Source organism: Perognathus longimembris, chromosome 28, assembly GCF_023159225.1.
Source record: "Perognathus longimembris pacificus isolate PPM17 chromosome 28, ASM2315922v1, whole genome shotgun sequence".
NCBI classification, from domain to species: Eukaryota; Metazoa; Chordata; class Mammalia; order Rodentia; family Heteromyidae; genus Perognathus; species Perognathus longimembris.
The window spans coordinates 57,134,944-57,207,032 of NC_063188.1; the positions used below are offsets into that span (position 1 = coordinate 57,134,944).

General features: G+C 42.2%; 1 protein-coding gene and 1 pseudogene across 1 annotated transcript; both read right to left on the reverse strand.

The window, feature by feature from the left end:
* Positions 1–27,211: 27,211 nt before the first annotated feature.
* Positions 27,212–30,043, reverse strand: Magee1 (MAGE family member E1). Its single transcript, XM_048335363.1, has one exon. It carries the CDS (start codon positions 30,041–30,043, stop codon positions 27,212–27,214), a length of 2,832 nt encoding a protein of 943 aa, XP_048191320.1.
* Positions 30,044–66,925: 36,882 nt separating this feature from the next.
* Positions 66,926–68,130, reverse strand: LOC125343056 (annotated as a pseudogene).
* Positions 68,131–72,089: the final 3,959 nt, after the last annotated feature.

The window sequence follows — 72,089 nt, forward strand, 5'->3', positions numbered from 1 at the left end:
TCCTCTTGTATCCCCTTCCTGTGGTTGTACCTGCACTATCTCTGTATCTTATCTGAGTACCCTGGATACTGTATATACTGGTATTAGAACTAGGGAAGTGAAAGGGAATATCAAAATCGAGAGACAAAGGATAAAAAGACAAACAAGTCTAAAAGCAATACTTGCAAAACCATTTGGTATACACCAACTGAACAACTCATGGCACGGGGTGGGGGAGAGAGAGAAAGGGGGAGGGGGGAATGAGGAAAGAAGGAGGGGGGAATGAGGGAGGAGGTAACAAAGAGTACAGTAAATGTACCCAAGGCCTTACGTATGAAACTGTAACCCCTCTGTATATCACTTTGACAATAAAAAGGAAAGAAAAAAGAAAAGAAAAGCTTTCTAAGATCCAGCACAAGACAGAGAAGTTCACTTTTACCACTCTTACTCATTATGGTTCTGCAATTCCTAACCAGAGCAACTAGGCAAGAGCATGAAATAAGGGACATCCAAATTGCAGAAGGGGAAAACAAATTATCTCTTTGTGCAGATAACATGATCTTATAGATGGAAAACACCCAAAGATTCCATCAGAAACTATTAGAATTAGTAAAGATACACAACCAATTTTCAGGATACAAAATCAATGCCAATACTCAATTATCTGAAACCGAAATCAAGACAGTAATCTCATCTATAATGCCTAAAGAACAGAAATCAAATGAATAGGGATAAATCTAGTCAAATAGATAAAAGACCTCTGCAAATAAGATCATAAAACACTTGTCAGGTGCCAGCCGCTCACACCTGCAATCCTAGCTACTCAGGAGCTGAGATCTGAGAAACAAGGTTCAAAGCCAGCCCAGGCAGGAAATTTCTTGAGACTCTATCTCCAATGAAGCACTAAAAAAGCCAAAAGTAGAGCTCTGGTTCAAGTCGTAGAATGCTAGCCTTGAGAGAGAAAAAAAACATTCAGGGCTAGTGCTCAAGCCCTGAATTCAAGCCCCAGGAATAGTACAAAAAGTTACAAAACACTGAAGAGCCAATCATGTCTGCTTATGCCTATAATCCTAGCAATTTAGAAGGCTGACATTAGAATGATTGCATTTTGAAGCCAGCCTGGACAGAAAAGTCTGGAAGACTCTATTTCAATCAACACAAAGATGGGTGTCATGGCATGTGTTTGTCACTGTAAGCCATGTTAGAAGCTTCTGGCTTATGCCAGCCTGAGCAAAAAGTGAAACTTTATTTTTAAAAATTACTAAGCCAGGTTGTAATCCTAGCTACTCAAGAGGCTGAGATCTGAGGATAACAGTTTGAAACCAGCCTGGTAGAAAAGTCTGTGAGATTCTTATCTCCAATGAACTACTCAGAAAAAGCCAGAAGTTTCGCTGTGGCTCAAGTGGTAGAGTGCTAGCCTTGAGCAAAAGAAGCTTAGGGTGCTGTCCTTGAGCCTCTTTGTGCTCAAGGCTAGCGCTCTACCACTTGAGCTACTTTCAGCTTTTTCTGAGTAGTTTATTGGACTCTCATGGACGTTCCTGTCCAGGCCAGCTTCGAATTGTAATCCTCAGATTGCCTCCTGAGTAGCTAGGATTACAGACATAAGCAACAGGTGCCCGTCTAATAACCATAGTTTAAAACGGGCAATAGACATAGAAATTTCTCAAAAGAAAACATAAAAGTGGCCCACAAGTATATTGCTTAGTATCATTAATTACTAGAGAAATGTAAATAAAAACCACAATGAAGATGATTGCTGCTGGCTCGTGACCATAATCATAGCTACTCAAAGAGTTGAGATCTGAGGATCAAGGTTTGAAGCCAAGTCAGGTTAAAAAAAAAACAAAAACAGATCAAGATATGTACTTTTGAGTGGAAGATGGCGCCGACACAGTAGGAAGGCACCCAGACTCGCCCCAACTGAATAGCGAGCTGGGAACTCCAACACCCAACACCCCATCAAGAACCCAGCAAAACCAGCAGCCAGAAGCAGTGGAGAAATGCAGGAAAACAAAAAGGAGCAAAAAAGAAGAGCTGAAAACCTACACAGAGCTGGAGAATCTCCGGGGCACCCTCCCCCCACCAGCTGACCCCGGCCCAAACAGGGCCAGGCTGGGAGAGGGGAACCCGGCGATCGGCAGACAGGCTTCCGGGAGTGCAGAACTCAGATAGAGGGAGACCCCACGTTCACTAGGGAGGGTGCTGACCAAGACACACAACGGCAGTGACGAGAAGTTCGGGTCCACACCGGGTTTGGACAGACGGCGGCTGGGGAACCCAGCACGACAGAAGGAGGGAACCAACCGGGGAAGCCACCATGACACTTCCCCACCCCCTGAAGGACCAACGGCTGCGCGGGACACACACACAATCTAGGTCCAGTGAGTCCCCCATTACCCCCTCACCCAACGGGAGACCAGCTATCAGAGACCCAAGCCCTACAAAGAAGGTAGATCTCCCTCCCTCCCCCTCCCCACCCCACGGGAAGCTCCCTTCAGGCACCGGGAAACCAGTTTAGCAGGGGAAGGGCGGAGCAGCCCCAAGGCCACACAGGATACAGATCTGGCCGAATCTGCCCTGCCCCTTCCCAACAGGGGCCAGGGGACAGCGGGCAGTGCAAGCCCCACCCAAGGTGCCTGGACCTCGAGGACTCTTACAACTAAAATCACTAGCGCTGGTGGACAATACCAGCACAGCAGGGACAACTGGGCCTGATCACGCCCCCCCCCTCAGCGGAGGGGAGGTCTGAGGGTGCTAACCCACGCCTGGACAGTCGATCCCACTGGGCCCCACACATACCGACCCCCCTCAACAGACTCGCTGGAGGGTGCAAACACAACACAACCGGAGCTCGCTCTGGGAGGCTTACCCCGCTAAAGTGGACGGGCCACAGCGCCAGTGCCTGTTGCAGCGGGCGCACAGCGCACAGGAGGGCTGGACCCCCGGCGACAGCGCCGCTCTGGTAGGCGTACCCCGCACTGGTGGGCGGGGCCACAGCGGCAGCACCTGCTCCGATAGACACGCCTACACAGGAGGGAGGGCAGAGCTACAAACCAAACCTGAGAAGCCAGCCACAGATTTCCAGATGCACAAAGAAACATAACACAGTTCATCTAAGAGCAAGCCGACTCGCCAGCTCCAAAAAGCAGCACGACTGAAGAGGAGATGGAGATTAAAAAAGCAAATGACGCCATGTTAACAGGAATGATGGAAAGCGTCAGAAATGAAATCAGAAAACAATTCCAGGAGTTTAGAGCAGAAATCTTGAAGGACACCCAAAAAGCCAAGAAAGAAATGGAAGCAAAAATGGATACAATGCAAGCCTCCTTTAAAGAGAATCTTAACATCCTGAGAATTAAAATGCATGAAAAAATAGATTTAAAATACAACTCTTTGAAGAAAGAAATTTCCACGATCAGAGCTGATCTGACAACCATAAATAGCTCTCTGACATCCATAAACTCCACATTTGAAACCATAACACAAAGACTGGACCATATGGAATCCAGAATCTCTCACCTGGATGATGAAGCAGCCGACAACAACCAGAAAATGACTACACTCCAAGAAACGGTGAAGCTTCAGGGCAGACTAATCCAGGAACTAATGGACAAAGACAAGAGATATAATCTGCGCATAATTGGAATAGAAGAAGGAGCCAAATACCAGAGCAGAGGGCTTAAACATGTTCTCAATAAAGTTATTGCAGAAAACTTCCCCAATCTCACAGGGGACCCCATCCAGGTAACCGAAGCCTATAGGACACCTGGCAGGCCAAACCCCAGAAAAGCCACCCAAAGGCACATAATATTCAAGACTTCAGACCTCAAGATTAAAGAGCAAATTCTGAATTCAGCCAAAGCGAAGAAAGAAATTTTCTACAATGGGAAGAGGATTTGAATAACAGCTGACTTATCCACACAAACTTACCAAGCACGAAGTGAGTGGAAGAACACCATCCAAGTACTTAAGGCTAACAATATGCAACCTCGGATCAAATATTCAGTGAAACTGGAGTTTACATTTGAAGGGAAAACCAGATCTTTCCACACCAAAGAGGAGCTAAAGGAGTATGTGAATAAAAAATACAGCCCTACAGCAAATTCTAAGAGGGGACCCCCACCCAACAGAGATCGTACAAGACACACAGACAGAATCAGAAAGAAACTACAATAGCCAAAATCCAACAGAAAAAAACAGCTCACTAAAGACAAAAAAAAAAAAAGAGGAAAAAACAGCCCAACAAGTAAATGGAAGGAGAAAAAACACCCATATCCTTGATCTCTTTAAATATAAATGGTTTAAACTCTCTAATAAAGAGGAGCAGACTGGCAGAATGGATTCGCAAACAAAAAGTTGACATCCCTTACAACAAGGGACAAAAACAGGCTCCGAATGAAAGGATGGAGCAAGATCTACCAAGCAAATGCACTTACCAAAATGGCAGGTGTAGCCATCCTGATCTCAGACGAGCTGGACTTTGCATAAAAATCAACTCAAAAAGACAAAGAAGAACACTACATATTAATACAAGGACAAATCCAGAATTAAGACATCATGGTGATAAATATATACTCACTGAACAAAAGAGGCCCTATATATGTCAAGCAAATTCTCACAGAATTACAGAACAAGATAGACACAAACACAAACATAGGGGGTGACCTTAACACCCCACTCTGTCCAAGAGACAGATCCAACATCCAGAGGATTAGCAAGGGAGCTGAGGACCTAAGTAACACCATTTCCCAAATGGATCTGACAGACCTATACAGAATCTTCCACCCTACAGAGACCCAATACACCTTCTTTTCAGCAGCCCATGGATCATATTCCAAAATAGACCACGTCATAGCCCACACAAAAAACCTCAGCAAATACACAGCTAAGGCAGTACTGAGGGGCAAGATCATTGCCCTCAGCACTCACATTAAAAGAATGGAAGCAGAGCAGGTGAATAACCTCACGATGAAACTAAAACAACTGGAGAAACAAGAAATGACAGAATCTGGGCTGGGAATATGGCCTAGTGGCAAGAGTGCTTGACTCGTATACATGAAGCCCTGGGTTCGATTCCCCAGCACCACATATATAGAAAATGTCCAGAAGTGGCGCTGTGCCTCAAGTGGCAGAGTGCTAGCCTTGAGCAAAGAGAAGCCAGGGACAGTGCTCAGGCCCTGAGTCCAAGGCCCAGGACTGGCAAAAAAAAAAAAAGAATTCGGTGGTTCTACATAGATAGATATAAAGTAATCCTCACTGTATACTATTAAGTAAAAAAAAAAAAAAAAAAGAAATGACAGAATCTAAAACGACTAGGAGGGGAGAGATCACAAAGATTAAAGAGGAGATAAATCTGATTGAAAATAGAAAGACCATTCAACAAATAAATAAGACTAAAAGCTGGTTCTTTGAGAAAATAAACAAAACTGACAGACCCCTTGCAAGACTTACAAAAAATAAAAGAAGAGAAGAGACTCATATACGTAAAATCAAGGACTTCACCGGAAAAATTACAAGTACACACGATATTCAAACAATCATAAGGAGCTATTTCCAAAACCTCTACTCAGGAAAAAACAATAATTTTACAGAAATGGATCAATTCTTAGAGAAGTATAAACTGCCCAAACAGAACCAAGAAGAAATAAATCAACTAAATAAACCAATAACTTACAGCGAGATACAGGAGGTAATCAAGAACCACCCAACAAAGAAAAGCCCAGGCCCGGGGCTGGGGATATAGCCTAGTGGCAAGAGTGCCTGCCTCGGATACACGAGGCCCTAGGTTCGATTCCCCAGCACCACATATACAGAAAACGGCCAGAAGCGGCGCTGTGGCTCAAGTGGCAGAGTGCTAGCCTTGAGCGGGAAGAAGCCAGGGACAGTGCTCAGGCCCTGAGTCCAAGGCCCAGGACTGGCCAAAAAAAAAAAAAAAAAAGAAAAGCCCAGGCCCAGATGGATTCACCAACGAATTCTACAAAACCTTTAGTGATGAGCTAATACCAATACTCCTCAAACTCTTCAGTAAAATAGAAACAGAGGGAGAAATCCCAAACTCATTCTACGAAGCCAATATCATACTCATCCCCAAACCAGGCAAAGACCCAACAAAAATAGAGAACTACAGACCAATATCACTAATGAACACAGACGCAAAGCTCCTTAATAAAATATTAGCTAACAGGATCCAGAAACTGATCAAGAAAATCATACATCATGACCAAGTAGGCTTCATCCCACAGTTACAAGGATGGTTCAACATCCGTAAATCAATCAACGTAATTCACCACATAAACAGATCTAAAATTAAGAATTACATTGTTATCTCAGTCGATGCCCAAAAAGCCTTTGACAAAATACAACATCCATTCCTATTAAAAGCTTTGGAGAGAACAGGAATAGATGGAACATTCCTCAAAACAATAAAAGCCATATACAACAGACGAACTGCTAATATCATATTAAATGGAGAGAAACTTAAATCATTCTCCCTAAACTCAGGAACAAGACAAGGATGCCCACTCTCCCCACTTCTTTTTAACATAGTGCTGGAATCCCTAGCCATAGCAATAAGGCAAGAGGAGGACATCAAAGGGATCCACATCGGCAAGGAAGAAATCAAGTTATCCCTATTCGCAGACGACATGATCTTATATCTGAAGGACCCAAAAAACTCAGTCCCCAAACTCCTACACCTAATAAACCAATTTGGCAAAGTAGCAGGATACAAAATCAATCCACAAAAGTCAGCAGCTTTTCTGTACACCAGCAATATACAAACAGAAAAGGAAATTATGGAAACAATTCCATTTACAGTAGCCAAAAAAAGAATAAAGTACCTAGGGATCAACTTAACCAAGGATGTGATGGACCTATTTAATGAAAATTATAAAAATCTAATAAGGGAAATCAAAGAAGACACAAGGAGATGGAAAGACCTCCCATGCTCATGGGTAGGCAGAATCAATATAGTGAAAATGGCCATATTGCCCAAATTGGTATACAAATTCAATGCAATACCTCTCAAAATCCCAGCCACATTCTTCACTGAAATAAAGAAACCAATCCATAAATTCATATGGAACAGCAAAAAACCTAGAATAGCCAAAGCAATTCTAGGCAAAAAAAGCAGTGTAGGAGGTATCACAATACTTCAAGCTCTACTACAAGGCCATCATAACAAAAACAGCATGGTATTGGTATAAAAACAGACTGGAAGACCAATGGATTAGAATTGAAGACCCAGAAATAAAAGCGCACTCTTACAGCCAACTGATATTCGACAAAGGAGCTAAAGACATACAATGGAATAAACATAGCCTCTTCAACTACTGGTGCTGGGAGAACTGGGCAGCCATATGCAGAAAACTCAAAGTAGACCCAAGCCTATCACCATGCACCAAGATCAACTCAAAATGGATCAAGGACCTCAATATCAGACCTGAATCCTTGAAACTACTGAAGGAAAGAGTAGGAAAGATGCTAGAACTTATAGGCACAGGAAGGAACTTCCTGAATAGAGTCCCAGGGGCACAAAAAATAGGAGAAAGACTCGACAAATGGGACTACTACAAATTAAAAAGTTTCTGCACATCTAAGGTCATAGCCACCAAAATAGAAAGACAGCCAACGATATGGGAAAGGATATTTACCAGCACAGCAACAGACAAAGGCCTGATATCGGTCATCTACAGAGAACTCAAAAAACTAAGCCTCTCCAAGCCCAATAAACCTATTAGGAAATTGGCAAAGGAGCTAAAGAGAGACTTCACAAGAGAAGATATAAAAATGGCAAAGAAACACATGAGGAAATGCTCAACATCCCTGGTGGTAAAGGAAATGCAAATAAAAACAACCCTGAGATACCACCTCACCCCAGTTAGAATGGCCTATACTCTGAACTCATGCAACAACAAATGCTGGAGGGGGTGTGGGGAAAGAGGAATCCTTCTCCATTGTTGGTGGAAGTGCAAATTAGTACAACCACTTTGGAGAACAGTATGGAGGATTCTCAAAAAGCTCAATATAGACCTACCCTATGACCCAGCCATACCACTCCTAGGCATCTATCCTAAACAGCAAACCCCAAGATATCAAAAAGACATTTGTACTTCCATGTTTATCGCGGCACAATTCACAATAGCCAAAATATGGAAACAACCCAGATGCCCCTCCACAGACGAATGGATCCAAAAAATATGGTACTTATAGACCATGGAATACTACATAGCGATTAGGAATGGTGAAATATTGTTATTTGCAGGGAAATGGTCAGAACTCGAACAAATAATGTTGAGCAAGACAAGCCTAGAACACAGAAAACAAAGGGGTATGATCTCCCTGATATATGACTGTTAACAAAGGGAGATGGAGAGACAGTAGAGACCAAGTCTGTGAATACTGTATATGTTCTTGATACATTGTATATTGTATATATGTCTACCTGACCTAGAGAAGGGATAGAAAAACAGGACGTAAGATATCACAAGAAATGTACACACTGCCCTACTATGTAACTGTACCCTTTTTGCACAACACCTTGTAAAAAAAATTGTGTTCAATTAATAAACAAATAAAAAAAAACCATGAGAATCTTATCTCTTATTAACTACCACAAAGCCAGAAGTGGTGTTGTGGCTTGAGTGCTAAAGGACCATTCTCGAGTGAAAAACCTTAGGATAGCGCCCAGGCCCTGAGTTTGAGCTTTAGTACAGAAAGAGGAAGAAGAGGAGAATAAGGAGGGAGAGGAGGAGAAGGAGGGGGAGGAGGAGGAGGGGGAGGAGGAGGAGGGGGAGGAGGAGGAGGGGGAGGAGGAGGAGGGGGAGGAGGAGGGGGGGGAGGATGAGGGGGAAGAGGAGAAGAAAGAAGAAGAAGGAGGAGAAGAAGAAGGAGGAGGAGGAGAAGAAGAAGAAGAAGAAGAAGAAGAAGAAGAAGAAGAAGAAGAAGAAGAAGAAGAAGAAGAAGAAGAAGAAGAAAAGGGGAGGGAGGAGGAAAGAAAAATAAAGCACAATGAGATGCACATCACTCCAGAAGGAATGATTATTACCAAAAGGGCTAAAGATAATAAGTACTGGCTAGGATGTGGTGGAAAGCACAACCTAGCAAACTTTTTCTGTTCATCAGTAGAACTGTTATAGAAAACAGTATAGTAGCACCACAAAAAAATTAAAAATAGAGCTACGATGTGATCCAACAATCCCACTTCTGTACATATAACCAAAAGAAATTAAATCAGTGTGTCAAAGACCATGACTGTGTATAGTACATTTCAAAAAGCTAGAATAAATGGTTTCGCATTAAAAATGGTAAGTGGGCTGGAAATATGGCCTAGTGGCAAGAGTGCTTACCTCATAAAAATGGTAAATATCAGGAGATGATATGTTTAGCCTGAGCTAAGCACAACGCAATGTATACATATATTCAAAAACATACATGGCACTCGAAAAATATTAATGATTATCATGTATCAATTAAACAAACAACATTGAATAAAAAGTCAAAGAAAAGATAGCAAAAACATTAAAAAATAAAAATCTCACATGATCCAGCAAGTCCACTGATGTGTATATATTCAAAGCATTTTCAGTCAATATGTCAGAGTTATCAGCACTTTCATGTTCATTGTAGCACAACTGCCAAGATATGAAGTAAACCTGGGTGTCCACTTAAAGAGGGATTTAGAATTGTGTGTATATGTGTATGCACATCTATACTTGCATGACAAGGTTTAGTGGCACACAGTTATCATCCCAATGAATAATGTGAGGAAGCACAAATAGGAGGATCGCAGTTCAGGTTGGCCTGGGTATAAAGTATGACTATATTGAAAATAGCTAACACAACACTCTGACAGAGTGGCTCAAATGATAAAAGCATCTGCCTATCAAGTGTTAGGCTCTGAATTCAAGTCCCAGTACCACCACCAATAGAAGAAGAAACCTTGTCATTTCAATAACATAGATAAACCTGGACAATATTTGGTGAAATAAACCAGGTACAGACAAATACTACATATTCTCACTAAAATGTCATTTGTAGAAAAGTTAGACTCATATAAACAGTATGATTATGGTTGCCAAAGATTGGGAAAGGGTATGTGTTAGTTTTCTGTTGTGACAAGTAACTGAGAAAAAGTTTTAAGGAGAGAAGTTATTTTGGTTCACAGTTTCAGAGATTTCTGTCCATGTTCCTTTTGCTATGAAGCATGTGCTAGACCAAAACTGCTCACTTCATGGTAGCCAGGGAAGAAAGAGACAAGATAGTAAAGAGAGGAAAAGAGGGGTGAGGAGAGGAGCGGAGGGGAAGAGAAGGAAGGGAGGTACAACAAAAGCCCCCCAAATTCATATCCTTCTCAATGCAAAATACGTTCACTCAATCCCAGTGCCAAAAGCACATTTTCTTGAGCTGTGAGCCTGTGAAATTAAACAGATTCATTAAGCACATTAGCATCTTCTCAACGACAATATACACACAGGCATAGGCTAGATTATTTGATTTGAAAAGGGAGAGGCAAGCAAAAATACTAAGTAAGTTCTGAATCCAGTTGGGAAAACAATGTTAAGTCTTAAGCTCCAGAATTATATTCTGTAACTATACATCCTGCCTTGGAGGCACACTGGAGTGTGGAGTGGGCCCCCAAGGCCTCAGGCAGCCTCAGTCTTGTGGCCTGTCTGGGTTCCCTCCCCATCAGAAACTCACAGTCTAGTCTTGCAGTTCTCTCTGGCGAGCTTTGCTAAGTAGCATTCCTACAGTTCTGACATTTCAAGGACCAGAGTGCAGCCCAGTGGCTCGCTGAAGTCTTGTACTAGTGACAAGTCTCCAGAGTGACTAACGCCAGGTGCCAGTGGTTCACGCCTGAACTCCTAGCTACTCAAGAGGCTAAGATTTGAGGATCACTTCCTGGAAGACGGCGGAGGAGAAGCAAAGCCCTAGCTGAGCTCCCTCCGACATCGCAGTTTTCTCACCCCATAGAAACTTTTACTCCTAGAAAGACAGCCAAAGTAAGTTATAACAGTACAGGGATTCTGGCCAGGAAGGAAAAATTGACTTTGCTGGTCTGAAAACAGAGATTTGAGCTCCAGGCGGCGCCCCGCCACCGCGCCAGTGCCGGCGCCTGCACAGCACCCAGCACAAAAACCCGCACTCCACGCAGCTAAAGCACACAGTGTAGACCAACGAGAAATACTCCAGACGGCAGCTGAGCACGGACGGGCTGAAATCGCAGAGAAAGCGTGAGTACCCCACGAAAGATATTCTCACTCACGCCCACAGAGCAGCTTCTGGAAGGCAGCCATTCCCCCACCAACAGAGCAAAGCGTCATCTTTGACACTGGCATAGGGTCAGACCAGATTGGAACTAAAGTGGGCCTGGGGAAAGCGAGGTCAAAGTAGCCATCTTTGAAAAGGGCAGGAGGGACTGAACAGTGAGAGCCAACTCAGCCCAGGAGAACGCCCTGTACCCTGGTGGGAGGCGAGTCCTGGGCAGGGGCTTAGCCAGAGGTTCCCCGTCCTGCCCGCTGGATTTTCTAAATTTAAAGCAACAGCTGCGATCAGCTACCGGCAGCACGGAAACACCAGACGGAGGAACAAACAGTTCCTGGGACAGCTAAACGGTCCCGTCACAGAGGAAGCCCAATTCCCAGCCCAAAACGGAGCTGCATTCCATAGCCACCTCCGCCAAGGAGGCCGCCTCCCCAGGCAAGCAACTCTCAGCCAAGCAAAACTGGCCAGAGGCGCCCCGCCCTGCTGAGTCCACAGGCTATTCAAAGCCAGGCATCAAAGGCAGCGGCCCCACAGCAGACAGAGGAGCCACAGTTCCTGAGACTGTTCACGTCCCCATCTACAGACGACGACAAGGCCCACCTGCAAGCTGTGCGAACCTCAGAGACCCAGGATTGCACCAACAGGGGAAAAGGGTCAGAACAGATCCACCCCTTGCAAACTGAAATCAAGTCAAACCAGCCAATCAGGAAAATAGACTGCTGACCATTGCAAGGAAACCAGAGACTGGGGAAAGACTACCCAAACAAGGAGGACTCCATTTTTTTTTCTTTTCAAACATTTTTTAAACTTTTTTAAAAAAAATTTTAGCAGGGCTAAAGACCTACAAAGAGACTTCTCTGATGAGGAAATGAGAATGGCCAAGAGACATATGAAAAAGTGCTCTACATCACTGGCCATAAAGGAAATGCAAATCAAAACAACACTGAGATTCCATCTCACCCCAGTAAGAATGTCATATATCAAGAAAACTAACAATAACAGTTGTTGGAGGGGATGTGGCCAAAAGGGAACCCTACTTCATTGTTGATGGGAATGTAAACTGGTTCAGCCACTCTGGTAAGCAGTATGGAGATTCCTCAGAAGGCTAAATGTAGAACTCCCCTATGACCCAGCAACCCTACTTTTGGGTATTTATCAAAAAAACCACAAACAAAATCACAGTAAAGCCACCAGCACAACAATGTTCATTGCAGCGCAATTTGTCATAGTGAGAATCTGGAGCCAACCCAGATGCCCCTCCGTAGACGAATGGATCAGGAAAATGTGGTACATATACACAATGGAATTTTATGCCTCTATCAGAAAGAATGACATTGCCCCATTTGTAAGGAAATGGAAGGACTTGGAAAAAATTACACTAAGTGAAGTGAGCCAGACCCAAAGAAACATGTACTCTATGGTCTCCCTTATTGGAAATAATTAGCACAGGTTTAGGCAAGTCACAGCAGAGGATCACAAGAGCCCAATAGCTATACCCTTATGATCACATAAGATGATGCTAAGTGAAATGAGCTCCATTTTATGGAAATGATTGTTATATCACAGTTGTAACTACTTTCAACATCCCATGTGTATCTGTAGTTTCTACTATTGATGATGTTCGTGTATCACCTTCTTGTGATTGTATCTACACTATCTCTGTAATCTTATCTGAGTGTATGGGAAACAGTGTGTACTGGAATTAGAATTAGGAAATTCAAAGGGAATACCAAAATTGAGAGACAAAGGGTAAAATAAGAGAAACAACAACAAAAGCAATACTTGCAAAACTGTTTGGTGTAAGTGAAATGAACACCTCAGGGGGGGAAAGGGGGAGGGGGGAGGGGGGTATGAGGGACAAGGTAACAAACAGTACAAGAAATGTATCCAATGCCTAACGTATGAAACTGTAACCTCTCTGTACATCAGTTTTATAATAAAAAAAACAAGCAACAGCTGTTAAAAAAATTTCTTTTTAATTTTTTCACATCTGAAACATCGTTGGTTGTGGGGTTTTTTTGTTTGTTTTTTATTAGTTTGTTTGTTTTCCATTTTTACCGGTTTGTTTTATCAAGTTTTTTTGTTTGTTTGTTTGTTTGTTTGTGTTGTTCCTTCTCTGTTTTTTCCCCTTTTTATTTATTTTTTCTTATTTTTTAAATAATTTTTCTCTGTTTAGTGTATCTGTCTTCCAGTATTTTTACTTTATTTCTCTCTTTGCATTCTCTTTCGTTAAAAATTACTTTCCTATGAATAACACCTCCACTCTTTTCTGCTAACTCTCCATTGTCTGTCATTTTAACCTTGTTCTTTCTACTGATTCTACTCTTCTCCACATTTCCACGTCACTGAAACTAAACCAAAATCACCACCACCCCCCCCCCAATACATTTTACTCTATTCTCTTTACTATCTCCAACTTACCCTCCTGACTTACTGCCTGGACCACCAGGTTCCATTGACTCCTGGTTATTGGATAGAGGGTATCCCAGCTTAATCTGAGTTAATCAAAGGGGTTCATAGAGAAAGTCAGTCCTAAAAGAACTTAATATAAAAACAAGAATTGCGTATAGGGTTGTAACAGTAAATAAGTAACTACTGAATACAAGGCCCAGGATCGGTTTATATTGAAATTGTATTCTTTAGGAACACCAAATCTAATTTTATAGACAGGTATACAGGGTATCTGTACATAATTGTGAACTTGTAAGATTTACACAACAATGCTTGGTAAGAGCTGCTTTGGGCCTTAAACGGTGCTCACAGGTGCTGGTAGACTGGCATTCCCAATTCAAATGGGCAGAAGAAACACAAGACAGATGGCAAACAATGAAGTCTTATCCCCCACTCAAAACAAGCAGGAAGCAGAGCAGTCAATCAAAAACATAGAAGAGAACTCCCAAAATGCTCTACAAAGTCTACTGATAAACATGATAAATGAAAAGTTTGAATCTCTTCAGTCAATTATTCTAGAGCATGAGGAGGCAGAGCAAAAATTAATGGAGAATTTCATGGCATCCACAAATAGAAAGATAAATGAACTTCAAGAGTCAAATGAAAAGATAGCTACCCAGCTTAAAGATCTGAGAGACAACAATCAAAACCAAAGTAATGAAGTTAATGAAGTAAAGAAGTCCATAGAAGACCTAAGAAAGGACATGGAAATCATCAGGAAAGACCAGTCAGAAGGAAAAGAGATTCGAAATCAAGTAGCTAGCCTACAGTCCCGACTAACTGAAGCAAAGGATCGAATCTCAGGAGCTGAAGATTCCTTAAATTCTATGGAGGAAGATCAAAAATCAATACAAATCCAGTCCAATCAACAAAACAGATCGCTACAGGAGATTCAAGACACGATCAGGAAGCCCAATTTAAGAATAATAGGTATTGAGGAAAACTTGGAGAAAGAAGTTAATGGGATAGGCAACCTATTTAACAAAATATTAGCTGAGAACTTCCCAAATATCCAGAAGGAAAGGCCTATACAGATACAAGAATCATTTAGAACCCCAAACCAACAAGACCAGAATAGGACATCCCACCGACACATTGTGATCAAAACAGGATCAGTAGAGTACGATGAAAGAATCCTTAAAGATGTTAGGGAGAAGAAAACAATCACATATAAAGGAAAAGCAATCAGAATTACCCCAGACTTCTCAGCAGAGACCATGAAAGCAAGGAGAGCCTGGAATGAAGTATACCAAACACTAAATAAAAATAACTACCAACCAAGAATTCTGTACCCAGCCAAACTCTCATTCATAGCCGAAGGTCAAATAAAAGTCTTCCACAGTAAGGAAAAACTGAAAAAATATATCTCCACCAAACCAGCTTTACAGAAAATCCTCAAAGATGTACCACACAGGAAAAATAATCAAGATCCCAATACAGACAGAGAAATGAACCCTAAATGGTAAACATCAGATCAAGAAATGCGATGACACCGCTTTAAACAAGGTAGTGATAATGAAAGGAACAAACGATCATCTCTCAATTCTAACTCTCAACATTAATGAACTTAATTCTCCAATCAAACGACATAGGCTCATAAGTTGGATCAAAAATCAAGATCCATCTTTCTGCTGCCTCCAAGAGACACATCTATCCAGCAAAAGTAAACATCTTCTAAAAGTGAAAGGCTGGAATCAAATCTATCAAGCAAATGGCCCCCATAAGCAGGCTGGAGTTGCAATCCTAGTATCAGACAAAATTGACTTCAAATTTAAAAAGGTAAGAAGAGACAAAGAAGGCTACTACATACTAGTAAAGGGATCTCTCCTACAGGAAGATATAACCATCCTAAATATCTACACACCAAATACAGGAGCACCCAACTTCATCAAACAAACACTACTGACTCTAAAAACACTCATAGACCCAAACACATTGATAGCTGGGGACTTTAACACTCCACTGTCACCTCTGGACAGATCAACATGCCAAAAACTGAACAAAGAAACCACAAATCTTAATAATTACATAGACCAACTAGAATTAACCGACATCTACAGAATATTCCACCCAGCAACAACAGAATACACATTCTTCTCCGCAGCACATGGAACATTCTCCAAAATAGATCACATCTTAGGGCACAAAGAAAATCTGTACAAATTCAGAAGTATCAAAATCATTCCCTGCATTCTCTCAGACCACAATGGAATAAAATTAGAGCTCAACTCAAACAGCCACCACAGAAAATCCTACACTTCATGGAGACTAAACAACACACTGCTGAACCATCAGAGGGTCATTGAAGAAATTAAAACGGAAATTCAAATGTTTATGGACTTCAACCAAGTTGAGGACACAAAGTACCAGCTCCTTTGGGACCCAGCAAAGGCAGTACTCAGAGGAAAATTTATATCTCTGAGTACATACATCAACAAACTGGAGAAACAGCAACTCAGTAATTTAAGGAAGCCAAAGAAGTGAAAGACCTCTTTGAGGAGAACTTTAAAAGCTTGAAAAACGAAATTAAGTCAGAACTACGGAAATGGAAAGACCTCCCATGCTCCTGGATTGGGAGGATTAATATCAAAATGGCAATATTGCCAAAGGCTATCTACAACTTCAATGCAATACCCATTAATATCCCAACACCATTATTTAATGAAATAGAGGAAGCAATCCAGAAATTCATATGGAACAATAAAAGACCTAGAATAGCAAAAACACTCCTAAGCAGAAAGAACAGTGCTGGAGGAATTACAATACCAAACTTCAAGCTGTATTATAAAGCTATAGTAATAAAAACAGCTTGGTATTGGCACTGGAACAGGCCTGAAGACCAATGGAACAGAATTGAAGACCCAGAAATGAACCCACAGAACTACGCCTACTTAATCTTTGATAAAGAAGCTAAAACAATAGTATGGAAGAAAGATAGCCTCTTCAACAAGTGGTGCTGGCAAAACTGGCTCAACACATGCAACAAACTAAAACTAGATCCTTATATATCACCCTGCACCAAAATCAATTCCAAATGGATTAAAGACCTTGAAATCAAAACAGACACCCTGAAAACACTAAAAGGAAGGCGTAGGAGAAACACTTGGGCTCCTTGGCGCAGGACAGAACTTCCTTAACAAAGACCCAGAAAGGCTACAAATCAAAGAAAGGTTGGACAAATGGGACTGCATCAAACTGCAGAGCTTCTGCACGGCAAAGGACATAGCTCGCAAGATAAACAGAAAGCCCACAGACTGGGAGAAGATCTTTACCGGACATTCAACAGACAAAGGGCTCATCTCTAAAATATATGCAGAACTAAAAAAATTGCCTTTTTCCAAAACAAAACCGCAAAGAACCAATAGCCCCCTCATCAAGTGGGCTAAAGACTTACAAAGAGACTTCTCTGATGAGGAAATGAGAATGGCCAAGAGACATATGAAAAAATGCTCTACATCACTGGCCATAAAAGAAATGCAAATCAAAACAACATTGAGATTCCATCTCACCCCAGTAAGAATGTCCTATATCAAGAAAACTAACAATAACAATTGTTGGAGGGGATGTGGCCAAAAGGGAACCCTACTTCATTGTTGATGGGAATGTAAACTGGTTCAGTCACTCTGGCAAGCAGTATGGAGATTCCTCAGAAGGCTAAATATAGAACTCCCCTATGACCCAGGAGCCCCACTTTTGGGTATCTATCCAAAAGCCCACAAAAAAAATCACAGTAATGCCACCAGCACAACAATGTCCATTGCAGCACAATTTGTCATAGCGAGAATCTGGAACCAGCCCAGATGCCCCTCAGTAGACGAATGGATCAGGAAAATGTGGTACATATACACAATGGAATTTTATGCCTCTATCAGAAAGAATGACATTGTTCCATTTGTAAGGAAATGGAAGGACTTGGAAAAAGTTATACTAAGTGAAGTGAGCCAGACCCAAAGAAACATGGACTCTATGGTCTCCCTTATTGGGAATAATTAGTACAGGTTTAGGCAAGTCATACCAGAGCATCACAAGGCCCAATAGCTATACCCTTATGAACACATAAGATGATGCTAAGTGAAATGAACTCCATGTTATGGAAACAGTTGTAACTACTTTCAACATCCTATGTGTATCTGTAGCTTCTATTATTGATGATGTTCTTGTATCACCTTCCTGTGGTTGTACCTACACTATCTCTGTAATCTTATCTGAGTATATTGGAAACCGTGTATACTGGTATTGGAAGTAGGAAATTGAAAGGAAACACCAAATTTGAGAGACACAGGGTAAAAAAAGACAAACAACTACAAAAGCAATACTTGCAAAACTGTTTGCTGTAAGTGAACTGAACACCTCCGTGGGGGGGGAGGGAAAGGGGGAGGAGGGAGGGGAGTATGAGGGACAAGGTAACAAACAGTACAAGAAATGTATCCAGTGCCTAACGTATGAAACTGTAACCTTTCTGTACATCAGTTTGATAATAAAAATTTGAAAAAAAAAAATAAAGAAAGCCTGAAAAAGAAAAAAAGATTTGAGGATCATGATTTGAAGTCAGCCGTGGGCAAGAAAATTAGTGAAACTCTTATCTCTAATAAACAACCAAAAAGCCAGAAGAAGTAGAGCTGTGACTCACGTGGTAGATTGCTAGCCTTGAACATAATAGCTCAGGGACAGTGCCCAGGCTCTGAGTTCAAGTCCCAGTACTGGTGTACTCACTTGATTCCACAAGGAAGTGTGTACTAGTGAGGATTTTGTAATGACTCTGTTTCTGTGGGAGGTTTCTTCCTGGGCTCCTAGGGAATCTATTGAAATGTAGGTGAAGGATGTCACCATGGGAATGTTGCCAAGGTTTGCAGTCTGCCTGCTCAGAGTATCAGCCTGAGCCACATTTAAGACCTCCTGAACCTTGGCGGGGGTAGGTAAGGAGTGCTTTACTGGAATCCAGGGAGCAGACGCAGGAAGTAAGTGGTCATTGAACCGAGTGAAGACTACCAGGACTCATTCCATCCCCAAACCATACTGCAGAGATCTCTCTGGACCTAAGATGAGAGGAGAAGTTCTAAGATCTTTGAAATATCTTAGGATTAGGATCTTACTCTCATTTTCTTTTTTATTGTCAGTCATGGGGCTTGAACTCAGGGCCTGGACACTGTCTCTGAGGTTTTGTTTTGTTTTGCTCTACCACTTGAGCAATAGCTTCACTTCCAGCTTTTTGGTGGTTAATTGGCGATAAGAGTCTCATGGACTTCTGCTTGGGCTAGCTTCAAATCATGATCCTCTGATCTCAGCTTCCTGAGTAGCTAGGATTACAGACATGAAGTACTTTATTTTTTTATTTTTATTTTTTCAATATTTTATTTATTTTTTTACAATTTTAAAGGGTTTCTCTGTAACCTTTTCATACATGCACTATCAAATTCTTTCCTCTTCCCACCTTGTGCTGGATTTCCCCATAGTCCTTTTTTATGTTAATATCCTCTTTTTTCTTTAGATCTGTCTTCTGCATATAAGAGAAAACATGTGGTATTTATTTTTCTAAGTGTTTTTTAAACATGCTCTTCAGAAAAATACTGAAGGTTTCACTAGAAGTCATGGTAATCTTCTCTGTATTGTTCCAATTCTAGTATATGTGCTGTCCACTGAAGCAAAAAAAAACATGTGCTATCGTGCATATTTCTAACAACATTCTGACCACAACTATCTTAGAAGTCCCATTGCCAAGGTTAAACCTGATTCTCATTTTCAGATATTTTCAGCTCTAATTCCTGGGATCAGTTTTCTGACTTAGGCTGGGAAGTTCAATACCAACCTGTTGGCATTTGGTGAGGGCCTTCTTGCTGTACACAATGAGAGGGAGGAAGCATGTAAGCTCAAATTTTTCTTCCTCTTCTTATTAAACCATTAATTCTATAATGGGAGTTCCACCATAATGACTTCTGTAATCTTAAATACTGCCTAAAGACCCCATCTCCACTTACAATCTACATAAAAACTAGGGGATTAAGTTCCAATATATGAACTTTGAGGGACAGATTCAAAGTATAGCCTTATGTGAGATAATATGTATGTTCAATAGCTTGACCCAGCCATTCCACAATGTATATCAAAACATCATTTAGTACACTATAATACGTATGAGTTACTTGCCAATTAAAATTTTTCTTTTTGGTCCACTTTATCAGATGGAGGAAGTAAATTTGCTCAAAGTACACTGTGTGCATATATGGAAATATCACAGTGAAACACCTTATAGTAGAAATGGATACTGCTTCAAAATAAAATAATAAAAATAGAAAGAACAGAGGTCTTACCTATATTTACTGTAGCACTATTCACAATAACTAAGTTATAGAATCTGCCTAGGTGCCCATCAGCAATTAAATAGCTAAATAAAACATTGAGTATTATTCAATTATAAGGAAGAATGGAATTATGTAATTTCCAGGAAAATGAATGAAACCAAGATCATCATGTTAAGTGAAATAAGACAGGCCCATGCTGCATATTTTCTCATGTGCAGAATCTAGATCTGGAAAAAAAAAGATAAGAACATAAAAGAGAATAATTCGTGGAGGAGGGACTGAAGCCAGCAGGAGGTGGGAGGGAAATAGAGTGAAGGGAGAATATGATTGAAATACTTGTATACCTGTTTTAAAACATCATAATAAACCCATGTTAAAAATTGCATGAAAGGGGCTGGAAATATGGCCTAGCGGTAGAGTGCTTGCCTAGCATGCATGAAGCCCTGGGTTCGATTACTCAGCACCACATATACAGAAAAAGCTAGAAGCGGCACTGTGGCTCAAGTGGTAGAGTACTAGCCTTGAGCAAAAAAAAGCCAGGGACAATGGCCAAGCCCCAGGACTGGAAAAAAAAAGACAAAAAAAAATGCAAGAAAGGGCCAGGTGCCAATGGCTCATGCCTGTAATCCTACCTAATCAGAAGGCTGAGATCTGACAATTGGATCGTGGTTCAAAGCCAGCCCAGACAGGAAAGTCTGTGAGACTCTTATCTCCAATAAACTACTCCAGAAAAAGCCAGAACTAGTGCTATAGCTCAGGTGGTAGAGCGCTAGCCTTGAGCACAGAGGCTCAGGCACAGTGCCCAGGACCTGAGTTCAAGCCCCAAAACTGGCAAAAAAATTGCAAGAAAGTTGAAAAACAAGGGTGGAGTTGTGAAGAAAGAACAAGAAACAATAGAGATAGTGAATATGACCCAAGTGTACTAAATGCATGTGTGTATAGGAATATCATTATGAAACTCTTCACTTTGGTACAATTAATATATGCTAATAAAAAGAATTTTCAAGAGAGTAGGTACCTTTTCAATTCAGTATGACAGATATATTTTCTTATTAAATACTTGAACATATCCCACAAGGAAGTAATATGTGTTCATAAAATGTTATATATTCATAATTATATATGTTTATATTTTTGTATTATTATCTTTAAGTAGTTGTACACAGGGGTTTCATTTCCACATGTCAGTTTATGCATATTTATATTTTCAATTTACATTAATGAGAACTAATTTTAAACTTAAAAAAGGAAGAAGCAATGCATAACCTCATGGGATACTGCAGAAAGCAGTGACAGAGAGAAAGTTATCTCTCAGTACATGTATTGAAGAAGACAGGTTGAAAATCAGTAGCATGCTTCAATCCCCAGAAACTGGATAAAAGGAAAATTAAGACCAAATAGAAGTAGAAAATGTAAATAATAAATAACTGACATGAATGAACTAGATAGCAAACTATACAGAATATAAAAAAACAAATATTGGTTCTTCAAATTACATGCTTCATAACAATATGTGCTAGAAATAAAAAATCTAAGAGAGAGGTTATAATTTCATATAGACAATCCTAAGAAGTATATTTTTAGCAAAGATATAAGCAATATTCACAAAAACAGCAAACCTGTCTGACTTGCTCAAGAAGCAGACTAAAGAAAAGTATGAGGGATGGGACTGTAATAAGAGATGAAGTTAGAAAAGGAATTATGGGCTAGAGTATATGGCTAAGGTGTCAAAATAAAACTTTGAAGGGGATTGAAGTCACATCTAGATATTATATATATTCTTTAAAAATCCATCTGGATATTATGCTGGTGATAAATCAAGAACAGCAAAGTCAGACTCAGGGAAACAAATGCTGAGCCTGCTGCAATAATCCAGGGGAGATACAATCACAATAGTAATGCTGAAGTTGATGAGAAATTATCAGATTCTGGATTCAATTTTCATGGTAGACCATCACAATGTGCTGACGTACTTAATTTCCTAAATAACCTTGAAATGAAAAAGCAGTCAAGTATGAATTCAAACTTTCACACTGAGAAAATGTAAGAATTTATTAAGATAGCTTCTATTATTGATGATCTTCTTTTATCCCCTTCCTGTGGTTGTACCTGCACTATCTCTGTATCTTATCTGAGTACATTGGAAACCGTGTATACTGGTATTAGAAGTAGGAAATTGAAAGGGAATACCAAAATTGAGAGACACAGGGTAAAAAAAGACAAACAACTACAAAAGCAATACTTGCAAAACTGTTTGGTGTAAATGAACTGAACAACTCTTGGGGGGGAAAGGGTAAGGGGGAGGGGGAAATGAGGGAGGAGGCAACAAACAGTAAAAGAAATGTATCCAATGCATAATGTATGAAACTGTAACCTCTCTGTACATCAGTTTGAAAATTTAAAAAAAATAAAATAAAATAAGAATTTATTAAGATAAAGATATATAGATTTATAGAAGGAACAGATTTAAAAGTGAATATGGGGCTGGGAATATGGCCTAGTAGCAAGAGTGCTTGCCTCGTATACATGAAGCCCTGGGTTCCATTCCCCAGCATCACATATATAGAAAACGGCCAGAAGTGGTGCTGTTGCTCGTGGCAGAGTGCTAGCCTTGAGCAAAAAAGCAGCCAGGGACAGTGCTCAGGCCCTGAGTCCAAGGCCCAGGACTGGCCAAATAAATAAATAAATAAATAAATAAGTGAATATGCCAGGAGCTCATATTAATGCATACTACATATACAAATAGACCAATGGAGAAATCAGTGGAATAAGAGAGGATTTCAGTATAGGGACATATATTTTGACATTTGAAGTACAAAGTTTGGACTCTGGAGCCTGTCAAATTACTTTTGTTTTTCTCAGAATGTCTGAGACACATTTTACCTAACATGTATTTATGTGATCATGAGACAATGACCTCTATTGAGTACATGCACTCTTGAAACTATGTTTTGTTCTGTGTATGTCCTGGAGCTTGAACTCAGGGCTTGGGCACGGACCTTGAGCTCTCTTTTGTTCAAGAGTTGCACTTTACCACTTTGAGCCACAGTGCCACTTCTGGTTTCCTGATGGTTAATTGGAGATAAAGGTATCATGGATTTTTCCTGCCTGGGCTGGCTTTGAACCATGATCCTCATATCTCAGCCTTCTAAGTAGCTAGAATTACAGGTATGAGCCACTAGCTCCCCAGCTCCCATGAAACTAAACTTTTTGAACAGAGGTGCATAAGAATCAAGCAATAGCACAGCAAATGTCTTTGATTTTTATAAATAAATGGTTTGAAACAAGTTTCTAGAACTGTTCACTTTAGTATGTCAATGCAATACCAATCATCTAGAACTATTTGTTGCCCTGAAGTGAATCCCTTTCAGTGGAAAGAGTATTATTTGAGAAGAGGAAGGAGGGCATTGACTGAAGGAGGAAGAAGGGAGCTGAGAGGGCATTGGGAGGATAAACAGGATGGAGGTCCATTATACACACGCAATTAACATGTCAAGATGAAAACCATCAAAATGTACAACTTAATAAAATAGCTGAACCTGAAAAATATTCTTACCAGTTCTCTGTTTGTATTGCTATGACAAAATACCTCTGTGATTAGTTCGTAGAGTAACCATAAAACCTCATTCTACTTGTATGTTTAACATATGCATGTAATATTGCAAGTGTATACATTATAATTACACATTCCAAATACAATATTTATAACAATATAAAGTATAATATATAACGGTCATATGGTAGATATACTGATTGTACTTAAAAACAAATTTAGCATGTTACTCAATTGTACCTTCATGAAAAAGGGGGGGGAAAGGAAATTTCTTTCCTGTTGTCATTTTGTTTGCTTTCTTATTTTACATTGCTGAGAATAAAAGCTGGGGCCTATTTCATGTTAGGCAACTGTTCTACCACTTAACATCTAGCTCTCATTGGTAATGGCTTTTTAGTTAATTGTTTCATTTAGGGATATGTTTCCTTCAAGAGAAGAAAGAAAATACCAAGATGTGCTTATTCATTTTCTAGTAATTTGTTTTGATATTTGCATTTAGAATAACTGACCATGTGTTTAAAAGATAATTTTAATAATTTGTCATCTTCATTAACATGAAGACTGTTCATGAGCATTATTTGCATTCTAATTGTTACCATGTGATTTTACTTTTATGTATCTGACTGAATGTGTTTGATTTGATAAATGCATTTGCTATTAAAACATCTTGAGTCATTATTTCCAAAGATTGAGTTTGTGTTACCAGCACAGTCAACCTTACTTGAGCATTGTTACTATTTCTATACAGAGACACAGTTGTGCATCAAAACAGAAAACAGGGGGCTGAGAATATGGCCTAGTGATAGAGTGCTTGCCTTGTATATATGAACCCTTGGGTTCTATTCCTCAGCACCACATATATAGAAAAAGCCAGAAGTAGCACTGTGGCTCAAGTGGTAGAGTGCTAGCTTTGAGCAAAAAGAAGCCAGGGACAGTGCTCAGGCCCTGAGTTCAAGCCGCAGGACTGGCAAAACAACAATAACAAAAAAATAAAACAGCTATAATACTATAGTTTGAATCTGAAATGTCACATGGCAGTTCTGGAGGTTTAAAATGTGGGGAGTACAAGGATGCACTAGGGGACATTCTCTCAAAGAACACTGTGGGCCAGGCACTGGTAGCTCACACCTATAAGCCTTGCTACTCAGAAGGCTGAGATCTGAGGATTGTGGTTGGAAGCCATCCAGGGAAGTCTGGGAGATTCTTATCTCCAATTAACCACCAATGCGCCCTCCCCCCCAATTGGAGCTGTTAAAAGTGTTAGTCTTAAGCACAAAAGCTCAGGAACAGTATCTCCAGACCCTAAGTTTAAGCCTCAGAACCAGCACACAGATTAACAAACACAAAACATTTGAGTCCTTGGTCTCTTTATTTCTCATTCACTCTGCCTCTCTGTAGTCCCAAAAGCAAACCCTCCAAAATGGTGAGCTAAACAAAACTTTTCCTCTTGAAGTTGTATTTTGTTGCAGTAACGGAAAGTTGATTAGCCCTTAGGAGAATGTAAATGTAAACGGTTCTTGTATTATATGTACACATAATATGTTATCACCTTTTAAACACATTGCTCAGATAATGAAGTAAAATATTTCTGTTTATGAGACTTTCAGGATTTATTATTAAATATTTAATTGAACATTTTCTAGCTAGGGGGCGCTGGTGGCTCACACCTGTAATCCTAACTATTCAGGAAGCTGAGATCTGAGGACTGTGGTTCCAAGACAGCCCAGGCAGGAAAGTTCAGGAGACTCTTATTTCCATTTAAGCACCACAAAAGCCAGAAGTGGAGCTGTGGCTCAAGTGGTAGAGCACTAGCCTTGGGCAAAATAGGTGTTATCAAGGATAACACCTAGCCCCTGAGTTCAAGCCCCAGGACTGATACAAAAGAAATCCTTTTCTGTATCCAAAATGGTCACTTTTAAGAGAAAAGCATATGCTGGGTGCCAGTGGCTCATACCTGTAATTGTAGCCACTCAGGAGGTTGAGATCTGAAAGTCATGGTTCGAAGCCAGCCCAGGCAGGAAAGTCCGTGAGACTGTTATCTCCAGTTAATCACAGAGAAAGCCTGAAGTGGTTCTGTGGCTCAAGTGGTACAGTTTTAGCCTTGAACAAAAAAAAGAGCACCAGGACAGTGCCCAGGCCCAGAGTTCAAGCCCCAGGACCAGCAAGAGGGGGAGGGGGGCATGAAAATCCTCTGTAGGAGATTCTAAATGCTGATGCACATTGATCAAGTCTATTTCTGTGATCAAGCTAGTTCTCATGATTTTAAAGTCAAATAACCCATAAAGAGACTTGCTTATGTACCATTCTGGAAACAACTATTCCAAAATCCTTCATGTTGCATCTCACTCATAATCAAAGCAAAACTCTCAGATGGTAGATTGAACTTTTTGTTCAAAATCTATGCTGTTCTTCTAGTAGGTCCATTCCTACATTCCCTCCCTATGAGAATCTTATACTTATCACCCCATTGACAGAAAGCCTGGCCACATGACTTGCTTTTGCCAATGGATTATGACTACAATATGTCTGAGCAGAGGCTTTAATTCCACTATGGTTCTTTTATCTCTGATCCAATGGATTTCCTGGCATGTGCTACTCCTTTAAACTGGTTACCTAAATGAACACAATATAAAAAGAATCACACGAAAAACATAAAATGAACTAAACTTTTTGTTGTACCAGCTGAATCTGTGGGATTTATGTTTAAATCACAGTATAACTTATGAAAAGCTGACTTACCTCTCTTAATCGGAGAGTTTGTGGCATGCAAAACTCCTTACCCTTCAACCTTTGATTTCATTTCCTCCCAGCACTCATAAAGATTGAAATCCAGGTTAAATCAAATTACCTCATGATTGTATCAAGGGCCCAATCTGCTCTCTATCCCCACTCATATCATGTTCTCCACTTTGAACACTCCAGGAATTAGATAAGATGTCTCCGCTAAGCTCAGTGGGGAATACTCTGCTTAATGTCTTATAGCACTTAACACAACATAATAAAATTGCTAGCTTAAATAATCTCCCCTACACCTTCCTCAGTCCCTGAGTTGTAGAGTAATTGCTGTATTTTATAATACCTATGTCACCAGAATGCACAGAATTTTAATTGCACAAAAGTAATTTAATTAATATTATGCTTGATTTATTAGTTTTATTTTTCACAGCAAAGCAAATACAGATAAACATCAGTACACTTTACACAATAGCAGACAAAAAGGGAAGCCGGCCACAACAACTTAGAGTGCTTTTTGGATTGTTCTTATATTTTCTGGTTTGTTTCACATCTGAGGATAGGTAGACCATTTTACTGATGAAGTTTTTCAAGCTTCCACAGAAAAGCGTATATCTATAGCTATATGCTATATATTATCTTCCAGATAATGCAACAAGATGAAAATATTACCAACACATTTTATAACACAATAAAAATCCATACCAAAATACAACAGAGACAGCAAGTGGTCAATCACATTTACCTTACTGGACAGTATACTAAAACAATTGAAAGTTTTCAAGATACTGAACAACAACTAAATATGAAAAGACGTAAGTGAAACTGGAACACAAGTATCAAATACAATATATCCCCCCCCACCCTAATACATAAGACCCAGGGCACTAAGCCCAGCTTTGCAAGGCCTCTCTGATGGCCACACCTCCCTCTATTAGAAGTTGTGAACCAGGAATTGCCGATGCGCAGCATCAGCTCTGTTGGCCTCATCTTCTAGTGCCTCTCTGTACTGTTCTGGCCACTCCTGTGGATCCTTTCGATGGATTCTGGCCACATACCGCAGGGCTTTCATCTTGGAGGTTTCCAATCGGGCTCTAGGGCCCCATACAAAATCATATTGCACTGGATCACTATCAGGAACCCGTAAACTGTCTATGTAGCGCTGACTCAAATACCTACAGGTTATCGCATGCTTTCTTCCACTTTGAACCCCCAAGCCCCTCAGAAAGGCCCACACTGCAGACTCTCTAGCATGGTTGCCCATGATGAAGATGAAGCTGAGAACTTGCATCAAGAAGTTGTTGCCAGGCCTGTTTGGACTGTCCATGATCTCTTCAGTATCCTCCATTTCCCTTCGGTTGTACAGAGTATAGGAGTGATTCCTAGGATCAAGTACCACTAGCTCTGTCCCATACACATGGTTCAGGGTGCGCGCAGCACGATTCAGAAGATCAGGAAACACTTTGCTGCATTCTCGGCCAATATAGTACAGAATTCCTTTCTTTGGTATGGGCAGCTTAGTCGCATCCATAAGCAGAAATAGTTGCACTAGCTTCCTTGACTTGCTCTCCAACCGTGTCTCTGGCCAGGTATGTGGAGCATATTTTGAGGAATAGCCAGAAATGTCTGCATCATGAATTGCTATCTCTGCAGCAGCTTCCTCAAAATAGGGCCTCCTATAGTGATGGACAGCTGGCCAATCACCACCGGCAGCTCTGATAGCTTCTTCTTCCAGAGCCTCATGGTATTGCTCTGGCCAGTCTCTAGGATCTTTGTTATAGATCTTAGCCATGAACTTCAGAATTTTCATCTTGGTGGTCTCTACATGGGATCGTGGGCCCCAGAAAAACTCATACTCCACTGGTGAACAGTCAGTGATTGGCCTGTAGTCCAAGTAACGCTGCCATACAAACTCTACAGACAGAAGTCTCTTTGGGTTCCCAAAAATGGAAAGCCTCCTCTCACGCTGCACCCCCAGCCGCCAGAGCATTTCCCAAATCTCAGCCTCCTTGGCCTGGTTGCCATTTAGGAGTATTTGTCCTAAGATCAACATCAGGAGGCCCATCTTTGGCCCATTTGGGCGATCCTCTAACCCATCAAAAGGTACAGGTCCTAGCTTATTGAGCAAGAGGTAGGTGCACTCCTCAGGGTCAAGCTCCTTCAGTTCAAACCTAAAAATGCACTCCAAGCGGTCTGCTGCTTGTCTGAGGATCTCAGGGAACTGACTGCGACATTCTTTAGCAATAAATTCCCTCATTTCCGATTCCCTGATTGGATACTTGCTCTGATCCTTCACCAACAGAAACTGCAACAACTCAGCTACATTGTGTTCCATAGGATCCTGGGGCTTTAACGTAAGGACGACCTGGCCTGTACCGAGACCCATAATGGTGATGCAGTTGGAATTCTCACGGTCTCTCAGGACCTGGAACCCCAGAGGGCCTTCTGCACCGTTGGAGATCCTGTTCATACGAGGGCTTGCCTTGGAGGAGTTCGGGCCCATAGCACTCAAGCTCAACAATGTATCGGGGTTTTCACAGGCAGTGGGCATCCCTGAAATGCTGGGGTCCTCAGCAGCAGTGGGCATCCGGGAAGTGCATGGGACTTCCTCAGGGATGTGAGACACATAGTTGTGCCGGCCTTCACCACAGGGATGCAGTGCACAGGTGTCCAGTACCTCACAATCGGCGGGCAGCAAGAAGGCGCTGGGACCCTCACCAGAGGGGGGTGTCACCGACGAGATCAGGCAGTCATGGGGGATGCGCAGCACACAGATGCCCCGACTTTCACAACCAGAAGGCAGGGCACAGGTGCCCAGTCCCTCACCCCCCGTGGGCGGCATGGAAATGCTTCGACCCTCACTGGAGGGGGGCTGCACCAAGGCGCTCGCTCCCTCAGAGGCGGTGGGAAGCCCAGTGGTGCTGGGGTCCTCACCGGAAGGGGGCGGCACACTGATGCCGGGTCCCTGGGAGTCGGTGGACAGCATGGAGATGCTTAGGCCTTCACCAGGGGTGGAAGGCATGGAGGAGCGGGGGCTCTCTTGGGAGGAGGGCGGCGCATTGATGCCCAGACCCTCCGCTTCGGGGAGCGCCTCAGAAGTGTTCAGGCCCTCACCAAGGGTGGCAGGCTCAGAGCAGCTCGGGCGGTCACCGGAGGGAGGAGGAGGCACGCTGGTGCCTGGTCCCTCGGAATCAGTGGGCAACACGGAGGTGCTGGGAACTTCACCAGAGGGGGGCGGCACGGAGGTGCTCAGGCCCTCTTCAGACAGGGGCAGCTCGGAGGTGTTCAGCTCCTCACGAACAGTGGGATGCTCCTGGGCTATGGGGCCGTCCAAGGCAGCGGGCGGCACCAAGGAGCGAGGGCCCTGGGAGGCGGTGATTGACATGGCGCCGTTCAACCCCTCAGAAACCGTAGGAGGCCCGGAGATGTTTGGGAGCTCACTGGGTATGGGCAGCTCGGAGGTATTTGGCCCCTCGGAGGTGGTGAACTGCCCAGATGCGCCGGAGCCCTCGGTGGCAGGGAACGGCACAGAGGTGCTCGGGCCTTCCCCAGAGGTGGGCGGCACCGAGGTGCCAGGGCCCTCAGAGGCGTTGAAACCCTGGAGTATCTGAGGCTCGTTGGGACCCTGGGGAACGTCTGGGCCCGTCACGGCAGCAGGGAGTTCGGGGGCGTTAGGGGCCTGCGTTTCACCCCACCTGCCGTTCTGCGCAGTGGCCTTTGCACAGCGGCGGCGGCGGCGGCGTGAATTCTGGCTTACCAGCGACATGGTCCTGTCGACCGGCGAGGAGCAGCAGACACCAACAGGCCCGCGATCTAGCAGAAAGAGGACTTGTGTAGCTGCCTCAGCACAGCACTGCCGTTAGCCGCCAGAAACAAAGCTCTAAGCAACTAACTGGAGCCGAAATGAGAGGCGATGGAGAAAAAGGAAGGTTAGGACTGGCCAACAGCGAATGCCTAGTGTCAGTATACTCGCATCTCACACCCCGCCTTCTGCCGCAGTCCGCGCAGGCGCAGTCTGGCTCTGCGACAACGCGACACCGCCCAGCCCAGCCCCTCCCTTGGGTGTGCAAAAGTGGACGTGGTGATTCTGCACCAAAAGCTGCGCACTGGCTGGAGGGGGGACGGTGGTATGAGAGACAAGGAGCTTGCAGCAGATGGGTAGAGAACAAAGAGGAAATAATACCGACTTCTCAGAGTACCTATTAGAAGGCTTCCACACAAAGTGACAGGTACCAAAAAAAATCAATCAATCAATAAATAAAATTCTCAAATTTAGTAGCTCATATTCTTGGATTTGCTTCTTCCTAGTAACTGTTTCAGGGGAATGTGAACGGTCTCTGAAACACTGCAGCCATTTCTAGCCTTGTCTCCTCTATCACTTTTTCAGTTTAGATCTTTACTAGTTCCTCTTCTACTGCTGTTAGCTAGGAAAAACTCTTCTCTAGAAGGTCTGAAGGCCTGGTATTTAGTCTTAATTAGTAATCCTACAGCAACCTTGAAATTTTAACCATGCCCAGTTCCCTACCTTACCAATACAGAGGAAAACAACGTGCTTTGGAGAAAGCACTAACACTGAAACACTTGCTTAATCTCCTCATTCTCCAATCACCCATCCATTTAATAAAGCTATTGTGAGATTTAAACAAGATACTGAGTGTTAATGATTGTTATCTATGCTGTTTCAGTCAGCTATTATTCTACTGTTTGAGCAAATCCAAACAATAAACCCTGATATCTGTCTAAGAGTGCAGAGTTAACTCTTTGTCTTCAAGAAGCTGACAGTATAAAAATGAAGTCAAACAAACATAAAATGAAGCAAGGTTTTCTAGAAGTTTATATAGCATATAGTGGAGAGAGCAGGGTCAGTTCTACCTGTAGCAGTACAAAAGCTTCCTAGAAGATTTGGTGTTTTAAAAGATGAATTAGAAAAATGATGATCAGTGCCAGTTATCCAAGTGCTAGTTTCCTGGTATTCATTTTTCTTTTTTTTCTATAACATTTAACTTATGTAGTTTATTTAGAAAAGTGAATGTCTTTAATAACAATATACTATCTATAATAGGTATTATTAATTTTGATCAGTAGCAGTATTTTCAACATTATTCCATTATTCTTTTTTTTTGACAACTTAGAATTCTTGAATTAGAATAATCATCTGTTAGGGGAGTTTGAAAATTTTAAGAGGATTTAGTAAGGGATTTCTCTCTCTCTCTCTCTCTCTCTCTCTCTCTCTCTTTCTCTCCCCCTTATGTATATCCAAATATATCCATATATATTCATGCATGGATATATATATATATACATACATACATATATCCAATACTGGTATTCATTTTTCTAATTCATCTTTTAAAACACCAAAGGCACTTGAAAGATGTGGGGGGAGTCAACAAGGGGAGAAAGGTAGACAAATAAAGAGAGGTAGGAGATAGAATGCAGACAGAATATTTAATGTATATCCTATAATACTAAGAAAATTGAGGGGAGGGAATGGGTTGGGAATCAAGGATAGAATGATAAAAGAGGTAACATCAGTGAAGATACATTGTACTTATGAATTCATTTTTGAATGCTAACTCCCTTGTACAACTACATAAAGATAATAAAAAAAATTTTAAGATGACTGAGGGCTAGAAGTCAGTAACTCATGCCTGTAATCCTAACTATTCAAGAAGCTGGCCTCTGAGGATTGCAGTTCAAAAATCTCCAATTAACAAAACAAACAAAAACCCAGAAGTGGAGCTGTGGCTTAAGTGGTAGAAAGCCATCCTTGAGCGAAAATTCTAAGGGATAATGCCCAGGTCTTGAATTCAAGCCCCCATACTGGCACATGGACACCCTAAAACATGAGTTAATGTGTATTTACCCAAAGGACAAGGGCAATCAAAGCATGTCAACTGAAATCAGCACAAGAGCAGGAAGAAAATAATGAAGTGCAGACAAGGATTATACTGTTGACTTTCTATTCATGTTTGTAGCTTGCAGCAAGCATTTTCCAATATATGGTCATCCTTAATGTCTCCATAGCAATGGAAGCCAACTGCCTGCAACTACTGTCAGTACATCTATTTCCGATGGGAGAAGTAATATCACTTATGCCATATATCCAGTCCGAATAAATCTGGAAAAGTCCAATGCAGATATTATACCCAGGAACCCATTCAGAGATAGGGGGCCCCAGAAAAAAAGTTATTTCTAAAAAAAAGTTATTTCTAAGCATCAGAAACACATATTCCTAGCTGGGTGCTGGTGGCTCATGCCTACAATCTTAGGTACTGAGGAGGCTGAGATCTGAGGACTGAGGTTCAAAGACAGCCCAGGCAGCAAATTCTGCAAGACTTTTATCTCCAATTAACCCCCCCCACACACACACACCAGAAGTAGAAGCTGTGGCAAAAAGTGATTGAGTAATAGCTTTGTGCCCAATAGCTCAGGGACAGTGCCCTGGCACTGACTTTAGTCCCCATGACTAACGAAGAAAATGAACAAGAAAGAAGAGGAAGAGGAGGAGGAGAAGGAAAAGGAGGAGGAGGAGGAGGAGGAGGAGGAGGTATTCCTAACCTACGGATCCAGTGATTTATAAAGACCATCTAGAAATGCATCCTGAGGAGATCATAAGGTTTACTATTGCAATGATTTAGCAAAAATAGTTTTTACTATATAATCTTTTCTAAGATGACAGATGAAAAGTCAATGGCTGCATAATGATTAGAGGCTATCTAAATAAATTATGACATAAAGTGAAATGCCAATATATAGTTGTGATGATACTGAAGCATTTCATTTGTAGTAATCTGCACTTGATTTTTAACAAGAACACCACAAAATCAACTTAAAATTTTGGAGAAAGACACTGAAGGTACCAACAATGCAAGGAGAATCTCCAAGCAATGGAATCTGAAAAAGTCATAGTCTTAGGAGGAAAGAGGAAACAACAAAGCACTGAGCTTTACTTTGAATGCAATTTTGTCACACAAGGAATTTAATGATTTGTAAGTTGACAATATGCAATTCAAAATGACTTTAATTGCCCATCAAAAACAAATGAACAATAAAGACATTTATCCGGGTATGGTGACTCAAGCTTGTAGTCCCAGCTACTTGGAGAGTTAAGGTGGGAAGATCACTTGAGCTTATAAGATCTAGATAAGCCTGAGAAAAAATCCTGTCTCCAAAAAAGGTATTTCCAGCTGGGCACTGGTGGTTCACACTTGTAATCCTAGCTACTCCAAAGGCTGAGACCCGAGGATCACAGTTTGAAGCTAGCCCAGACAAGAAAGTATGTGAGACTCTTTTCTCCAATTAAATACCAAAAAGCCAGAAGTGGAGCTGTGGCTCAAGTGATAGAGCCCTAGGCTTAAGTAAAAATCTCAGGGACAGTGCCAAGGCTTTGAGTTCAAGCCTCAGGAACAGCAAGAGAGGGAGTGAAGAGAAGTAGCTCAAGTTCCAGCCTTGAGTGAAAAAGCAAAGCAAGACACAAAGCTCTAAGTTCAAGCCCCAGTGCTGGCACACACATGAAAAGAAAGAAGGGGAGAGAGGAGAGAGAGAGAGAGAGAGAGAGAGAGAGAGAGAGAGAGAGAGAGAGAGAGAGAGAGAGCTTTCCAACAAACAAAGGTAAGTAAATTGATTACTAATATGCTCACTGTAAAGGAAATACTAAAAAGGGACGTTCTCATATGAAAATAAAGGCATGGCAAGAAGTGAAAAGTAATACAAAAGACAAATATGTGGATAATTATCCATATTGACAAAATAAAAAAACAAGAATAAGAACAATTTCTGTGTGATTTAATGTACCTGTACAAGTACAGTTAAAATATATGAACCCTCAGTGAGTTCAAGGGACTTAATTGCTGAAAGTATGGCTCAAGTTGCAGAGTACTGACCTAGCAAGCACAAGGCTTTTAGTTTAAACTCTAGAATCACACAAAAAAAAATATTGGTCTTTAGGGTGGGAGGCTGGTTTGGTTGGTAGAGTGCTATGTAATGACAAAAAGTGTCAGGTACTAAGTTGAAGTCCCAGTCTCAGACAAAATATAAAGTAGAAAATAAAGGGGACCTGGAGACTGACCAAGAGAAAAGTATAGCATCTGTTGTACAGTGCCGCTAGGTGGTAATAGTATCCATCATTTTTTAAGCACTGAAGCTCTTATTTTTGTTTAAATTTTAATAATTTCAAAAGGTGAATGCCATTGTAATTATATGAAAAATTACGGAACCTTTTGTCAAAATATATACCGTTTCATATACTTTCTTAAACAAAATCTGTCCCATTTTCTAAATAAAGAGATCTCAATTGCAAATGTATGAGCATATCAGGGTTACTTATATATCAGAAAAATAAATAAATGGATAAAAGATCACGTACCAGATTACTGATAACATTTTGTTATTTAAAAATTAGCAAATGAGAAGATTAAGTAAATTCATTAGATAACTAAAACAGTATAGGGGTCTTGCTCTCTCATATTTAAATAAAAAACCAATTAGAGTTTATATTCTCTCAGCATCTAGCTTTCATTTGATCAACACTGACAGGTTTGCAAGGGAGTGGGAAGGGGTTGTCTAAGCCAGAGGCTGATTATAGGAAGGGAGAAGAACAAGGGAACTGTGGGGCCACGCTGCCCCAGATGCCTAGCAGCTTTAAGAGGCAGCTCTAACTGGCCCCGCCTCCCAGCCTCAGGACCACGTGCAGCCAAGATGGCCACTGGGGGTGAACCGGAAAGGCGGTCCTGTGGGCCGTGATGTAATGTAGGCCGTCCCTTAGGGAGGTCCCTTGGCCCTCCACCCCTGATGGACATCTCAGGCAGCCAATCAGCACCTAGCTAGGTGCTCTACACCCCTCCCCTTCCTGCTGCCATTTTGCCTTTATAAATGTGGTTCCCCCTTATTAAAACCAGAGACTGCGTGAGATTTCCTCGGAATCGTTTTGAAGTGCCAGACTTTGAAGTCAGGCCCCATTTTACCACGTGAACCCCATTTTACCACGTGAACCCCATTTTAGAATCGAACCCTGAGCCAATCAGATTTGTACCTGTGTCCTAATCTTGCTTGCTTGAACACCTGATTGTTGTAACCTTGTTCTTTGCCTTTATAAGCCCTGTGTAATCACAGCTCAGGGCTCCCTCCTAACCTCCGCTGTGTCGGTGGGTAGGACGAGGCCTGAGTTGCAGCTCGCTTAAATAAAGTCTTGCCTTGCTTTTGCATTTTGTAATGTCTGAGTCTCGGTGGTCTTCTTGGTGGTGGTTTCGCGGCTTGGCACAACATTTGGGGGCTCGTCCAGGATGGCCCCAGAGACCCCCCCCCCCGAGACCCCAGACTCCGAAGGTAAGAAAATAGGGCTGTTCATTCTGTGTGTCTGTGTCTGTGTGATTTGTAGTTTTGTTTTCTGTTTAGGCCAGCCGCTTAAATCTGAACCTGTAGGTAGTGAAGGACGAGCCGGAGTGGACACGCTCGTATGAGCAGTCCTGGAGGACTTGGGGCACACCTCAAGCCCTCCACAGGGGGCTCAGGCTTCCCACTACCACCCTGAACCTAACGGACTGGACCGGGAGGCCCTTCTAACGGGTGCCCGTCTAGTCCACTCTATATTCGGGGTTGTCTGGTCCGCTCCTACACAGGAACGGGAGAGAGAGGGCCTCAAGACTGTGTGGTCTGCCCCCTCACAGGGGCAGGAGAGACTCAGTGAGACTGTGTGGTCTGCCTCCTCACAGGGGCAGAAGAGGCACAGTGAGACTGTGTGGTCTGCCTCCTCACAGGGGCAGGAGAGACACAGTCGAACCTGTAAGCCTAAGTCTGTCTGTAAGTGTTGTCTGGTCTTTGTGCCTGTGATTATTTTTGTGTGTTTCTTTCTTGCGCTGTGCCTGACTGACAAACGGATGATGGGGAACGCTCCTTCCACTCCCCTGGACTTGACTTTAGCTCACTGGAAAGATGTACAGGTGACAGCCCACAATCAGTCAATCAGTGAGAGTGTATGCAAAAAAGAACTCTAGGGGGACCCCCCACCCAGCCTTCTTAAGCAGAAAATTGTTTAGTGCGCTAAAATGTTTTACTAAGACTAAAAATGTTTTACTAAAACTATCAAGCCCTGGAAAATGAGGCTGGAGAATGCTAAAATCATTTGTTAAAGGTTTTTGTCTTAAAATGTACGGCTGATGCTTATTCAGCGCGCTTTAAGATCTTTTGAAAATGTATGTGTGTGTGCATGTGGGAGTGTGAACATGTTCAAGACTGCAGTATGATGCAAAACTAAGTTTAAGTTTAAACTCAAAGGGTCATCAGTTGGGGCATTACCAAATGCTTTAAAGGATTTCTCAGGGTTCTTTAAAATTTAAAAAAAAAATCAGAGCTAAGTGTCAGAAATTTGGATTTAAAAGGCACAAATTTGTAAACCTGAAGTCACCCATCTGGGCTTCATATTAAAAGAGAGCAAGCATTGGCTGTCAGATGCACGTAACGAGACTGTGCTAAAAATCCCTGTGCCTAAATCAGCCAGACAAGTCAAGAGTTCCTGGGAACAGCAACAGCAGGCTTTTGCCGGCTGTGGATACCTGGGTTTGCTGAGATGGTCAAGCTTCTATATGAACAGAGGTATTGACTCTAGTAGACCCAGGGCCATGAGCTTTGCTTCCTGTGCCCCAGTATTCCCAAGAAGATTTGGAGTAGATAAAGAAAATTCCCATGGCCCACAAAACCCCAGACAGAGAAGGAAACAATGACTGGTGGAAAACTTGTGAAGGGAAACTTATCCTGCCACAAGGGCTGGGTAAGGGGATCCTTAAGAGAATCCACTGAGTTTCTCACATGGGAACCAAAAAAATGCAGGACTTATTCCGACACTCCAAAGTGAAAATTAGACAAGGAGATCAACTTACTGAAGATATTGTTAAAAATTGCAAGGCCTGTCAGCTTGCCAATGCCCCCAATCAACAGATTACTAAAGGAGCTCGCCTCTGTGGGAATAGGCCAGGCATGTATTGGGAAGTAGATTTAAACCTGGAAAATTTGGATACAAATATTTGCTAGTTTTTGTAGACACCTTTTCAGGATGGGTTGAAGCCTATCCAACAAAGCATGAGACCACGAATGTAGTGGCTAAGAAGATTCAGGAAGAAATCCTACCCAGGTATGGCTTCCCACCCACCATTGGGTCGGACAACAGACCAGCCTTCGTCTCAAAAGTGAGTCAGGGAATAGCCGCTGCACTGGGGACGGATTGGAAATTGCATTGTGCTTATAGACCCCAGAGTTCAGGACAGGTAAAGAAAATGAATCGGACTCTAAAACCTTAACTAAACTGGCCTTAGAAACTGGCGCAGACTGGGTGTCACTCCTTCCTTTTGCTATGCTTAGAGTAAGAAATCTCCCTATCAGCTTGGCTTTACTCCTTTTGAAATAATGTACGGGTACCCCCCGCCCATTATTCCTAGCCTTCAGACTGAATTGCTTGCTGATTTGGATGACGCTGAATTTTTGTGTAAACTCGATTGCAGCTCGCACACAAGAATATGTGACCCCAACTTAAGGCATTATATGATTCTGCTTCTGTCCCTACCCCCCATTTGTTCAGACCAGGGGACTGGGTGTTCGTCCGAAGGCATAACACCAAATCCTTAGAACCATGGTGGAAGAAACCCTAGATGGCATCGCCACTTGGGTTCATTGCTTCCATGCCAGGCCAGCTGACCCCTTTGCCCTGGGCGACGACTACCGTGGTAGAATATGGGAGGTCTCCAAGCACCCAACTCAGCCGCTTCGCCTTCGCCTCAAGAAAAGAAAGTTAAATTGAACATTGTTTTAATTTTCTTTTTGCCTTCTTTCCTTACTACCCTGGCTAGTGTTGATGTTATTTTGGCAGCTCACTCCCTTATTTTAGGTAGTTTTGGGCTTGCTCAGGAATACGGGAATAGCCACCCGACCCTTAGAGCACAGCTGAGAAGTTTATGTATTATTTTGTTGCTTACATTTGGATACTAAACACTATACAGCTAATGGTAAGTCTGTATAGCTGAAAGTTAATTTTCAGTTTGCAGTAATCCTGCGGTCCCTTGGTAAAGTAGACTAAGGTGATAGGTTCCTGGCTAGGTAAGGTCAACGCCCCTGAGTCAGCCTGACGAAGTTACAGAAGATGGATGATCTTCACCCATCAGCCCCCCTTTAATACCGAGGGACCAGAGTTGTTTTTGGGAAGATGAGGCAGGATAAACTAGAGGCATGCAAAACAGAGGTACAGAGACTATACTTGTAAGAAATGGTGACAGGCCCTTTGGTTACTACATTGGGCCCTACTGGCCCATGCCTTACCTCTATATCATCCCCTAGACATGCAAGCCATTGAAATGGACAGAATGGAGCCATGATTGGCTCCCAAGGTACCAAAAAGAAAAAGGAGGAAATGAAGTGCCAGACTTTGAAGTCAGGCCCCATTTTACCACGTGAACCCCATTTTACCACGTGAACCCCATTTTAGAATCGAACCCTGAGCCAATCAGATTTGTACCTGTGTCCTAATCTTGCTTGCTTGAACACCTGATTGTTGTAACCTTGTTCTTTGCCTTTATAAGCCCTGTGTAATCACAGCTCAGGGCTCCCTCCTAACCGCTGTGTCGGTGGGTAGGACGAGGCCTGAGTTGCAGCTCACTTAAATAAAGTCTTGCCTTGCTTTTGCATTTCGTAATGTCTGAGTCTCGGTGGTCTTCTTGGTGGTGGTTTTGCGGCTTGGCACAACAGTTTGAGTGTCCTACTTAAACATAAGGGGAGCTGGGAGCGGTCGTTTTTGCGACTCTTTACCTCATCTTGGCTCGCCCCATGGGGTATGCTCCCCGCCTCTCCCGCTGGCCAGGAGAGCACTGGGGGCCAAGGACCCCAACATCTGACTCCTGGACGTGCGGCTTGAAAGCATAGGTTTAGAAATTCTACCGGTGAGCCGAGCAAGCAGGTCCTGGAGGTAGGGGTATCCATGAAAAGAATGGGGCAATCTCAAAGTCAGCCTCGGCCTGGTCCCCTGAGTCCCGAGTTAAGCGTTGCAGTCCCGAGACACGTGGCGGACGAGTGAAGTGGGGAGTGGCCTCCGCCGTCTTGTTATCCTTCCTCCACCGGACGTTCCCCTCCACCTTGTGCGGACCTGAGAAGGCCCGCTGAGCTGCCGGTCTGCAGCCGCGGCTCTCGCTCACCGTGCATGGGCTCCCCAGCAGATGTTGACCGGGGACCCATCCCGACCCAGTGGCATTCCTGGGAAACCCAGGATTTTAGAGAACTTAAAAAGACAGTTCCAAGGATGGGCTTAACGCCGTGGGCAGAAGCCATCCTCCGCGGCCTGGCTTATCGACTTTGCACTACCCAAGGTCGGAGAAGTTTAGCTGAGGCCGTACTTCCTAGCCTTTATCACCACAGATAGCCTTAGCAACTATCAGGGAGTGCCTTCTGAGGCTTCAAGGCAGAAGACTCCTGTCCCTGCCATTCGATGATGTTTGCTAAGTTGGAGATTCAGTTGGACTCTGATTGTTATTGGCTAAATCTGCTTTGAAAGAGACAAAGAAAGGCTTTTGATTCTTGTTGTTGATGTTTGCTAAGTTGGAGATTTGGTTAAATTCTGATCATTGTTGGCTAAATCCTACGATTTCTGTGGATAATAGAATGGGGCTAACAAGCACCCCCCACCCACACCCCAGGTAATGGGCGTGCCAAATTCCTGCAGGCGGGGGTGAGCCATTAAGCCATGCCACGTGTCTGTGTTCTGCTTGTGTCCTGTCTCCCATCTCCTGGACCTTCTCTAGTCATAGCATCCCACTTCAGCTCCCCATTGGAGCTGAACTGGTTTTTCAAAATGTGGCTTCTTCATTTCCTTGCCAAATAATCTGTGAAAAATTTTGTTTCCTAGGAAAAGGTTTTTTTTAACTGACCACGTGGTTCTAAAATATGGGCAAAATAATATTTTGCCACTAAAATTCCAGGAGACTTACATGGCCAATTCAGAAAAAGAAAATTTTTTCTAAGTGTGCCCAAAGCTTGTGTACAACTGTCTGCATGTCTGTCTGTCTGTCTGTCTGTCTGTTGGTAAAACATGTAAAAACTAGCCTCATGGTTTAAAAATTACTTGCCTTTTTAACTACTATTTTAACTTGCTTTTTAAGTTTTATGTTAAATGGATCCTTGCAGCCTGTAGGTGGAGTCACAATAAACAGCCTGGAGGCATCCTGACTTATCACCAGACTTCAAGCTAAAGAAAAAAACAAACAAAAAAACCCAGGTTTTAAACCCAAACTGATCATGTTTGGGTGCAAGCAAATGTGTCTAACAAAAACTCCAAAAGGTTCAAATATGCAGCATGTGGTATACAATGATGTAAAATCAGTGTGTTATTTTTTATATCTATCTATGCTAAAAGTCAAATGTACATTCGATCCTGACAATTCTTTGGTATAGACTAAGATTTTGCTTCTCCATTTTTCTCTCCTGTACTCTCATAAACTCTTTAAGATCAAGGGACTAGAGTCATTTTAAAACAAGTATGCAAATGTGGCTGCTAATCTAGATTTTCCTGACCCAAAATTAATATTTTGATTTATAGTGAAGTGCCAGACTTTGAAGTCAGGCCCCACTTTACCACGTGAACCCCACTTTACCACGCGAACCTGAGATAAGCAGGCCCTATGAGCAAACCCAGGACAAGCCCATTAGGGCCCAGCCGGTCAAGAACTCTAATCACTGGGAATGCTTAACTCTGACTGCCCCCAGAGTGCCTCGAGCCCTGAGCCAATCAGATTTGTACCTGTGTCCTATCTTGCTTGCTTGAACACCTGATTGTTGTAACTTTGTTTTTTGCCTTTATAAGCCCTGTGTAATCACAGCTCAGGGCTCCCTCCTAACCTCCGCTGTGTCAGTGGGTAGGATGAGGCCCGAGTTGCATCTCGCTTAAATAAAGCCTTGCCTTGCTTTTGCATTTTGGAATGTCTGAGTCTCGATGGTCTTCTTGGTGGTGGTTTCGTGACTTGGCACAACAATAGGATTCAGGTCAACATGTCTGGTAGCTGTGTGGACTGTAGCAGTCCATGGCTACAGGTCTCATTCATGGAAAACTGCTCAGGGAATCTAGGAGTCCTGTAAAGATTTTGACAGGCTCAGAGTGCTCCTGCTCTGGCTCTGCCCCATCCCCTCCCAAGATTAGAGTTGGGCTTATAGCAGGCCTATCATGACAGTTGCAACCGAGGCTTACTCCAAGGTTAAAACATCTGAGTTGTGTTGGTGGCCACAGGGTTGCCTTGGGGTAGCACTGGTCTTCCCCCTCCATGTCTCAGAAACTGTCGTGGCTACTGCAGAGAGCAGACTTGGTTGGCCTTTCGTCTGTGTGGATTTTGTGACTAGGAAGATGGTTAAAGGCCCAAGCCTTCTAAAATCTGTTTAAAGTTGTCATCCTGCTTAAACCAGTAGGGCACCAGCCTACAAAAGCCAGAGTACTCAGAGTAAGCAACCAGGGAATACTGGGAGATTTCAAATGTCTTTAACCAGTCTTGTAGAATTTTGCAGGCAACCCAGAAGGAGGTGTGACAATCTATCCAGGGGACTCTGAGAGATGCCACTACAGCCTTGCCCAGATCCAACCCATCTCTCCTGCCTGCCTCCATCACACATGACTAATGAAGCCTGCTGATTCAGGATGGAAGACACATCCACTTCGGATCTGCTGAAGCTGAGACTTTTACATTGTCTTGACCCTTTGCCCTCTTGATTGTTAATTCATTTTTTTTCTCTTCCACCTGCCAGTAAGGTTAAATGATGATTTGATTTGATGGCACATGGATCTCATTCAGTCTGCTGTTCTCTAAGTGTTACATCAGAGCTCCAGCAAGTACTTATTGGTCAATTCTTGACAAGGTACAGGTAAGCTCTAGTCCCCTTGGTCTCCTTGTTGCTTTAATTGGAAATAAAACGGCTTTTATGGCTAAGACTCCTTGGATTGCAGTTCGAAGCCAGCCCGGGCAAAGAAAAAAAACAAAAACAAAAACTCCATCTCCCAACTAACCAGCAAAGAGCCAGACTGAAAGCTTGGCTCAAGAGAACCATCGAAACGCTGAAAGCGGCACCGTGGCTCAAGTGGTAGAGCGCTAGCCTCGAGCAGAAGTGCTCAGGGATAGTGCCCAGGCCCTGAGTTCAAACCCCGTGAATGCCAATGGGTGCAAGCCATCCCAGAAACAAGCACCTAGACCCCTGAGTAAGAGGAGAATGATGTCACATCCTAAATGGAGTCACTTTGTCTCGCCCTTTCAAAATTAATCAGAGCCGGGAGATCAAGAGGAATAGTTGTTTACCACCTAATGTCCATACCTGTCCATTTTCCATTTCCTGCTATTTGTATATATGTATATATATTTATTTTAGCCTCTGACAGGTTATTCCCAACCAGGCCACTATGCCTAAACACTTCCTTCCTGCCCCCAGTCCAGTTATTCCTTCTTCCTTGTAATGGGCCACAATTGGGTTTATGCTCCAAATGGAACTTTTCTGGCTTATGCCCAGGGTGTGTTCTCCCATGTCATTCATGTTAACTGGTCCTATGTACTTGTCAGCCTTTTGCCTGACCCTTTCAAAAGTTTCTTTTAACAGGATAACATCCCTCACCGAGGTCACCACCTGGAAACTTGCAGTTCAAGGCCATCCTCTTACTACACTGCTGTGCCCAGGGCAGACCTGGACCCTGAAGACCCCAGCCCCAGGGACTCCTTGATGTGCCCAAGCTTCAGGAGGTAGCCAGAGGAGACCATGACACCCCTTGGCCCTGATAACCATTCTCATGGAAATGATGAGGACTTTTACCAACCAAACTGGATGGTACCAGGCCAAATGACGAATCAGGGACCCCTGACTACTTCACCCCTTTTCAGCAGGAAGTAGTTCCAGAAGAAACAGCCTCCGCTCATATTCCTGGCCTGGTACCCCTCCTCTGTTATTAATAAAAAACAAAAGGGGGAGATGTGGGGCACACCCGCCCCAGATGCCTTGCAGCTTTAAGAGGCAGCTCTAACTGACCCCGCCTCCCAGCCTTGGGACCATGTACAGCCAAGATGGCCACTGGGGGTAAACCAAAAAGGCAGCCCTATGGGCCATGACATAGATGTAGGTTGTCCCTTAGGGAGGTCCCTTGGCCCGCCACCCCTGACGGACATCTCAGGCAGCCAATCAGCACCTAGCTAGGTGCTCTATACCCCTCCCCTTCCTGCCGCCATTTTGCCTTTATAAATATGGTTCTCCCTTATTAAAACCAGAGACTGTGTGACATTTCCTTGGAATCGTCTGAGTGTCCTTCTTAAATGTAAGGGTGGCTGGGAGCGGGCGGTTTTGCGACTCTTTACCTCATCTTGGTTCGCCCCGTGGGGTACACTCCCTGCCTCTCCAGCTGGCCAGGAGAGCGCTGGGGACCAAGGACCCCAACATCTGACTCCTGGACGTGCGGCTTGAAAGCATAGGTTTAGAAACTCTACCGGTGAGCCGAGCAAGCGGGTTCATGGCCTAGGACTGGCCCAAAAAAAAAAAAAAAATCAAGTTTGACATAGGCAGGTTTGGGTTTTTGTTCATTTGTTTTGGTTTGTTTTGTGCTAGTTCCGAGGCTTAAACTCAGGAGGAATGGGTGCTGTCCTTGACCTTTATGCTCAAGGTTAGCAGTCAACTATGTGAGCCACAGCTCCACTTTTGGCTTTTTGGTAGTTAATTGAAGATAAGAATCTCAAGGACTTCTACAGGCTGGTTTCAAACTGCAGTCCTCAGATCTCAACTTCTCAAGTAGCTAGAATTACAGGTGAGAGCGACTGACACATGGGCAATGGCAAGTTTCTAAATTAACAGACTTTGTTTGAAGTAGACAACATAAGGACCAATATATAATAGAAGCTATTGGGATCATATGTATCAATTCATCCCCTGGCCTCATTAATTTATAATTTAGTTTAAGTGGTAAAGTGCCTACCTAGCAAGCTAGAAGCCTTGAATTCAAACCCTAGTGTCTCCCTTCTCCAAAAAAAAGTACGCTATTTTGTGGTTGCGAACCTGGGAGGCAATGCTAAAGCAAAGGCACAAACTGGGTTTTTAAAAAAATTATTATTATCTGAAAATGCTAAAAACAGACTTGTTACAGTTACATAAGTCAGACAGAGTACAAATTAGGATTTTAAAGCCCTTTAAATAATCAACATTTGTTTCCATATGCCACTGGCTCAGCACCTAGCTACTGAAGAAGCTGAGATCTGAGGTCTGCAGTTCAAAGTCAGCCTGGATAGGAAACTCCGTGAGACTCTTTTTAAAAAATTATTTATTTATTGTCAAAGTGATGTCAGAGGAGGTACAGTTTCATACGTAAGGCAGTAAGTACATTTCTTGTATAACTTGTTACCTCCTCCCTCATCTCCATGAGACCCTTATTTCCAACTAACCAACAAATAGCCAGGAGTGTTGCTCCAACTAAAGAGGCAGAATACCAGCCTTAAGTGAAAAAGCTCAGGGACAGTGTCCCGGTCTTGAGCTCAAGCCCCAGTACAAGCACACACACAAAAAAATAACTTTTCACTTTTTAGTGATCTTTGTTTTTTCCACTCTGAAAATAACCTAAAGGTAAAATTGGAACTTGAGTGGTAGAAACACACTTTTCTGATATGTGTGGAGCCCTAGGTCCTCTCTACCAGCACCACAAAACATGTAGCCCTATTCCAAAATTTCCCTCACATATTTCCGGGCTAAGCTCTACCTCCTTCTGTGTAGAGATCCTGGGCCTATCTGCCCCCACCGTGTGGTCCCCTATCGCCCTCAACGCATATCCTCTGGCCAGTAGGAATTACTGCCGGGGTGAGGTCCACGTGTAGCCTCGGTTATGGTGTGGTTGTGAGATGCCCTCCCCTCCCTATACCTGCCAAGGAAGCAAGGCATGCGTGGGCTCTCGGAGAACCTTCAGAGAGCATTCTGTTTATTCAAGGGAGGGGATAACAGTCTTATAGCAGTAGTGACGAGCTAAGGGGAGGGACTGGCCCGGTGCTAGCGATAGGCTAATGAGCATGTCCATCACAGTGATGTCACGGAACTTCCCGCAGAGGCGGAGATCTCTTGGTTCCGCCTCCTGGGTCAGCTGGCGCCATCACAACACACATGCTTGCCGCCGAGAGGTGGGGGCTGGTTTGGCTTCTCTTCCGGTTTCGGAACCGGAAGGAGGTGGGATGGGCCAGCGGCCAGCCGCCCCAGGTCTTAAAGGCATAGCCATCCCCTATAACATATTCCCTAAGCTTTTATTAGTGATGTTCAGAAGGGCCTGGCATGTTTTCTAATACCTGTAAAGAAATAACTGTCCATTTGGATAGAGATTCTCTCATGCAAAAAGTAGTTAATAGTTCTTTGTGGGATCAAATGTATTTTTGCAGGTATTGTCTTCTCTGTTCCACCCAAGATCTATGATGATTTATTATAGCAGCCAGCCCTGTAATTGTTGTTACTTCCAGCTTCCACTGAGGATTATGTAATACTTTCAGCTAGTATTGTGAGAGATTAGGCTACAAAAGAACTTGCAGGCTAGTTGTGGTCCCTGATTTTTCAGACATGCCTTTATCTGGTAATATTATTCAGTATACATTGTTTTACTTGTTTGTATTGACTGACAAGGAAGAAGTCCATACGATGATGATTCTAACCACCTTACTACAATAGTTTTCTGTCTTGAAAATGGAGCATTGCCAGGCATCAATGGCTCATGCCTGAAACCCTAACTACTCAGGAGACTGAGATCTGATAACCATGGTTCAAAGCTAGCCCAAGTACAAAAGTCTGAGACTCTTACCTCCAATTCATTAGCAAAAGGCTAGAAGTGAAGGTGTGGCTAAAGTGGTAAAGCACAAAAGCTCAGGGACAGTGGGCAGGTCCTGAGTTCAAGCACCAGGGTTCTCTCTCTCTCTCTCTCTCTCTTTCTCTCTCTCTCTCTCACACACACACACACACACAGTTGCATGCAGTTAGCATTGGGAGATCTGATTGGCCCTTAGGTATTGCTATAATGGTGTCATCTTGTTTGAGATTGGTTCCAACTCCTGGGTGTTGGGAGCAAGGTCTATTCTGTAATGTCTTGAGCAGATTAAAGTATGTGGTGAATAGTTTGCTCAGCTGGCATGAGTATATTCACCAGAAGAGGTCACAACTCTGTAGGTGATCCCATTCATTGTGAAGTTCAGTATGCTCTAGTTATGCTACAGGGGCACAAATTTTATGTAATTAGAACTGTGCGAAGTACTTTTGACCACCTGAGGGATTGTTTTCCTTTGAGTTCTATAAAGTGTGTTTGTTTTAGAAGTTCAATGTTTCCAGGCATTGGTGGCTTACATCTGTAATCCTTGATACTCGGGAAGCAGAGATATGAGAATGGGGTTCAAAGCCAGTCCTGGCAGGGAAATCCATGAGACCCTTATCTACAATTAGTAATCAAAAAAATCTGGAAGTGGAGATGTGGCACTAGCCTTGAATAAAAGAGTTCAGAGACTGCCCAGGTCCTAAGACTAGAGCGCGAGCACGCGCATGTGCACGCGCACACACACGTCCACTGTCTTTCTGTGTTACCTGCTGCCAGGAAAACAGAGTAAGTCAAAGACTCAAGTAATGTTACTCTGTAATAACTTCATTTGCATTTTCTTTATTGCGAAGTGGGTCCTTGATCCATAACTTGTGACACTCCCAAAGGTTGTAAAAGCTATTTTGTTAACCAGTCAATAACATTAGCAGAAAGCACAAGCAGTAACACACACACACACACACATGCACACACACACACACACACACACGTAATCCAGTAAAAGACCAATAGCATTATATACCATCATTGATGTACACGTAAGGACTGCTTCTACAGCAGAAAGAAGCTCAATGAAAGAAATTGTTTTTGCCAGTTTTGTTTGTCTGTTTGCTTTGTTGAGATAAGGTCTTGCTTTATATCTCAAGTTGGTCTCAAAATCACCATGTATCCCCAGGTGGCCTTGAGTTTGAAATCCTCCTGCCTCTCTATCTCATGAGAGTTGAGGTTATAGTAATGTGCTACCATACATAGCACTTTGCCAGTTTTCAATGATCTTTCTCCTCCCTAATTTTATCTTTTTATAAGGTAGAGCCAGTGTCTATATGTCTTGGCATTTGTAGAATCCATAATAACTTTGCCTGAGAGCTTCTTTGCTGTGTTTGCTCCTCTATTAATAATGACCTTTTGCACTAGAATGAAACTTCTTTCAGCATGTGTGAGAAAAACTGACTTTTCTATCAGTGTATTCCTTAAAGGTTCCTGTTTTGTTCAGGTGGCTTGTTAAGGAACAGAGGAACTGCCTTGGGATAACAAAGTGTTTGTGTTAAACTGGTTTTTTTTCTTTTTGTCGGTCATGGGGCTTGAACTCCAGCGCTGAGCACTGTCCCTGAGCTCTTTGCTCAAGTCTAGCACTCCACTGCTTTGAGCCACAGTACCACTTCAAGTGTTTTGGTGGTTAATTGCAGGTAAGAGTCTCATGGACTTTTCTACTAGGGCTGGCTTCAAATGGGGATCATCAGAGCTCAGCCTCATGAGTAGTTAGGATTACAACCATGAGGCATCAGTGCCAGGCTAATTGGTTTGCTTTTCACATGGAATTATGAAATGCTCTAACTGTTCAAGAAATAGCAGAGGGTGTGGGTATAATTTGAGATTACTTATTAACTGTTAATCTTATTTCAGAATCACTTCATGTAAATACATTTTAACTTATTCAAACTAGGCAATCTCAAACAGATTTTGAACCTGAGCTCAACCATCTCAGCAGAGGAGCAGGACCTGCTGCGTTACAGATAAAAATCGAGGCATTCAGAGTGTTTAAGCGGAATTCTATGCTTACATCAGAAAGAATGAAATAGGAAAACTTGGAAAAAATCATATTAAGTGAAATGAGCCAGATCAAAAAAAAACATACATTTCAGGACTTTCCATATTAGTAATAACTACTATGTGCCTAGGATAGCCCTAGCAGAGGATCACAATGAGTCAGTAGCTATTGTGCATATGATCACATAATGTTAACCAAAATGAACTTCAAGATATGTGAACAAGTGGTTTATATAAGGACTCAATCTACTTCCTGAAATGTCTCCATCAGATTCAAAGAGTCTTTACATCTAATCAACACTTTCAGGAAAGCAGCTGGCTACCAAATCGACATAGGAAAATGAACAGGTTAGGGAGCCACTGGAGTCACACACCTGGAATCCTAGCTGCCAGCAAGGCTGAGAAATAAGGAGCACACTGCAAAGCCAGCCCATACTGTAAACTCTATGACACTCTGATCTACAACTGATTGCACAAACCACCAGAATTGCTACTGCTGCTGTTGTTGTTCAATTGCTAGACTTCTAGCCCTCAGCAATAGACCCTCAGGAACAGCGCCAAGACACAGAGTTCAATACCTCACATATAAAGAGGAGAAAAGGAAAAACTTATTTACATTTGCTGTGATTCGTACTCTGCACTTAGGCAAACTACACTTCTGGATACTCCCTGCTCAATTGCAGGTAAGTGTCCAACCATCCCTGATGCTTGGACAGGCTATTTGTACCAGGCTCCCCAGATCTCAGACTCCGGAGGGGCTAGAATTACAAGAGCGCCATAAATGCAAAATAAGCACTAGGTTTTGGAAAGATACAATAAACATTTCAAAGGCAAGAGTAGGAAAACACAAGTTTCCCATAGATAAAGTCAAAATGACAAGAGATACTTTAATGTTTGCTGGGCAAATGCAATGTAAAATACAAAACTACTGAGTACTGAGAAAGGAAGCAATTCCCCGATGGCTCCTACCTGCAATCCCAAGTTCGCAGGCTCCTCCATGGGTCAGATGACTACATGAGTCCCCAGCACCCTGCAAGACTCCTTCTGTCTCCCGTCCTTAATCCCAGCTTCTGAGGAGCCTGAGATCAGAGAATCATAGTTAGAAGGTGGGTCAGTCAGGACTCTGTGGGAACTCTTGTGTGCAATGAAGCACCAAAGAGATGGTATGGTGTCTCAAGTGGTAGAACACTAGCCTAGTCCCCAAAAGATCAGAGACTGGACAAACACCTGAGATGAAGGCCTCAGTCTGGCAGAGGCGGGCATCCAACAAACACACAAATGCACACACACAGAGAAACACACACACATATACATACTCACAAGAACCACTACAACCATTGATTTCAACAATATTATGAAAAGAATATAATTTGAAATGAAAACAACAAAGAAACACAAGGATAAGCTTAAAATTGGGGCAGGAAATACAGTTTTTCTAGCTTTACTATGCCTGTCTAGCATGTTTGACACCCCACGATCGATTCCTGAGTAGCACAATAAACGTAATGCCATAAGTAGCACTGTAGCTCAAGAAGTAGAGTGCTAGTTTTTAGCAAAACAGCCTCAGGGACAGTACACAGGCCTTAATTCACTAACCAGGACAGTCAAAAAGAAAAAAATAAAAGAAACATCCTGTCTGTTAAGTCGACCACAATATTCGCCCCAATGCAAGCAATTCCAATCACCCTAGTCATTATGGAGTCAGGGGTTAAGTAACCCTTGGTTGAGATCTAGCTTTTTTCTCCCTTTTCATTTATTCCCACGAGAATTAAAAGATCTAATGCAATCATTTGCTAGATCTTGCAGGATACTGAGGCAAAAAGAGAGACTTCAAAACCCAAAAAAGTGCAGTCCAGCATAGAACCTGTCTGTCCCATTAATGCACAGACATAACAAAATGTTTTGTGTGAGTGGCAGACTTGGGGTTTGAACTCAGGGAGTGGCTGCTGTCCCTGAGATTCCTCCCTCAAAGCTGGCGGCCTTACTCATTGAGCCATAACACCAACTCTGACTTCTTGGTGATTTATTGCACCTAAGAGTCTCACAGGCTTGCTGGCCCTACAGTATTCTAAACATGCTCCTCACATCTCACCCACCTCAATAGCTAGGATTCCAGGCACAAATGGAGAGCCCCAACCCTAGTAGGCCTGCCAGGTTCTTTGGGCCTACTGGTTGTCCTGCTGATTGAGTGCAGGGCCCCAAACCCCTCCTTTCCTCTTCATTGCTTGAGTTTCAGGGAGTTCAGAGAGGTTTCAGGAAAACCAAATGCCCACTGGGTGGCAGTCTCACAGAAAGAGCTGTATTTCACCAGCCTTGAAATGGTTCCCTCAGGAGTGCACAGACTGCAGGACTGAGACTGGAAGGGTCTTCAGGCAGAAGGACCGTCCGAGGATTCTGGGTGAAAGAAGTGATGAGAACAGAGTAGGAACAGAAGAAGGCAAAGGAAGTCCATCCACAGAAGGCGATGAGTGATAGGGATTCTTCTGAGTAGGAACTATTTGGAAGCACGACATAGAAACCTGAGGTCAAAGTTCTCAAGGGCAATATCCCTTTGCAGTCTTCTCATCTAGGATTTATCTTATTTATGGATACCAGGTGTTTCATATCATTACTTGGGATATAAGAACTCAATCAACTTCCTAAATGTGTCCAGCAGTTTCCAAGGGACTTTACCAACACTTTCAGGAAGGTAGCTGGTTCCCAAATCAACCTTGGAAAATGAACAGCTTAGGGATCCACAGGTGTCACACACATGGAAAACCTAGCTCCCAGAGAAGCTGAGAACTGAGGAGCACACTTTAAGCCAGCCCATACTGTGAACTCTAGGACACTCTGATCTATGACTCATTGCAGAAACCGACAGAATAGCTGCTGCTGCTGCTGCTACTACTGTTCAATTGCTAAACTTCTATCCCTAAGCACTAGAACCCCAGGAACAGCACCCAGACACAGAGATCAATGTATAGGATAAAAAACAGAGAGAGAACAGGAAACAGTTCTTTACATATTCTGTAAATATGCTTTGTCTCTCCTTTCCTAAATACATTTACAGTTCCCAGTACCAAGAGCAAGTACGTGTGTAGGTGTGTTTTTGGTTGATTGTATGTGTGTATACCCTCAGACTCACGTTTGTGTGTGTGTATGTGTGTCTTTGTGTGTGTTTCTGGTTATACTTGTCTTCGAGCTTGAAATCTGGTACTGAGGACTGTCTGGAATCTTTGTAATCCAGGCTACGTATTCTGCACTTAGGCAAAGCTCCACTTCTGTCTACTTCCCGATCATTTGGAGATAATTGTGCAGTCTTCATTTCTGCTTGTAATCACTTTTTGCAACATGCTCCCCAAATATCAGCCTTCGGTGGAGCTAGAAATATTAGACTCAGCTATAAGTCTAGGATATCATTTGGGGTTTGTATAAGATCAATTAAGCATTTCCAAGACCAGAATAGAAAAACACAAATTTCCCAGAGATAATATCACAATGACTTAAGATACCTTAATATGTTTGTCTGCCATATGCAAAGGAATATAGGATACTACTGAGTACAATCATAGAAAAATGGATGATGCAGGAAAAAGGAAGCAATTCCCGGCTCACCCCCAACTGCAATCCCAAGTTTTCATGCTCCTCCATACCTCAGATGATTACAGGAGTCCCCAGCACCCTGCAAGTCTCCTCCTGTTTCCATTCCTTAATGCCAGCTTCAGAGGGCTTGATGTTAGAGAATCACTGTTAGAAGATGGCCCTTTGGGAACTCTTATGTGCAATGAAGCACCAAAGGATGGAATGTTGCCTCACATGGTAGAACGCTAGCCTAGTCCCCAAAAGATCAGAGACTAGACAAACCCCTGAGATGAAGACTGGATTCTGGCAGTTGCAGGTTCCCACTAACATACCCACTTAAAAACACACAGAAACACACGCACACGCACACACAAATACACACTCACAAGAACCAATACAACCATTACTTTATATATGCTGACTGTATGGCCAACAAAATAAAGAAAACAACTCCATTATAAATGAGCACAACAATGAGCATAGTAATCATTCATTATTAAAAAGGTAATTTTTTGTTTGCATGAAAATTATTTTGGTAAATGTGACAATAAATTCTCGGAGATAGTGTTTTGTTTTTATTTGGATGTCCCACCCCCATTTATACATTGCTCTTTTTTTTCAGTATTACTACCTTCTATGAAAGTGTTTTGATTTGTATCACATTGAACACTTTATCATTTTACCTTTTTGAGGCTCCTTAAACTTAAATAAGATCTGGGTTCAACAATAGCAAAGCAATTAGGAAATAAGCTAAGGATTCTAAGAAAAACCACTGTTACATTAGATCCATGAGAGCATACACATATATAAGCCTAATCCTATGCTAGATATGAAGTCCGTAAGCTGTAATATTTATCACGAATGCTAATAATGTTTAAATTCCTAGCTTTAAGACCTAGCATGTGTATATATTTATAAAAACTGATTGATGTCTTTTGTGGCTTTGCTGTATGTATCTCATCCAGCAGTAGGGTGCTCTCCCAGTCAGTCAGTAACCTACTAGCCTAATGACTACATTTGTTTTTTTTTACATGTATGTGTGTAGCTGTATGTATGTAGCTTTTATTTCCAATTTGACATACCTTATCTCAGACATTAAAAAGAGAATATTTAATATGGAGGACCCCGTCTGCCAATTCTTTGCTCTTAGCCTGTGTGTTTCCTAATGCTTGATCATGCATTTCATTATGCCTTTCAGATAACCACCCAGGTTTCATCATGTACCTATGTCCTTCTGTTTTAATCTACCCTTTTGTTTATTTTTCCCTTTCCTTCCCAAGAAATCAGGCTTGTTCTAGAATTCTTAGGTACAGTACTTTGACCCAGAGGCAGAGAAGCTGGGAAATATAATTATCATTCAGCACAATTATGTGCCCATATATCTAACTCAACCTTCCAACATTTTGAAGTACACTTGATTTATCTTTTGATATTTTTATTTTAATCATGTAGAGATTGTCATCAGACTAACAGAGTGATTGAAGGAAAGATGTGAATGCCACTTCTAACAATAGATAAAACTTTTTTAAGTATTTTTCAAGATTTGTATGCTTGTGGTAATGACAAACACCTTATTACTCCTGTATCTTGGGAATCATTTATGCACATTTGCCAACTGGTATTTCAAAGTTGGAATTTTCACATACACAAAAGAGACTTCTCAAATGTAATTTTCATTATATCTTGATATCCAGCCTGCTGAACAATGATAGTAATATTTTTAATTCTAAAATGAGTAGTGTAGTTCTGGGGGAAGGGATGGGACTTTTGACCTTTACAGTCTAGTGTTTTCAATGGTAACCCCATCCCTAACATTTTCGTGGTACATGATGCTTTATTAATATTGAAAATTGAGCATTCTGAGATGACTTTGTTTTAAAAATTATTTGGACAGTGTTTTCATGCTTTACTTTCTTTTCCTCTTTTCTCAAAATTTCCTTACCAAGGTTTGATTACCAATTTACAAAGTTTTGGTTAAAATCCAATATAAAGTTAAATTTTTCATGATGCTGTATTTTGTGAAATACTGATACCACTCGGGTTTCTTGATATTTATTTCTTATATAGCCTTATCCTTGATTTCTTTTTCATCTTTCCTCTTCTGCTTCCTTTTATCCTCACTTCTCTTTCTGTGATGAAGACTGCACCTAACATAGCACACTTCCTAAAAGACTGGAAATTTCTGATTCATTGATGGGAGAAGTATACTAGAAAGGCCCTGCAGTTTAGAGTTAAGGTGTGTTTATTTATATGTTATTCTTATATCTATCTAGAATATGAGACTTTGACATCTAAAAGCATGATAAGTATTTTCTTTAAAAAAATGATACATATTGAAATCACCACTGGTAATTGACTTTTTAAATTCCCTACAGAAATACCCAGAAACCCAGTTAGGAAATGTGTTTTTACATATGTCACCAAGTACACAGACAAATGTTAATTTTTTAAACAATACTGTGGTGATGGCAATCAGTAATTTATTTCTTTGTCCTGTAACTTATCATCCTTTTCTTTTGTAATCTTTTACACAGTATTAACAAAGATGTATCTAATGTTTGTTCTTAGTATCCATAAGTTTAAAGATAGGAAAATTCAGGGCTGGGGATATAGCCTAGTGGCAAGAGTGCCTGCCTCGGATACACGAGGCCCTAGGTTCGATTCCCCAGCACCACATATACAGAAAACGGCCAGAAGCGGCGCTGTGGCTCAAGTGGCAGAGTGCTATCCTTGAGCGGGAAGAAGCCAGGGACAGTGCTCAGGCCCTGAGTCCAAGGCCCAGGACTGGCCAAAAAAAAAAAAAAAGATAGGAAAATTCAGTTAATAGTTGATGTGATGTGTATGGGCAAAATGTCCATTAAACTAAAATTCAGTTTTAAAAAAGTGAACTAAAGTGGCTTGGTTTATAAAATATGTTTTATTTGGCAGTTGTCAGTTATTATAAGCAATTACCTTCAAGGAAAAAAACTGGACTAATTCGTTGCCATTCTTTATGTGATGTTTACAATAAAATTCCAAGTTGTTTGGGGAAAAAATGCGCACAACAATGAAACGCCTTAGGGTAAGATTAAAATTTGGTCTGGAGATATCGTTTTTCTATGCTTTTCTAGCATGGTTAACATCCTTCCTTTGATTACTCAGTAGTACAGAAAGAAAACAAAACCTTACGTAGCACTGTGGCTCAAGAAGTAGAAGGCTAGCCTTCAGCAAAACAAGGTCAGGGATAGTACACAGGACTTGAATTCAATACTCTGGACAGGCAACAAAAAGAAATAAGAATGGGGACATCCTGTCACCTAAGGGTACCCCAATATTCACCCCAGTGCAAACAATTCCAGTCACCACAGTGACTATGGAGTCAGGGGGTAACTAACCTTTGGTTCAGATCTAGCTTTTTTCTCCCTTTTCACTTTGCCCAACAAGTATTAAAATATATGTTGAAATCAGATACTAGATCTTGCATGATAATGAGGCAAAAAGAGAGACTCCCAAACCCCAAAAAGTGCAGTCCGGCATAGAACTAACCTGTCTCATTGATGCACAGACATAACAAAAGTTTTTGTGTGATGGCAGATTTGGGGTTTGAACTCAGGAAGTGGCTGCTGTCCCCGAGATTCCTCCCTCAAAGCTGGCGACCTTCCCCATTTAGCTAGAACACCAACTCTGACTTGTGGGTGATTGTCGGGGATAGCTATACCTTTAAGACCTGGGATTGCTTGGCTGCTAGCCACTCCTACCTTCTCCCTGGGTCTGGAACCTCCCCCAAACCAGCCCCGCCTCTCGTCTGGGAGCACAACTGGTCCTTGGGGGACTGTGGTCTCCGCCTCTGCGGGAAGTTCCGTGACATCACCGTGATGGACAGTTCATTAGCCAATCGTTAATACCCAGTTAGTCCCTCCTCTTCCTGCCGCCATTACTGTTATATAAACCCCTCCCCTGAATAAAACTTTGGGAAGCTCCTGAAGCTGACTCTGAGGTGTCCATGCGTACCCGGCCTCCTTGGCGAGTATGGGGGCGGGGGGAGGGCATTCCCACAGCCACACACAACCGAAGCTACCCGTGGCCCCCATTCCACCTTGGATTGCCCGCAGGTCAGGCGGCCAAGGGAGAGAGTGGAAGGGGAACACATAAGGGGATAAAAGGCTTGGCTTGTCCATAAAGGAGAAGTATAAATTTAGCCCGGCAGGTGATTTATTGCACCTAAGAGTTTCACAGGCTTGCTGGCAAACAGTATTCTAACCGTGCTCTTCACATCTCACCCACCTCAACAGCTAGGATTCCAGGCACAAATGGAGAGCCCCAACCTTGGTAGGCCTGCCATGATCTTTGGGCCTACTGGTTGTCCTGCTGACTGAGTGCAGGGCCCCCTTGTCTGTACCCCAAACCTCTTTCCTCTTCAGTGCTTGAGTTTCAGGGAGTTCAGAAAGGTTTCAGGAAAACCAAATGCCCACTGGGTGGCAGTCTCACAGAAAGAGCTGTATTTCACCAGCCCTGAAATGGTTCACACTCAGGAGTTTACAGATTGTAGGACTAAGACAGGAAGGGTCTCCTAGGACAGTGACCATCCAGTGACTATAAATGCAAGAAGGTAAGGGAACCAAGTAGAAACAGAAGAAGGCAAAGGAAGTCCACACCGAGCGCATGATCAGAGAGAGAGGACTCATCTGAGTAATGAGTATTTAGAAATATGACTGAGAAACTTGAGTTCAAAGAGCTGTGAAGAGAAATTGTGGCTTTAGATGTTTTGATCTGGAAGTTTATCTGCTTTTGAATGTGTTTTGTTTTTTCATATTGGTCCTTGAATCAAGTGCTTTTTCATTGTGCTTCATCTCTGTCCTCAGCATTTATCTTATGTACAACCATGGGAAAATTCATGGGTTTCCATATAGTGAAATGTCTTTTTACCTGAAAATGTTTATCACATCTAAGGTCTTTAAATCTGATTAATATTTTCAGGAAATTGGTGGATTCAAAAATCAACAAATATTTTTATTTCTGCTACGTAAATTAGTTTCTGTCCCTTCAATTAACAATCTTCCATGTTCTAGTTTAACTGTGTGTGTGTCTGTGTGTCTGTGTGTGTGTGTAATGATATGTGTTTGTGTGTTTCAGTATTTTTTTGTTCCAGTCCTAGATACTGAGAGCCTGAGCCCTTGCTTTCGTCCTTCTTGCTCAAGGATATATACTCTGCACTGGAACCGAATATCCACTTCAGGGTTTGTTTTTTTTTATTAATTGGAGATTAAAGTCTCAGGGACTTTCTTGCTTGGGCTTACTTTCTACTTGGATCCTCAGATCTTAGCCTCCTGATTAGCTTGTTTACTAGCTTGAGCCAAAATCAATTTCCTCATTTTCTTATTATCCTGATGTTCATCATTAGTTGTTTTTACAACCTCAAATGGGATAACAAGTCTCACAAGTGTCTGTGAGTCATCTTTATCTCCATGCAAAGGGCCACAGCCATCAAGCATAGGCCCCTGATCACTATATAGCCTGCCAACCAGCCTTTCCCTACAGATGTCACATTTGTCTACATGGTTCTTTTTAGAATTCTGGGTGGCCCACCAGTTATTGGGAAATGCCCTGTTAACATGGGGAATCACCTTCCACTGGAGGAGGGCAAGCTAAGTTCAGAGAAAGAGGCAAGTTACTCTAGTTTGGTTTAAAAAAATTCAGAGATTCCTGTACTTGTCACACATGATGCTTACCCTCTTATACTAAGAAAAGGAAACAGAAAACCAAAATGTTGCTTTTTTGTTTAGTCTCTGTTTAAACATCTTGTTTGGGACAAGCCACTGATCTTTCATGCCTGTAATCCTAGCTACTCAAGGAAGTTGAGATTTGAAGGTTGAGGTTCAAAGCCAACTCAGGCAGAACTAACCAGCAGGAAGACAGTGATTACATGCTAGCCTTGAGGGGTAAATGCCAAGTGTGAATTCAAGCCCCAGTACCAGCAAACCAGCATACCAGCATACACACACACACACATACACACACACACACACACACACACACCAACTATGGCACAAGTAATAGAGCACTAGAGCAAAAAAGTGAAGGGACAGTGTTCAGGCCCATAGCTTAAGCCTCAGAACCGGCACACACACACACACACACACACACACACACACACACACAATACTCAACTAGTAGTACAATGGAATTTACTCAACACAGTGAAGGCCGTCTGTATTGATTAGGTTTCCCCCAGACTAATACAACAAATTTGATTTCTTCATTATAAGTAACTGGCTCATACAGGCCTAGAGGTCTGATGACCTGATATATGTAAGCCAAAGACTCAGGAAAACTAATGTAATTTCAGTCCAAATATAAAAGCCTAAATTCCATTTAAAGGTCTTGCACTTAGTCCAAATTGCAAGGGACATTATGAAACCAGAAGTCACATTCCAACTAAGCAGTCAGGCAGCAAAAAAATTGATTCTCCCTTCTGGATTTTAATTCTTTGCAAGCTCTCAACAGATTTGATTATCTGTCACTCATTTTTTCAATCATGCTCACATGGTCTTTGACCACCTAATCAAATTATTAACCACAGGCATTATGCATTCAAGAAAAGAGAACAATCAGGTACATTGTTCAAACTTTTGACCATTTGAATGAGCTATCTTCACTACTGTTCTTTAGGGGTGTCTCAAAAATAGGAATTAAAATGATGTTCTCTGCCCACTTACAACTGTTTCCTATATTATACACAACCATCTGTAAATCGGGCCTGAGTTCTCTGATCCTCTGTCAACTGAGAGTCAGTTCCTCCGTGAGGACATAGGAGTGGGCTGAGAGAGATTTGTATAACAGGAGTGGGGTCCACCATGCGGGTCTCTTGTCCATGTGCCTTCAAGACCTGCTGGGAATCAATCACACATATAGACTGGAGTACTGTTGCACATGCCTAATGGCATAACTTCATGGGTGATAAAATGCTTATCTTATAATGGAAGCTCAAGTCACATGTAAAACTAGTGGGCCACTGTTCAGTCTTTACCAGGGCCTAAGAGCAGGCCAAGAACTATTTCTCAAAGGACCAATAGTTCAGAATATGACAAATTTTTCTTCAAAATCCAAAGGTCCTGCATTGTGATTGACTACAGGGAGCACTTTACCACTAGGCCATATTCCCAGTCCCAGCTTTTTGCTTTGAAACAATAAAACATGTTCATAAAAAAACAGGAAGTGCTGGGCTGGGGATACCTAGTGGCAAGAGTGCCTGCCTCGGATACACGAGGCCCTAGGTTCGATTCCCCAGCACCACATATACAGAAAACGGCCAGAAGCGGCGCTGTGGCTCAAGCGGCAGAGTGCTAGCCTTGAGCGGGAAGAAGCCAGGGACAGTGCTCAGGCCCTGAGTCCAAGGCCCAGGACTGGCCAAAAAAAAAAAAAAAAAACAGGAAGTGATAAAGTGATTTATCAAGTGATAAAGTGTGAGCCTTGAGCAAAAAAGCCAAGCCAGAGTGTAATGTCCTGAGTTCAAGCAACAGCACTGGCATGTGCAACACACACACACACACACACACACACACACACACACACACACTTTTTTTTAAAGAAAAGAAACCGAACATACAAAGCCAAGAAGTACTTGGGAAAAAAAGCCCTTCTACTTGGGAGGTTGAAGCAGGAGGATTGCTTGATCTCAAGAGTTCTGGGTCATCCATGGAAGCATAGAAAGACTCCCTTCTCTTTTTGATAATTTTTAACCCAGGAAACAATATATATGTGTTCCAAAAGGGGAAATATACTTTTATGTTGGGAAGAAAAGGGGGACTAGTGAAAGGAGAGGGGCGACCGTGAGTGCGAGGGGGAGGGTATGTATATGATCAAAGTACTTCATACACATGCATGAAAACATCATAGTGAAACCCATTTAAAATATTAGAGAAAATAAATATACAATTGAAGTAATATACATTACTCCTGAAGACTAAATGGAGGTGGAAAAATATTTGAATTAATATTTGTGTCTAAAAATACACATTTGCTGAATAAAGGGAAGACACTATACTATGGGAAATATACCCATTACCTGACTCATGTAATTGTGATCCCTCCATACATCACCTTCATAATAACAATAAAGTAAATAATAAAAAATATATGCTAAGCACTGATGGCTCATGCCTGTAATCTTAGCTACTCAGGAGACTGAGATCTAAGTATCATGGTTCAAAGCTAAGCCAGGCAAGAAAGTCTATGACAGTATTATCTCCAATAAACCACCAGAAAACTGGAAGTGGAGCTATAGCTCAAAGTGGTAGAGAGCTAGCTTTGAGCGGAAAAAACTCAGGGGCAGTGCCTAGGCCAGAGTTCAAAGCATCATGGCAGAGAAAGAAAAGAAATTGCCAGGCACTAGTAACTTATACCTGTAATCATAGCTACTCAACTGACTGAGATCTGAGGATATGTTTTGAAATTAGCCTTGGCAGGATAATCTGAGAGACTCTGATAAAGCTCAGGAACAGCACCCAGGCCCTGATTTCAAGCCCCAGAATTGGTACAAGAAATAAGCATTTAAGATGGGCTAAGGTGTGTGATAACCAACAAAAGCTTAAGCTATATAAGCTTAATGGCTAAGCACTTTTTTCCTTTTTCTTTTTTCTTTAAACTGAGTTTTTTAATTCCTGGCTGCCATTTACCATGTTTCATGTTCCCTAATCTACCCTGCTTCAAAAGTAGTTTCTAATTTTGTAATTACTTCTTGGACTCATTAGTTATTTAGAAGTATCTTAATTTTCACCTACTTCACGATTTCTAAAAGTTCCTTCCATTGATGACTTCTCATTTCATCCAATTATGGTACAATCACACACTCAATCTTTTATATCCATTAGGTATTTTTTGTTAAGGCCTATTGTGTATCTATGAAAAGTTTTCCATGTTTACTTGAGAATGTTTTATTATGTTCCTGTAGAGGGCAGTGTGCTATACTATTTGCTGTCTACTTGGTTGAACTGTTAAATAATCCATAATTTTCTGTCTAGCAGTTCTGCACATTAATATAAGTGGTGTACAGAGATCTTCAACTATTATTGTCAAAATGTCTCAGGTCAAATTTATCATGTTTTGTTTCATATATTTTGAGGAAGTTCCTAATACTCGTGTTTTTATAATTTGTCTTCCTGCTGATTGTATATTTCTGTCACTGTAAATATCCCTCTTTGTTACTGGTATATTTTGTGTCTTAAGTTCAATCCTTATCATTTTAGTACAGTCATTTAAGCATTCCATTGACTGCTATTTCCTTAGTATATTTCATTTTCTTTTAAAATATCTTATTAGTGTCAATTAGTTGTAAAAGGGAGTTCATTTTGACAAGTCCATAATATATAATATTATAAATGTTGATCAGACTCACCCCTTCTGTCATGCTCCTTGATCCCTTCCCTTTCCAAACCAATCTCCAAGCTTCATTACTCCATTTACACACATGTACATAAAGTATCTTGGCCTTATTCACCCTCCACCTTTTCCTTTCATTCTTACCTGCCCACTAATACCCACACTTCAGACAGGACCTGTTTCCTAATCTTGTCATTCACTATTTAGTATATACTAAATGTTCCAATATGTTTCACCATGGGTAGTTTACACTTGCACATAAAGTAGCTTTAATCAGAATGACCCTTTCACATACTCATTTCCCCATTTCCAAGTATATCTTTTTCTGCCATTTTACATTCTACCTTTTTGTGTCTTTGAAACTAGAGTCTATCTTGCCTTTAGAGTATTTTAGTCACTGTCACTAATTCTATTATTGATATTAGATTTCCCTGCTTATTGTTGATTTCTTCTCTCCACTCCTCTCTACTGCCTCCATTGGTTCTAAATAAGTATTCTGTATCATTTTGAGAACAGGAGCAAGAATGCCGGTAGGCAATCAGAGCAAAGGCCTCCTTCCCACAGAGGTTCTTCATTCCTCTCCATGGCCTTGAGCAATCTCATATGTAGGCCCATAGACATCACATTAGCATGGCCTTGAGCAGTCTTGCATAATGACCCCTAGGCATCACGTCCTGGTCCTTGGCTCCCCAAAGACTTGCATGTGAGTATACAAGGTGTGTTACAGAACAGGCACCCAGTCAGAAAAGCTAAAGCAAGCATGAAGATCTGGTGCAAGCTGTGTGAAGCCTCTGAGACTAAGGCCTGGTATAGCCTCAGGCTGTTCAACAATCTTGAGAGTCACGTAGCTAGATGTCTCTCCTAGAGACATCTCGTTAATCTCTGCACGTTGCAACCCAGAATGTGCCCTCATGGAACGCTTCCAGGCCAGCAAGAGGTCTGCTTATCTTTTTCTTCAAGAAATATTTGCCATTTTTCTCCTTCGTTGTGGACTTATTCTCCCATGCTAAGGAGACAAAGAATCCAATCCAAATGTTTCCATTTTTATCTCAATTTCATTCCAAGGTTTTGAAATTTAAATTTTCAGGGCCAGAAGTGGAGCTCAGAGCCAGAGTAACTAGTCTTGTATGTGATATTTGGTTTGTCTATCCATTTGCTTTCTGGTGGATTGTTTAGTTACTTCTACTTTTTAGCTAATGTGTATATATAGCTCCTCACATAGCTATAGAAACATCTGTTTGGCAAGCTGACTAAAGGGTGGTATATACTGAAGAGGCTGAAATCTGAAGATCAAGGTTTGAAGCTAGCTGGGTAAGAAAAGTGTCTGAGACTCTTATTTCCAATTATATCCACACTCCTTTCCTAAGCAACACTAGGCCAATTTAGTAAAGGCAGTAAATAACCAGCCTCCACTCCCCTTTACCTTGAAATGGCACTTCTTTGGAGCAGCTATAACCATATAAGGCAACAAGATCCCCTTAGAGTGACCTTCAGGTCTAGGCAGCTACAAGACCGCTTATCTACTATTTGGGCAGCAGCCATAAATCCTAGCTCACCATGATGAAGCCCCTAGTCCACATGCTCACCCCAAGGTCTCCACCTCCTAGCCCCTCCTAGCCCCTGTAGGTTCTATAGGTCACCTCAGACAATAGCTTGCAGTTCTCCCTTGTGAGAAGGGGTTTTAAACTCTGAAACCAGCAAAAAAAACAGAAGTAGAGATCTAGTTTAAATGACAGAGCATTGGCCTTGAGTGAAAACAGTTAGAGTAAATTAGACTTTGCCAGAAAACTACACAGACATCCAGGTACAAAAGGAAAGGTTTGTTCCCAGCAAAGGGACCAGCAAGACCCCTTCTCACAAGTGAAAAGTGAGAAGAAGTGCTGTCTATTGTCTGGGGTGACCTATATAACCTAGGAGGTTTTGGAGGTGGGGACCCTGGTGTGGACATGTGGACCAGGGGGTTCATCATGCTGGCCTAGGATTTATGGCTGCAGGGCTCTTGCAGCTGCACAGTCCTGAATGTCACTCTAATGAGATTTTGTTGCCTTATATGGTTGTAGCTGCCACAAAGGAGTGCTATTTTAAGGTAAAGGGGGTGGATGCTGACTATTTACTGCCCTTACTAAATGAGCCTAGTGTTGCCTAGGAAAGGAGCATGCTAAGCTATGAGAGAGGAGGCTATTGGGCCAAAACTAAGTGTGAACAGGACACTGTTCAAGCCCCAGTACAAACACAAACACTAACTAAATAAATAATAAACAACGAGGTGTTTCTTGGCTGTACTATTGACTAGTTGTTTAAGTTATGGATACTTTCACCAAGAAATGTTTTTCTTTTATATTCTGTATGTCTATTTAACTATCAAATTATTTTGAAATAGTACAGTATGAAAGAATATGAACAATTGGTTTGCTGGTACTTAGAAATCTTCTGGAAGTAAGTCTCCATGTCTCTGTCCTGTTTCATGGCATGTTTTCTGAAACCTGGGACTGGTCCATCCGGAACCTCCCCAATAAATCCATCCTTTTACTTGAGAAAAAAAAGAAAGAACATGAACAACTGGTTTGGTGTCTGTGGCTCATGCCTATACTCTTAGCTCCTCAGGAGACTGAGATCTGAGGATCAAAGTTTGAAGCTAGCCAGAACAGGAGAGTCAGTGTGACTCTTCAGTTCACCACCCAAAACAAGCCGGAAGTAGAGTGTAGTTGAAGTGATAGAGTGCTAGCTAGCTTTGAACAAAAAATCTCAGAGGGGGCTGGGGATAAGGCCTAGTGGCAAGAGTGTTTGCCTCGTATACATGAAGCCCTGGGTTCAATTCCCCAGCACCACATAAACAGAAAATGGCCAGAAGTGGCGCTGTGGCTCAAGTGGCAGAGTGCTAGCCTTGAGCAAAAAGAAGCCAGGGACAGTGCTCAGGCCCTGAGTCCAAGCCCCAGGACTGAAAAAAAAAAATCTCAGAGAGCCTAGCTATAAGTTTAGGCCCCAGGACCAGCAACAAAAAAGAAAAAAAGAAAAAAGAATAACTGAAAATTCGAACAACTTTCTAAAATAATACAAGAAAAAAAGTACTATCTAAATTTCCTACTAGTCAAAAGTAAAGCAACTAAAAGTAGAAGTCTTTATGTGTGATCAGATCAAGATGTACAAAATTATTTTTCCAAAGTTAATCAGCCTTGAGATCAATTCCCAAATATACATCAAGTGTTTGGTTTCCAAGGGAAAAAAATCCTTTACACTGTGATACATTTGTGTGTGTGTGTGTGTGTATGTGTGTGTGTGTGTGTGCGCGCGCACCTACTCCTTGTTTAGAGTGAAATAATTCATTTTATTTTATTATCTATTTATTTGTTTGTGCTGGTCTTAGGGTTTGAATTCAAGGCACTGTCCCTGGACTTTTTTTTGCTGAAGGCTAGCCCTCTACTACATGAGCCCCAGCTCTACTTTTAGCTATTGGTGGTGGTTAATTGGAGGTAAAAGTCTTATGGACTTACTTGCCTGGATTGGCTTCAAATCTCCATTCTCAGATCCCAGCCTCCTGAGGAGCTAAGATTATATGCATGAGCCTCCAGGGCCCCAGGTTTTTATTTTGTTTTCTGTTTTTTATAAATATGTATTAATTGTATATATTGGTGGAGTTGCACAGCACTCCGTAATAAAATCAAGGTAATTAACATTTCTCTGGCCTTATCATTTCATGGTGTTTCTGGCTTTGAGCACTTTCTCTTCCAGACCTCCATAAAGATAAAATAGGCCACCACAAACAATAGGCATCCCCTAGTGTTGCAGAATACTAAAACACACTACTTTTTACCTAATTTGTTTTCATTACTTGTTATCAAACTTCCTACCCTTCCCAGCCTCTACTAATAACTGTTCTACATTCAGAGTGCCTGATTTAGCTTCCAAATAGGAGAAAACACCCAATATTTTGTCTTCCTTTTTGAGTTATTTCACTTAGCACAATGCCCTCCAGGTCGTTTTATTTTGTTGCAAATGACAGAATTGAATTCGTAATGGCTGAAGAACATTCCATTGTGTATGTTTACCAAAGTGACACAGAGTCTCAACCCTGTGCATCAACCTTTGGAATTCTGGAATTACAGGAGAACTCTCTCATACCCAGTTTTACCATATTTCTGTAGCTGTTCATCCATTGATAGGTATCTAGGCAGAGTCTATACCTTAGCTATCGTGAATAGTTTAATAAAGATCCAATTCCAAGTTCATTATAAGTCTTTAGGAGACTTATTTCATTCCCTTTGGATGTATACCGAGAAGTATGATGGCTAGATCCTATGGTGGATCTATTTTCAGCTCATTGAAGAACCTCTATACTATTATACTTGATAGTTGTATGAATTTAAATTCCCGTCAGCAGTGTATAAGATTTCCTTGTTCTATGCATCCACATCAACACTTATTTTTTGCATTTCTCATTCTAACTGGGATGAGTCACATCTCATGGTAGCTTTGGTTTGCATTTTCCTGTTGGCTAGTAATATTGAACTTTCTTCATATATTTGTTTAGCATTTGTATTTTTTTCAAGAAGTAGCTATTCAGGGTGACATTGTCCCAAAAGAAATATACTCATTACCTGACTTATGAAATTGTACATCACCTTTAAAATAATAAGTTTAAAAAAAAAAGAAAGAAAGAAAACAACTAGGCTCTGTAGCTCATACCTGTAATCCTAGCTATTCAGGAGGCTGAGATTTGGGAATCCCATTTTGGAGCCAGCCCAGGCAGGAAAGTCTATGAGACTTAGCTCCAATTAACCATCAAAAAGCTAGAAGAGGATTTGTGGTGCAAGTGGTAGAGTGCCAGTCTTGAGCATGCACGGGGGAAGGGGGAGGGGGAGGGGAAGGACAGTACCAAGCTCCATTTCCAGCCCCTCCCCCTAAAGTAACACATAACAGGTGGAAAAACAGGCTGGAGGTTGTGGGGATGGAAAGGAAAAACTGGGAGAGAGTGAAGGAAATAATGACATTGTTCAAAAACAAATGTCTCGGGCTGGGAATATGGCCTAGTGGTAAAGTGCTCACCTTGTATACATGAAGCCCTGTGTTCGATTCCTCAGCACCACATATATAGAAAAAGCCAGAAGTGGTGCTGTGGCTCAAGTGGTAGAGTGCTAGCCTTGAGCAAAAAGAAGCCAGGGACAGTGCTCAGGCCCTGAGTTCAAGCCCCAGGACTTGCAAAAAAAAAGAATTGTTGCATTACCTGACTTATGAAACTGTAACCCCTCTGTACATCACCTTTATAATAATAACAAAAAATTAAAATTAAAAGAAGGTTGGACTCAATCAGTGAAGTGCTTGTCTAATAAACAGGAATCTTGAACTGATATCCCAGTATCACAAAAAAATGAAAGTGAAATTGTGATGGGGGCAGCTAGGAATTAGCATTACTCTAATTAAAAAATACTATGCTGGGTTACGGAGATGAGCCACCTGCTAATTTCTCCTTTTTGCTTCATCTTATCTATAAGTTCTGATACTGCTGAGCAATATAAAGACACGTAGAAAATTTTCTCTCCTCAGTCTTGCCCAAATCCAAAAATAAATTTGTTTTTCCAGTTTTCTGTATGTTCTGCCATTTTTCCTATTTAATAAAAAAATATTTAATGTTGCTAAAACATATAAAAATACAGTAGGAAAGACAGTACAATACAAAGAATTCTCCCCTAATTTCTTTCTTTTATATCTTTCTACATTTTATACATGCATTTAAAAAACACTTAACCATACATCAAATAAAAGAATTCTACAAAGTCTTCTACTGGTGGGTGCCCTTCATTCACTGGATGTAAAGTTTACTTTTGACAGGTTTAGCAAGCCTCATGTTAGGTTCCAGAGTGGGCTTCAGGTCTTGCTTTGCACATCACAGGTTCAAATTTTATAGCTGCAGAATATTCCCCAGTCATGAATATTTAGGTGTCTGTCAATCTTGGCCTTTTTCTTTTTCGTTTAGTCTCATTTAAGTCTGTTTCATCTTCTGCATTTTCGGAGCTGTGTTAGCTTTTCTGTCCTCTCGAATACACTTCCACAGTGTCTTGCATTTTAAAAGAAAGTCCTGTCACTTGTCAGTTTCTCTTCTTGTAGACCTAGTCTGTTCCTATTGTACTTTTCAATGATTATTTTGTTCAGTGAATGATGGAAAGCAGGACTCAAGACTTCTTCAAAAAGTTCTTTCTACAGTTTCTGTATATTTGAATTTCCCTTTATACACTTTGATCCTTCTATTATGGCCATGTAAGAGAATCTGAGATGATCTGGTCTGAATAAATCCCATTTGGTATTTTTCTCATATTCAGTAACACTTGTTTAATGTTATTACCATATCCTTTTTCCATCAGAACAAGATATGTGTCTACCAGAGAGAAGGTGCCAGAGCGCCCAATGCCTGCACTACAGTGGATCACCGCAGGTCCATGGTCGGGGTTCAAGGAGCCAGATTCTCTCACTTTAAGCAAGAAATTGAGAAATGAAGCTGGTGAATCAGGTTCTCCAAAATCTGGCTAGATAGAATAATGAAAGTGAGATATTGTTCTGGATTGACTACTGTTGATATTTTCTAGTTGTAGTAGATCTATATAGCATGATTTCACATCTTCAGATAAGAGCTTCAATTAAATACAGTTTCTTCAAACATCTTGCAGTCATCTGTTGGCCAGTATTGTGCACATTTAACAGATTCTTTGTCCACAATTTGGTTTAGCATGACAACTCTTTTGGTCTTCTGCTGTCAAACCATGAGCCAGAAGTGACAACATGTGTTTGGAAGTAGAGTCGTGTTTCGGCGTAACTCCTTCGTGCTTCTATGTCAATTAAGCTGGTAGTAATATAATCATTTCAGTATTTTGCAATTGAACACGGCTAAGATCATATGGACTCACATCTCTTTATCTGTTGCAATCTCTATTTTCTGGAAACTTGGCCCCTCTATGAGGATAGTCATGGACCCATTTCGAATTTCCAGCAGCTGTACGCTGCTGCCAGTGGGACTGAGCACCCGCTCCTTGAACTCTTGCTAGATGGTGGTAGACATGGCAGCCAGGGAGTGCTGGCATGGGCAGATCCTGAGCCAGTGGAGAGGCTTAGCCACCAGCCCCACATCCCCTACACGGTCCAGGGAGATTGCTAGCGCTGCGGCGCATGTGCACTCCATGCCCCACCCTCTGCCATTTTCTTTTTATTTCAAGTAAGCCTTTGAACCTAGAACCAAGTCTTATGGTTGGAGGCACTGATAACAAGTTGGCTACTGATGGGAATCTGCTCTGTTCTCATAATTCAATGTTTCTCCTATGGCCCACTGGCCACTCTCCCCTGGGTAACTCTCCTGAAAATCTCCTCCCTAGAATCTTTTTTTTATGGGTTGTATGGCTTGAACTTAAGGACTGGACACCTTCCCTGAGCTTTTTATCTCAAGGATAGCACACTACCACATTGAGCCACAGCGCCACTTCTGGTTTTCTGGAGGTTAATTGCAGATAAGAGTCTCACAGACTTTCCTTCCCAGGCTGGTTTTTAACTGTGATCCTCAGATCTTAGGCTCCTGAATAGCTAGGATTATAGGTGTGAGCCACGGGCACCCAGCTGCCTTGGTGTTTCTATAGTTGTACTGTTGTCAGCAAAACTTTGGCCCCAACCATATCTGAAAGTGCACCACCTGCTACATCTGCAAGGACATTCCAAAAACTCCCATTTCCCTACTACACTGGAAATCCCCAAAACCTCACCTTCCTTGCTCCTTGTTTCTCCAGCCCTGCTCACTGTTACATGGTATCTGTCTGTGGCAATGATTAAAGTCTGTTCTGATCTGCTGAAGTCGCTGCCTTCTTTCTCTCCTTTCATCTGTGTGATTTCCCCTCACAATTACCATGGAGAGACATCTGGTGACATCTTTTAGATGTGGCCCTTCCAGAAGTTTAGATTCTGACTTGCTGGCCCTAACAGGTCAAGGACCTTGATCTAGTTGCTTTGAAAATACAGCCTCACACTATCTTTGCCTAGTCTAGCTTCCAACTTTTATCTTCCCAGTTTCTGCCTCCGAGTAGCAGTGATTACAGAAGTGAGACATTATGCCCAGTCCTGGTAAAAACGTATTTAACATAACCAAAGGAACATCTGGAGCAAGAGGGAAGGGAGAATAAAAACAGTTAAGGTCACCTGTGGCATTTGCCTGTGGCTTATGCCTGTAATCCTAGCTATTCAGAAGACTGAGATCTAAGGATCACAGTTCAAAACCAGCCAGAGAACACCGTGAGACTCTAATGTCCTATGCAGCACCAAAAAAGCCAGAAGCAGAACTGTGGTTCAAGTGGTAGAGTCCTAGTCTCAAGCAAGAAAACTCAGGGACAGTACACAGGCCCAGAGTTCCAGCCCCAGGACTGCCACCAAAAATATAATATAAAAGAAAGAAACTCTATTTGGAGCTCATGTGGAGTACAGAGTTCATTATGCCAACAACTAGAGTTAAAAACTTTTGACACTGTGAGTCAAATAATGTACTGAGAAGAATATTGACTACATTGCAATTCAAAATTCACTCTAGACTAAAGGCTGCTATAGTCACACTTAAAAAATGTAAGAATAACAAATCAAAATATTGTATGAGGGCTTGAAATATGGCCTAGTGGTAGAGTGCTTGCCTCGTATACATGAAGCCTTGGGTTTAATTCCTCACCACCACATATACAGAAAAAGACAGAAATAGTGCTGTGGCTCAAGTGGTAGAGTGCTAGCCTTGAGCAAAAAGATGCCAGGGACAGTGCTCAAGCCCTGTTTAAGCCCCAGGACTGGCAAAAAAAAATATTGTATGACTTCACTCATGTGGAAGCTAGACCTAAAAGGCAGACATAGTCATGGGTGTGTGTGTGTGTGTGTGTGTGTGTGTGTGTGTGTGTGTGTGTAGAGGGAGAGAGAGAGATATATACAGATAGACAAGACAGAACATGAATCAAATTAAGGAGCTACTTGGAAGGCAAAGGGGAAAGAGAAGAGGAATACAAAAAAAGAAAAGATGGAGCATGAATAAAAGAACCGCAGTGAAAGCTGTTGATCAAAAGGATGTGGGGGGGTGGGGGCTGGGGATATAGCCTAGTGGCAAGAGTGCCTGCCTCGGATACACGAGGCCCTAGGTTCGATTCCCCAGCACCACATATACAGAAAACGGCCAGAAGCGGCGCTGTGGCTCAAGTGGCAGAGTGCTAGCCTTGAGCGGGAAGAAGCCAGGGACAGTGCTCAGGCCCTGAGTCCAAGGCCCAGGACTGGCCAAAAAAAAAAAAAAAAAAAAAGGATGTGGGGGGTAGTGAAGTGAGGATGCTAATTCTAACCAGCACCATCTTGGCCACGTGGTGGATAGAGAATTAGGTTTAATTAGTGCCATCTTGTCTTCATGGTGGAGGAAGGGTAAGTCCCACCTCCCAGCTGATGGGCTTGTCTGAATTCCTTGAGGCAGGGGCGGGGACTTGGATTACAGGTTACTGGACTTGTTGGACTTGTGCTTTGAATTTGGATGACTCTCCAATTTCCTGTGACCCTGCCCCCTGCCCCTACACTATTTAGGCCAGGATCAGCTCAGGCACAAGGAGGCCATGCCACATGTCTCCTGTCCCAGTGTCTTCTGGCTCTCTTCCAGTCAACATGGTGTCCCACTTCAACTCTCCATTGGAGCTGATCTTATTTGTTCGTATTGTTTTTCTGCTCTTTCTTTCCTCTCCAGCTCTTATGGCTCAGTTTTCTAACAGTGTTGAGAGTATTCATGAGACTGCAGGTCTTTGAGACAATAGTCCATCTGCAGACACTGGCTTTCTAATAAAGACTCCCAATTTGATTTCTCAAAACGTGTTTCTCATGACTGGATTTAAGCTTATAAAGATGGTTATAACAGTAGGGAAACAAAAAGAGGCTCTGTGTGGGGTGAGGGTGGATAGTAGTGTTGGGGGCTCAGGACCCCCTTCCCCCTATCTCCCAGGGGGATACCTGATCCCAAATTGTGAAAGAAACTCGACTCTACCCCTCCCGCCCGTGGAAGGAGTAAAGCGTATCTTTGCGGACTTCGCTAAGCTGAGGAAAAATGCCAAGACCCCCTTCCCCGGTCCCCTCATGTGTCAGGAACGGCGGCGGAGAGAGACATGGGGGAGACGATTCGATGGCCCATCAGTCTCACCCGTCCAGAGGGAGGGCAGAAGAATTTATTACGGTGACAAAGGCGGGAAGGAGAGGGACTTGGGGTGACTAGCTGATTGGCTGAGCTGGGCTGCCCATCAGGCACTTCCTCTATGGGCGGGGACCACAATCCCCCAAGGGCCAGGCCTCCGCCATTAGACACATGGCCGAGCCGAGAGGTGGGGACTGCTTGCTTCTCTTCCGGTTGAGGCCGGAAGGTGGGAGTGGCTCCTTCCCACACTGCCCCAGGGCTAGGGGAAGGGCAGCATCTTGGGAGCTCTGTCGCCCTTCCCCCCTTAAGACCAAACTAAATCCCCAAAAGTAGTGGGAGGGGAGGGGTTGGGATAACAAGGAGGATGACTATTCCCCCAGCAGATTCTTTGCAGCTATAAAAATGAGATAGTAAAAAATCATTGAAATTGTTTAAAGAAAGGGGAAAGAGGACAGAGTTGGTAGAGGGCACAAGATTGATTAGAACATATTGTAAACGTGTAGAAAAGTAACATTGAAATCTCCTGTGTATAACTAATATATGCTAGTAAAATAATCTTTAAAAAAGTAAAAAGCAGACCAGAGGAAGATGGCACCGCCACAGTAGAGAAGAACCCCGACTCACTCCAACTGAATAATGAGCTGGGAACTCCGGCACCCAACACCCCATCAAGAACCCAGCAAACCCAGCAGCCAAAAACAGTGGAGAAATGCAGGAAACAAAAAGAAGCAAAAAAATAAGAGCCTATATCCTGCACGGAGCCGGCGAATCTCTGGGGTACCCTCCCCCAACCAGCCTACCCTGGCCCGAACAGGGCCAGGCTGGGAAAGGGGACCCGGCAATCGGCAGACTGACTGCCAAAAACTC

Excerpts from the sequence above, each read along its gene's own strand:
- Magee1 (XM_048335363.1), bottom strand. The coding sequence starts at position 30,043 with ATGTCGCTGGTAAGCCAGAATTCACGCCGCCGCCGCCGCCGCTGTGCA.